The sequence below is a fragment of the Mycena indigotica genome, assembly GCF_014461135.1.
Source record: "Mycena indigotica strain 171206Taipei chromosome Unknown Mind.scaff0001, whole genome shotgun sequence".
Lineage (NCBI taxonomy): Eukaryota > Fungi > Basidiomycota > Agaricomycetes > Agaricales > Mycenaceae > Mycena > Mycena indigotica.
In genome coordinates, this window is record NW_023503000.1 from 207,738 (window position 1) to 268,685 (window position 60,948).

A 60,948-nucleotide genomic window follows, 5' to 3' on the forward strand; every position below is an offset into this window, starting at 1 on the left:
AGCCCTATCCCTGAAAAATGATCAGTCCCACCCATTTGCGTAAGAAAAACCAAGGGGGTGTCACGTGTCAAAAAGTGACAACCGGGATGGTCGGTCGGTCCCCCCTCCGGACCCTTAAAAAAATTGTTTGGTTGAAACTTTTTGGCTGAAATGGTAAGTCAAAATTGTCTTAGGATGGGTTACAAGTACTGTTTGGTGCACTATACATCCATAATTAAGTATCAACAATCTCACAAGTGGTTATTTTTCAGTATCTCATCATCAGATGGAACATTGTGACTAATCAGACCATATGGGGATGGATATCTGTACTCTGGAGTGAGATTTGTAAGACAATGACTATATCAGGACTTTGTCTACAAGATATATATATAGCTAGAAGTCTATGTTTCTATTAATGTTCTTGGAAATTTTAGAGGACTGACTGAGTTTGATGCTATCAGATCACATGACTGTGTGAATTACCTTCCTAATATGGTGATGTCACATCACAGTCACGGTCGGTGGGTCCCCTGGAAGGGCTTAAACAAAAAGTCCAACGTATGTTCCGTTATTTTTTTTCTGATACCCCCTTGAGAAAAACCTTCGCCGACGTTTCTATTCCAATGGATTCATGTTGATTAGTTGTCTGTGTCTCACCGTCGTCTAGAAAGCGAGGGATCCACTTGACCCATTTGCACCACTAGGTCCTCGCTTTGCTTCTTCTCTTCTGTTCCTTGCATCAAGTATCAAGTATCAAGTGGCAGCTATCGTGGAGGGCCAGTATAAGTAAAAACAGCCATCTTCGCCAGCAAAACACCTACCATGGGCTCCTACACCTCCACCCTCAACGACACCAACAACATCCTCTACATCAAATACGCAGCCAACAGCGTCGGGCTCGGGATCGCAGCCGTCGTCAGCGGCCTGCTCGGCGTCGTGGCCCTCGTTGTAACGGGTGGTCTGATCGCCGTCGCACTCGTGCCTGCGGCTGCGTCGCTCACGCTGGGCACCGCGGGAATCACGCTGACGCTAAGCGGTGTCGCGCAAGTCTTCCTCCCCTTTGTGTGCAGTTCGCTGATCAATCACACAGCTTAGGCGCAATGGACCTAGCGGCCAGGGATGCAGGCTACCGGGCCGTCGCGCCCGGGAACACATACAAGTCAGGCAAGCTCACCTTGAGCCTCGTGCACCAGGCGGACGTCAAAATGGTCCAGAAGGTGAACGACAACACAATCACCATGTGGTCGGGGAGCTTCACGGTGTTCAGTGGCGCGACGGCGAAGTAAGCACTGACACGAATGGTGGAATCAGCTCACTCACGGTTGCGCCAGCTCGGTCAAGACATACAAGATGTCGCAGCAGCTCGGGAAGCTGGAAATGAAGCAGCTCATGTTCACGGACGCGAGCGACCAGACGACCACTGGCAGGTTTGCTCTCGCTGGACAGTTTGCCAACTTTTCGCTGGTGCAGTTTCCCCGACCAGAGTTCGGCGCGGCGGACTTGGGATTGCAATCTACATGTACCACATCAAAGCTGGTGGATTTGGATTGACGACACGTTCGATTGAGGGTATGTTGGAACCGCAGCCCAAGTATCGTTGACAGTGTAATTCCTGAAAGACTTGTCCCAAGGACCTTGAGAGAGATTCGCCCTTAAGTATCGTGTCAGCAAATTGGTTAGCCCGAGCGGCGGCACTGTTTCAGGCTGCGACATCGACGTAATGTGGTGGTCTGCGGCGAGAGGTCGTTGATCGTAGAATTAGTGCCTCCTCGCACGCCTTCAGATGGTGAATGTGGGACGAATGACAGCAAGTCGGAATGAGACAGAAGATACTATATATCAATGTCGTCTACAAATTCAGCAAGCAGACCTTCATGCGGGGTTAGAAATGACGTCTGGAGAGGCAATGAGCAGAGCCACATACGCTAATTCTATCCCTCAAGCGTTGTGGCCAACTTCCTTCCCAAAACTCCATCCCGCAACGCAAATCTTCCATCGCGCAACGACGCGCGCTCAAAATCCTGCCAAACAGCCCCCAAAATGGACGAATATATGCCCGCGCATGACGGGATACACGTTGTCGGCTGCGTATCGCTTTGAAGATGGCGGTGAAGTCGATTCCAGCCCCAGTGGTGTCACCGTCGAAAACGGTGTCGAGGAGGGCATTGCCGTGAATATTGTCGCCCAGAAAGAATTGGGCGGCACAAGGCAATGGTGCTGCACCACAAGATACACTCGATAGAGATGTATAAAGTGTAGGGGCAGCGTTGGAAGTCGTTTCGTGGCGGTGACGCGACACGCGTAACAGTCGGGAAAGAAGGGGACGATTCGCGTTGCTTGTGTGGGGTTATGTGGCCGCCGCAGACGCAGATGTGCTGAAACAGATGGCGTTGTTGTTTACGGAGGATGCTGTTTCAGCAGGGTTGTGAGGCCCTTGAAGACAGTCTCATGGGCGACTTGGAGACAAGCTTCGTCGGCGCGAAGATGGTCGTGGGGCCCTCGCTCTTGCACGCATTACTCAGACGGTGTGATACCCCGTCCGAGAAGTCTTCGTCGGTCCTAGTCGTTGCTGCCCAGACATACTAGCTCAAGCGGTATCTCCCTCGCGCTCAGGCTTCTACATGGCCTGCCGGCATGTTGGTTGAGTCTGGAGTAAGTCCTGCAACCCTCACATTGGTGAGTGTAGTCGACAGACAGTAAGACCACGCACCGTTTAGGCCGTTTTAGACGAGGCTTCCCTCTACCATCTCGCAGGCTCCTTCTCAGCCGTATGCGACGTCGAACATCGTTGTTGTCCAGTAATTAGCGGCGGGAGAGCAGAAAATGCTCGGGATAAGCGAGAGTGTGGCGCGTATCTGTTCTTCTTCACGCTAGAGAACGTGTTTCAGAGTATCTGCAACGCGAAAACGTCAGGAACGAGAAAAAGAAAAAGGTAGTGCTTTGGCGCACCAAATACAGTCATATCTCCTCACCCGCCAGCCCTCACGATGCTCCCCCATTTTCAGCGTCCGCGGTTATCGATTGCTGAGGCTGTCATGTCGGACAACTTGAAGTCAGAGGCGGCTGCTGCTTAAAGAACAAGGCAGTCGCAAGGTCATCGTGTAGCGGGCCTCCTGTTGCACCAAACTGCTTGCGGGGCTCCTGTGCGCTGAGGGCGCGGGCTTGCGCGCAGGGACAGGCGGGTTCTGGAGACTGGGATGGCAGAGCCGTGGAGGAGCGGAAGAAGATGCGTCACATCATGATGCCGATGATCGTCGTTCCTCCTTCTTCTTCTTGCCCACCACCGACGACCTACAAGGCGCGCTCGTACCGCTCTCGCTCTGCACGATGTAGCTGGGCGTTCAATCTTCGTCCGCCTTCCGGGCCTATATATCTCAAGTCCTCACGCTCCGAGTCTTGAATCTTAATCGACTTGCTGTTTAGCCTGTTCTCCCGACACCTCGATTACAGCGAGTACTTGCGCACCTCAGGCTGGCGCAGCGGTGCCGTTCCAAGACTCCGCAACTACCATCTGTCTTCGCCGCACTCTTCACAGCTCAAAATGCGAGCAAAATCATGGACGCAAACGGCTCACTGGCAGAACCGCCAGACGCGTGAAGGGAAGGACATCATTCGCGCGTTGTCTTCCCTTGGATATGGGGCCTTTGTTGGCCGATAAGTACGCTCTACATCGCGCGGGGATCCGGGAGCAGCTCTGGTCGTTATCTCTTCCTTGTGGTCAGTCTTTCCGCAAAATCGCCCAAGTTTGACGATATTACCTTGATTCCCAGTTTTAGCTCTTCATTGGCAGCGGGGAGCTGACATGGCTGGCTCGCGACGCATAGAGCCGAGGTGCTATCGTGTTTCCTCGTTGTCCTCCCCGCCTTCGCCATACTGAAGTCAATCCACAGGTCTTGGTGGACCCCCGCGATCCATACCCCTCGCTTTGAAGGTCTCCGTCCAGTATCCATGAACGTATGTGAGCAGACGGCACCGTTGGCTATAACAGCCCACGGGCATGCCTCCTCGTCGTTCCAAATGACAGGCTGCGGCTTGATTTGCTGAGCACTACCCCGTCGAATGCGCTGCGCCGGATGCAGGGGAGCGCGAAGGTGGTTATCCCAGCCGCGGGCGGAGAGGACCCTGTTGTCGATGACTCGGAGGGTAGCCCTTGTCGTCGTTACAGCCGATGCTAACACCGTTTTCCCAGAAAACCTTTGTGTTGCGCCAAAGCAGCTTTGCCCGTTGATGTCGGGGACGTCGGCGCTGGTTGTGCGAGTGAAGCCGCTCGATGGCAAAGTCGGTGTTCCCGCCCTTGAACAACGTGCCTTGTTGCTGATGCTCAAATCGGCGACGAGGAGGAATTGTCAAAACACCGCCACAGGCCGGAGGCTGGAGTTGGGCTGGAGCCAATTCAGACTTGATGAACTTGCGTGTCGGAAATGAATGAGCCCGGACTCAGGCGTGCTTCAGACACACGCGTTGCGTCCACACAGAAGGTAGGTATATAACCCCGCTGTCAACAAATGGCCCACCACTCGTCTCACCAAGCTTCCTACAGCATGTCCATCAACATCTCGCTCTGGGACCTCGATCTCGCCGACCTGCGTCCATGGCTCCGGCGTGCGCAACACTCTCCCCCGCCATCTCCGCGCTCTCTAACCATTCCGATCAGCCCTCGATCGCGCAGTCATCCGGACAGGAATGAAGCAGACGATCGACTTCTTCCACCGCCGCGTGCCCGACCTCGATGATCCACGCTGGCTGACGGTCGAACGGTCCGTACTCCCTGCCACATCGCGCGGTCGTGTCTAATGTGCGTTAGGCAAAACCTCTACGACGTGGGGCACGTCATCCAGCTGGAAGTCGCGGAGTGCAACGCGAAAAACTGGATTGCCACTGACAAACTCATCGTACAACTGTACGAGGAAAGATTCGTGGGCCTAGGGTTCAACGACGGGACGCCGTCACCGACAGGCGGCGAGGGCAACAACGAGCCTGAGGGCAGTGAAGGGCGCAGCAGCATTAGTGAGGACGACTTGGAGAAAGGCATGAGTGAGGGCAACGCCGAGGGCACGACTGACGGCCGAAGCGAGAGCGAGAGCCTGAGGGGAGGTTGTTCCGACTACATTTCAAGAGACGAGGCGCATTGATGATATGTGTGCGCTCCATAATATGTAGTACTTACTCCCCCCCCTTCGCATGTACTCAGAGTCGGACACAACTTGAATGCCTTCAACCTGATCGAATTGATTCGCAGATCGATTCCCCATTCAGATTCGCATACCCACACCCAGGGCTGCGGTGTCCACAAATGTACACGGTATATGAACGCGGCGCTGGACTCCGAGAGTCCTTCCGCCAATGCAGATGTCGTCCTTCCCAAAAATCCTCGTATCCTTCACCCACGACCAACGTAAGCAACACCCGCTCCACTTTCATTTTGTCTGATCCCCGCAGCACTGGACCTCGACATCGTGCGAACGCGCTGGCGGAACAGAATCAGCGCGTTCCACCTCCGCGTGCCCCCCAAACGATGTGCGCCGGACCGTGGCAAGACAGTGCGTCTCCCTATCGCGCACGGCAAGCGGCGCTGATATTGACCAGAGAAGGCCTCCTCGACGTAGAGCAGGTCATCGAGGCCGGCATCCTGCACTGCTACCGCCGCGGCATACCCGTCAACGAGGAAGACATCGTCGAAGCCTTCATCCAGAAGCTGATCAGTGTCGAGTGCGGCGAGAAAAATGGCAACACCAGTCATACGTCGACCATATACTCAGGGAAGGGGATTCAGACTGACCAGAAGGGTGATGGGGGGCAAGAGAAACAGCAAGAGTAAGGCCCGGAATGCGAAGAATTCGGCCAAAGAAAACAAGATGTTTGCGCTCTCGAATCACAATTGTGTACAGTTATATACTGCATTGCGGATCGTCAGCTCTATCGCCTCTTGGTCGGATTCGGTCGCTCCGATAGCCAGACTTCTCCTTCTGACAGAGCGTTAGCGAAAGGACAAGTATGAGCCGCAATGACTCACGCGTCCTGTCCACGATCGTCGCTCTCAACCTCAGAATCATGGGCCTTTGGAGAAGGGAGGGACACAGTCTCTACAACGGGCTGCCAGTGAACAGTTTTGTCAGTGACCGCCCTGGTGCTAGACATCAATATGCGCACCAGATACTACTCGCGAGCGCCTTTCCGGGTCGAATTTACACCTGTGTCGTCTTTGACTCGGGTTTCTCAGGAAGAGTCTTCTCGTGGCTTGAAGTCCCAACTGAGACGAGTATCTCAGCGTCAAGTTCGTAAAGAAAGATATGTAACTCACCAAGGCCAAGAAGCCGTATTCTCATTGGATACTCTTCGCGAACGCGACATCGACAGATACAACGACCGCGGGCGAGAATCGAGTAGGGCGTTATCTTCGCATCTCCGATTGAGCTGGGATGCAGGCCCACTCAATGATCCATCAGTAATGCTCGGCCGGGGAGGGAGAAAAGGAAAGACGTACATCGTTTTGGGCAACATTTCCGAGACCACGGTCCAAAAGTCGCCAGATGACAGGGAACCAGCAGAGCCCCCAGCGCTTTTCACAGCCTGAGACCGCTGTTATGTTTGTAGAGAGTTTGACAAGAGATTTCGCGGTTGGCGAATCGGGAAGAAAGGTGTGAATGACCGCGAGGGAAGTCGCATGGCAACGAGATCGGAAAAGTCTTCGTCGGGCACGAGCAGCCGGGAAAACGACCAATTCGCTCCACCCCCGGTCTTGAATAAGTGCACGGCGGCCTGGTAATGCAATGAAGTTAGTGGTCTAAAGAAGAGCCCAAGAGATAAGACACGGATACTAAAGCATCTTCACCCAGCATTCCGAGCACTCCACTATCCCCTGCTCCCCCGCTCGCATATCCCTAACTCCTTCGTCACGACTCGCCGCCTTGGCAAAGCGACATTTGCTTCGCCTGGGCCCTGTTCTTGTTGGAAGAGCCCATTCGCTGTCGGCGCTAGTTGTGTAAAGAATTTCAATCGGTATCTACAAAAGAAGCTGGATGAATGACGCACCAGGAAAGTTTTCCCCATCGAAGACGCGTTCCAATCGGCAGCTCCGCCAGGTTTGAGAGCGACAACAGACTAGAGTCGTTGTATGAGCTCCGAGTTACTACAGGCAAACATTCGTTAGCAGGAATACTAGTAGAACAGAGCAACACAAATACGCACCGTGGCATTTCGACCTTTATCGTTTCGCCCAAACCTGCAACAAGACCAGTCAGGTCGTCTTCCCCTGTTCTCCACAGTCCCGGTGAAGTATGCCTCCCGCTGACCCGTCGTTGTCTACCGCTTGTTCGTATGTTGTGTCAAAAAGAGAAGGTGCAGAAGTAGTAGTCGCGGGTTACGCCAATGTCGAGGAGGCCAGCGAGATACGTCAGGAGCATGCTGGAAGAGGAGGTGGGGAGTATCGTGGGCCCTTGAATACATATTACGAATGATTCGATGAGAGGGAGAAAAGGCAAGACTCACCGAGCCCCGCTACATCCACCAGTCACCAGCTAACCGCTCCATCCTTCCTCGGTATGCATGTGCGAATCCATCGTCATAGAGGCTGTTAGTCGAGCCCGGACTGGCCAGCGGTATTGCGCGCAGAGAGCGCCCGTACGACGCGAGGGCCGTTATCGACATGGGCGTTCGTTGGCAAGAAGAAACGGTCACATGCTCATCTTTTCGTTTCTCCACTACGACCTGCTTTCCTTCTTGCCGGCCATTGCTCAACCAGCGTTGTAGACGCCCATTCATCACCGCTCCGAGCCCTGAGGGACACTTTGCGGGCCATACATAATAAGTACGTCTTTGCCAGCGCGCTTCAAGTTCGTGAGCCTTCGTCAGTGAATCGTCACCTTCAAGTTTTGGCTCCCAAGCTCCGCTTTTGCTTACCGCAGGTCCAGCACCACCTTTTGCGAGCTAGCGGTTGCCGCACTGGCTGCTCCCAGACCTTTAAGACCGAAAAGAAAGACCTTGTGTTGAGTCTGATGCTTTTGGTCGACCGTCCATCACGGTATTCATGCTTACTCGTACTCAAGTGTAGGCAAGCATTAGCACTGGCACAATGCTCTCCTTCTAGATCTTCAAGCTTCAAGTTTGCATCTCTGCCTGCGGCCGCCCCGGAAGCCTACTCTTGGGACTTTCCGAGCTCCGACATCGCCCTCGTGGATGCGACTCGGAGGGAGAAAATGACGACGAACTGCCACGCAAGTGCCTTATTCGGCGGGTATACAGCTTGAAGCTTCCTTTACTGGATTGAAGAAGCTAGTTCAGTCACTACAGGCCATTTCACTCTTCAGTTTTTCTGTAGACCCGCCGACTCGATCCTCCGCTCGACAGTGCTACCATCTCTGAGCTCGGGAAAGAGGCAGAACTGGAACAAATCAGACGTCATTAACCACGAACTAGAAGAAGTACTCACGAAAAGCCTGATGCCAATACATGCCGCTTGCAACTTCAACACAGACGACAGTGACGACGCCGAGCAAGAACCACAACACAGCGGCGGCCCAAGTGTAGCGAATTCGTCCTCTTTCCGTCTCCATTTCTCCAGTTGCGAAGGATTCGGTTTCATCATCCGAGTCGTCGTAGATAGTGAAGAGGCTTGAAGAGCGGCTGTAGGTCACCTGCATTATCATAATGCTGTTAGCCCTTTGAATCTTTGATGGTGCAGAAAAAAGCGATACCAGGGACTTACCGACAATTGTGCCATCATGTCGTCCGACTCTGCGATGCTACTTGTGTCCGACTCGGGGTCCAAGACCGATTCCGAGTCGATGATTAGCCCATCTTCCGAGTTGGCTTCGTCGTCATTCACGTCTGGCTGTCGGCCTCATTAGTATGCCCACCACAAACAATCGAGACGAGCCACCTACCGAGCATAATCGCCACCCCCCTGTCACGATCTTGGAAGCGCCACCATCTCTAATTAAGTGCACCGATTGCGTGAGCACACCTCTGACAAACTTTGGCAACTAAACCGCGACACATACCCTGGGCATCATCTTCTCCCCCTGCCTGATCGTCTGCGCAAACCTGCGCTTCTCCTCCGCTGCACACAGGCAAAGTGAGCATTCCTGACTGCTCATCCTAGTAGGCGACAGTCGACCTACCAATCCATTTGTCACTTGCGGCAACAATCGTGCCTGGCGTGGTGTTGAAGTACAAGGAGTATTCCGGGTCGCCGCCAACTGCCTCATCCCAGAAGCGGACGAGCGGCTTATAAGAGGCTTTCAAGCTGCTGCTGGGCTCCCACCTAAGGTGTTCGTATTAAAGAACTGCGCTACCGAGGGAAATTGGGCGGCCTACGTATTCTCGCGGTCGTCGTAACCCGCCCACTGTACTCAGCGTTAGCTTCGAGTCCAGGTGCCATGGAATTTTGGAAAGGACGGTCTCACCTTGACATAGTATTCCTATCATATTTCAAGTTCCCGTTCAGCACTTCAAGTTCAACCACGCGTTATTCACAAAGAACGGCGCACCCATCGTGGATCCTGCATCGGCCTGAACTCCCATGGTGCACGCTTTACCTTGGTTACCGTCCGCCGCGCTCGCAGAACACATTCTGCCAACCAAGTGAGTACAAAATGATCAATATGCGTCAGCGAATACAACACTTGCCGACATAGCGCTCACGCTGGGTGTGGCCGCTGCCTCCAGCGGTGCCGGCCAGCCGCGAGATCGAGACACCACACAAGAGTGAACTGCGCGGCGACTTAGCGCCAGGCTTTCCCCTGCGGCGTCGCTTTTTAGGGCTAGGCATAGTGTCGAACTCGTCGTGTCCAGGTGGTGTCAGTGAGAGAGAGAGAGAGGAAAGGAGCGGGGAGAACACAGCCTGTGCAGAATATAAGCTTAGCCGCAGCCTAGGGATGCTTCTGATTAGCGATATGCTTTGTGTATTGCTTAGACTTTCCGCAGCTGGCCTGCCAATGGACAAAAGATTATGATTTATTGGTCGATATGTGGGAAATAGCGGTGAGACGAACTTGGAGAAGACAACGGAAAATGCATATATAAGTAATAATGACAGTAGTCGAGAGGGGAAGCTGCGGTAAGCTGACATCCAAGCCTGAAAAGCCCATTAGCAGGAATACGAAGGAGAAATTTAGATATGCACCTAGATGAGAAGACACTCAGTCGGCTTCTCGTTTTCGCGCCACCCCAACTCATTGTATGCTGTCGCAGAATATAGGGACGGGCTTCGGGATAAGCTGAAGAGCTTCTTCAATAACCGCCATACTACGCTGAAAGTACACGTACCGATATAACGCTTGAGTGCCTGTCCATATTCATGTCTGGTGTGGCCGATTGCGGTCCTCCAGGAATTTCTTTCCTCGCTTGAAAGCCAGACGGCGGGTGTGATCGAGTGAAAACCGACCCAGCATGGACTACACGATGTCGCACACCTGCATTGACAAAAGCGGTCGCGACAGGCGTGGTTGGTCGTCGAGGGAATGGGGAGGAAAAGGACGACATATGGGCAAGGAGAAAGTTGGCGGTCGAGAAGGCGACATAGTCTTGACGACGGCGGGAAAGGACAACGATGGCTAGAGCCGACTTTTGAGTCCAGAGAAAGCATGGCGAGGGATGTGGAGAAGGAAGACGCACCTTCAGCCAAGAACTCCGCTCTCAAAAAACCCTCCTGCACTCTGCGCCAACCCCTCTTATAGCCCGTTCTAGCAGTGCTGAGGAGTCTGTATTGGTGTTTGGTGGCGTACCCGCTCGCCGTGGAGACGCTTCAGTCGTCGGAAATGGTAGATTTTGACTCCTAGCTCGAAAAGTTTGACACTATCTATAAGTGACTGAGAACGGCACGAAAAATGGAGTACAGGGAAGCTTACCACGTCTGGAGTCGCTGCCAGCTGGGAGCTGTGGCGTCTCGCAGGCGACGACATTCCAGGTGGTCGTCGTGGTCAGGAAGAAAGCGGCGTCATGCTGATGAGTCAGCACTTCCCCTTGCTTCCCGACGCACGATTGGCAAGCTTTACACCCTCTGCGCTTGCTTCAAACACACGAGCAATGAACTTTACGCTTGCAAGCAATGCCCCTGCCACTAGACACCGACCACTTGGCATTCCTGGTCAAATTTTCAAGCCAAGGAGTCAATTGGTAGTATTTGGTACATGTAGCGTCAAAATCTCGATTGTCTAGACTTTAGCGTCCTCGGAACCGGGCATTGTCATCAACTGCGCCCTTGCTCCTTCCCGACATAAGATGCCGGATTCCCCTTTGGGGCCAGACAATGGTTGTTCTTGATCCACCCTGCGCTCGCTGCTGCACGCAAACGCCAACAACTTGACCATGAATCGAGTCGCAACTGCGTAAGTATTGTACAGTGGCGCTGGAGAGGCTCGGAACATGAGCAGTATGTCATTTAAAAAGCAGTACGATAATATTTAACCGCAACCAGTATTAGAATCATCCGCAGTGTTTTGATTACGACCATATGTGATATTTGGGAAAGTCTTCAAAGTCGTGTAGGATTTTTACATCGGCCACACTTGAAACTTCTTCGAGTTCCTCCAGCGTCGAAGACAATTCATTCTCTGGGGCCCAGCTGACGACAACATGGACCCGGGGACGTGGGCCCGGGGCCAGGGCGCGCATTTCCAGCCACTCCTGCACCATTTTGAAGTAAAAGACGAAATCACGCGACAGCCCATGAATGTGGAGATGCTCCAAGGCGGGCAAGACTCCCTCAGAGGTCTCATCCTCAATACCAACACATCTGTAAAAGTCCGCCTCTGCATCCAACATGCCCCCGCCCATATGAGCCCCACTTTGGGGCCACATATCCAATGCTTAACCGCCGAGCTGCTGGGAATAGCAACAGGAAGTCGCCTGTACTGAGCTTTTTCCAGCCACCGTATTCAACACCGAGGAGCGAAATGTGTTCGACATTGCACCGGGAGCGTTTGATGAGGCGACGGAAGATGTTCTGCGACTCTTCGTCCAGTTCCAGCGCAAGCGTGAGGGCATGCAGTGCTGGAACACGGATGTGGTTCAGGATTTCTAACGGGCGGCGCATAGCCATCGCAGCGTAAACTACCAAGGTAGTCCAGTGCCAATGGCTTGGCGGGTGGCGTGAATGGCGTCGGACCAGTGGCTAGATGGGTGTTGTTGCTGTCGCGTCCGAGATGGTTGGGATTTATAAGTGTCAGCTCGGCCAGGCACTGTGTGGCGGTGAGAATCTGCATTGTCTCCTGCAGACTCCATTGGCGTATGCTGAGAACCGTAAGCGTAGAGAGGGATGCAATGCTCAGCATGGAGAGGTTCGGTGCCGTAGCCCGGCGAGGCTCTACTTCTGTTATTAACACATGACGCAGTTTAGGACAGTCGTTGAAGACAGACAACGGAGTGTCAGGGTGGGATTCTGGAGGCTGAAAGAAGACGTCTCTGAGAGACAGGTTTTCTAGTGCTACCAGAGGCAGGTCTGGAGCTAGTGGAAGCTGAACTATCATCTGAGGACTGAAAGAGGAAAACCGGATGGCAGAGACAGACATGCAAACGGTTTGCCACCGTGCAGCATGGAGCACAAACGCGGCCATAACAGCATTGTTGGAGGGATGGTCTTTCTGTTGTCGAAAGCGGACCGAGATGTCCATAGGAAGACTGCGCGAGTTGCGTAGCCAGAGTGCAAGAAGTTCTCCAGGCTGACAAAAGAATCGGCAGTCGAGGACTATTCGTGTCCAAAGCCTTGCCTTCGAGTGTGCTATGTGCCGCCCACGCGCCGGCATACACCGCTAATGCTGAGAAGAAACTCTACGAGCTCAGTATCGTCAGGTGGCACCGATGCCACTCCCCAGCTGAAGATTTCGCCTGTGATTTCTGGGGGGAGGGTGAGGACGGGGTAGGCGAAATTGGCGAGCTGCGCTTCCAGACGTCGAATCTGGGCTCTAAGATTCGACCTGGCGGTGTATAGCACTTTGAGATGTCTGCGAATTTCAGTGGGAGTACTAGTCATGGTACAAGTTGACAACGTTAGTAACGGGTGTGACCTTCTTCCTCTTGACTTCGACATACTGATGACTACCGACACAGAACCACTGAACAGACGACAGAACAACAAGCATAGCGTGCAGGGAAGGATTAGAGGGTCCAAAGCTGGATATGTGGCATGGTTGTGGTGCGTGGATACCATTCTTGGAGTGTTTCTCAAATTAACGACGCTCAAATGCTAGCATCGCGGCCTGGTGCTGATGTAACGGAATACCTGGCCATCCTTCTGCTCTGTCCCGGTCTGTCGACATGCACGAGATAGCTGGCGGAGCAGTTGCTGTGGGGTTGAATTCTTGTGGGCTTGGATGGTGTCAGCGCAGCAAGGAGTCGACCCAGCAACGGAGGGGCACCGCTGCTCTTCTCTGTCGCTCGCGTCAACGATTTTCCATCGAATGGAAACAAAACGGGAGCCTCTCATAGCGTTTTCTACCCGCATATCCACTCCAGCACCACGAGAACCCCAAGCGCCCCCATTTCGCGGGCGCCTACGACTTCTAGATCCACTCGCACAACTTCCCTATCCCTACAGCACCCGCAGCTTGTCTGACAGTAGCGTATTCCGCACTAGACGGCTCAGACTACTTATTCTGCGAAAGTCTTCAAAAGACATTTGCCGAACGCACCCCAGCCCAGCGAAACATGCTCACAACCTCCACATAAACCTGCCCCGATGTCTCCACTTCCATACTATCAACTTTCGACCTCCATTTCCCGACCACATCCGCTTTGTCGCCTCGCTTTCCCCACCATGTCACGTCGGTCACTGTCACGCTTTCGTGCGTGATTTGGCGGACTCATAACTCCCGCCACACACCAGTTGGGGCCTAATCAACCAGACCTCCGTCTTCGCGGACATCTAATGCTCCTACCCAATTCTTGCTGCCCGCGTTTTCGCCTGCGAAGGCTGTCGTCGGACACGATCTTGCGAACGATTCTTTCACCCCCACACTTGGCTTTTGTGCCACAGTAATCAATATACGCGGCGGCGGAGCTTTATCTCGTGCAAGCGCACAGCCCAATCATCATACTCCTGCCATTCATCGATCCAGAAATGGCGGGAGAATTGTGCGCGGGAGCTATCTGGGTTCCATTCTTCCCTATTGTGGTCATCCCCCTTTTTTCACGCGGGTTTATCGCTTCTTCGGGGCCTCGACTGTATCGATTGCGGTACTAACCTGCTGTTTAGCAAGCGTGGGCTGCACTGACATGGTATTATTGTCGGTCGCAGTCGCGTATCGTCGATGGGTTTGACGCTATATGGTGAGTATCGTATGCTCGGGCATTGTGTTGATTCCCAAAGCAGTGCTAGAGCTACAATTATACCTCCACTTGGGCGTCGCTCTCCCCGTATGTAAGTATATTTTCCTCCCGCGGAGTAAAACGATGTTGACAGACATTCGCTTAGGTATTGCTGTTGCCCTCCTAGCCATGAATCTATGCCCGGCTAGTCCGATTTAGGGCGAAAATGAAATGCGATGGTTGCCCGCCCCTGCCAGTATCCGGAGGTATTGCAACAGTCTTGGGTGCTAAGTTGTGGTTGGCCGCGGCGTCGAGGAACAAATTGGCAGACTGCGCGCGGAAGCTGAGCTTTTTTAACGACGAAACACTCTTCAGCAAATTAGCTCGCATTGCGGCGCTGGATTTCAACACGCGGGAGCAAGGGAGGGAGGGCGTTGCTTTGAGCTCTCCAAAATGACGGGTTACCCTCCCGCTTGTGGCGTCCCAGCTCTGGATAAATACCTGGCTGCTTCGCTGTTATCCCTTCAGTTCCTCACCGACAACCTGAACCCATTCAGTGGGTCAATAACTTCTAGCTTCCGTCTTACTGACCTCCGTTGTAGAACCAACACTCAATATGCAATTCACCACCCTCAGGCTCTTCACTTTCATCCTGCTCGCTGCAGCAACTAACGCCGCCATCACGCTCAAGTGGCACGACGGCGCAGACTGCACGGGCACGCTCAAGGCCACGAGCCCCGGCGCCAAGGCGGGCGAGTGCATCTCCCTCACCAAGGGTGGCAGCGCGCGGAGCATCTCGTGGGACGGCAACACCAACGGGGTCGAGCTCGAGTTCTTCGAGTCTGGCGGCAAGCACGACCACTGCACCAACGGCTTCCAGGCCAGCAGCAAGAAGAAGTCAGGCTGCTCCAACGCGCCTGCTGGGTGAGTGCTTCGGCTCTCTGTGACGACGCAGCAATTGACGGTGTTTGCTAGCTTCAACTGGGAGAGTGTCCGCCTCGTTTAAAGAATTCGATGCTCGAGATCTACGAAGTGTATTAGTAGTAGTTCCGAAATCAGTGAAGACGGATAGTCGTTGATTATGCGCAAGTGCACAGACTGATGTCCTATAACTAACTGCAAGGCTGAGGAAGGGAAAAGAGAACGGTTGTATATTGGCACGGTAATTGGTCGGCGATGACAATGTACAGGCATCGTGAAATATCTGGTATGGGAAAGCCATGGTAGGGAAGCGGGACGTAATGAGTCGTGAAGCGACCGGCTGGCCCCCTCCCTCTCAACCATTCCCGAGCATAAGTCATCTCTAAGGCCCGCTCGCAATCAAGCCAAAGAGTGACTCCCATTCCACATAGCAGCAACATCGGGGAGACCGTGATACAGACCCTCCAACTGCACGACATTCGCCGACGAGCCAGACATATCAGGTGAGTCTGCGCCTCCTTGCTGTTTCAAGTGCGACTGATCCAGTGACCAGACGGGGGCGACTCGGAGAAGCCCGCCAGCCGCAATCCAGCACAGAGAATCCGCATGCCAATTGGTCCGTGAACGAGAACTTCAAGTTGTCAACACTTTTCTCAGGCTCTCGTTCCGGTTACACAGACTACATGTCTTTCTCAGCATCCTCCAATTGCGTCAAGCACGTTGATTGTGCGTGCGTACCTGAGGCTACCTCATGTTGCTGGCCAATTGCTAGCGCTTACCGTTGCCCAATCCAAAGTAGCCTCCGAGTCGGAGTGAATAAACTGGAGTTTCAATCGATCTGTAACTCATCGAAACACGGGCCGACTGTCATTCAGCCCGAGATGAAGAGGGCATGCTTCGCACACTACACATGAGGAGAAAGGTACTTGAACCTGGTGTTGCACACGTCTCCTCAAATCGACGCTACCTGCAAACTTGAATGGCCCTCAATATATCGCTACAGGAGTATGCACGCTACCAAATATCATGGCTGCGATGGGAACGTAAGGACGCATACTCGCGAACCGTTCTTCTTGACCTCTGACCACCGCCGGCGCAGCCCTGGATCGTGAAATAATCAGAAGAAAGATGGACTACACCATCGATTTTTTCCGCGAATGCATACCCGACAACCGACGCTGGGCGGAGGTAGAAAGGTGTGTGTGCCTACATATTCCTAGTCGCTGAGCGGCCCTAATTTATGCTAGACAAGGCCTCTACGACGTAGAAAATGTCATCCGACTCTGCGTAGACAGATGCAATGCAAACGGTTGGCTTGCCGGCGAAGATGTCATCGGAGAGCTGTTTGAGCAAGAGCTGATACACCTGGGGCTCGGCGTGCAGAATCCAGCCGACAGAGAAGATGACATGGGCAAGAACACTGAGGGCAATGAAGGTAGCCAAACCGAGGGCAGCAGTGGCGGCGAGGACGAGAATAAGTTCAAGGGCGAGAGCAAGACCGACGGTGAAAGCGAGAGCGAGAGCCTTACGGGAGGTTTTGCAGAGTATATATCGAGGGAAGATGCGCATTAAAAACCAGATACTAAGTAGTTCACTCCCGAATACTTCGTGAAGTAATTGATGTCAAAGCGCTTGCGTGTCATGTAAGAAGCTGTCCTCGATAGCAACGAGACTTGAAGCAGAAGATAATTGAAGGCCAGTATAATCTTCGACGTTGCCCATTGAGTTGTTGGTTGAGGCTGAAAAGCCAAAGCGAGTAACAAGTGTGACCTCCTTCCTCTTGACTTCCATATGCCATCTCGCACACACGGCCACACACGAGCGGGAGCGTATACAACGGCAGATGAGAGGGCTTAAAGACGGATATGTGGCACGGTCACGGTCATGGTGCGCGCATACGTTCTCGGAGAGTGCTTCTCAAATTGACGATCCTCAATTGCTAGTTTCGTTGCCTGCTGCAATGAAATACTTGGCCATACTTCGTCTCGTTGACCGTCTGCCGCGATATTCAAACGAGCTGGAGGAGCTGGTGCTGTGGGTGGCCATGGGGTTATGCACGAAGGTCGGCTGAATCGAAAAACCTGCCAACGGAGGCTGGTACAGCTGCTCTTCTCCATCGCTCAACCCAACTATTTCGTTTCAAATGAAACCATCTCGTCTCAAATGAAGACAGAACTGGAGTCGCTCGTGGCGATTTCATGAGCAATTCCGCACCAGCCCACAAGCACACTCATTTTGCTGGCGCCGACGCCTTCTGAACACCCTGTATCCTTCCGCCCGACAGCCTTCTAATCCCCAAACGCCTTCGGCCCGTCCAACAGCACCATATTCCGCACTCGAACGCCGGGACTCGTATTCTGCGAAAGCTCTCAACGCCGATTTACTGAACGTACCCCAGCCCAGCAAAGCATGCCCATAACCCTCATCTCACATTGTCCTGACGCCTTCCCTTCCCCATTACCAACTTCCGACTTCGATTTTCTGCCCACGACCGCTTTTTTCCCTTGCTTTCCCGGCCATGTCACGTCTCGGTCACCATCACGCTTTCGTCCTCGATTTGGCCGACTCATAACTCCGGCCACACACTAGTTGGGGCCTAATCGACCAGGCCTCCGTCTGCGCGGACCTCTCGCGCCTCTAGCCAATTCTTTCTGCCCGTGGTTTTGCCCGGGAAGGTCGTCGCTCGACACGATCTCGCGAATGATTCTTTCACCCCCACACTCGCCTTTTGTGCCTCAGTAATCGTCATACGCGGCGGCGGAGCTTGATCTTGAGCAAGGATATAACCCACTCGTCATATTCCTGCCGTTTATGGAGCCAGAAACGGCGGGAGAATAATGGGTGAAGGCTATCTGGGTCCTCCGTATTGGCCATCCTCCCCGAGCGAGTTTATCGCTTTCTCAAGGCCTCGACCGTGGCAATGGCGGTATGTGGCTCTTATCCAGCATGTGCGTAGCCCACACTGGCATCGTATAATGACAGAGTCCATTTGTCGTTATCAGCGGGTGGGCAGGCGCGACTTTGGGAAAGATGGGCCCAGTCGATGGGTTTTTGCGCTGGCTGGTGTGTCTTGTTCTTCCTACTCTATGCTGCGCTGACATACTTTTCGCTTAGAATGCCTGTGTGTGTGCATGATATGATAGCGCTTTTTTGTGCTTTTTAGAGCGTCAATATATGATAGTCTACACGACTTTGAAAGTTCGACCTCTGAGAACACGGGGATCATTTCTACACCATCCGACAAGATCGAGTTGATTCAAGCTAATGCGACACTCGCTTGAAATCTGGTTGCTACTTCGACATTTCCATTGAATGACAAGACTAACAGCGGGTCCACGAGGGCTGACGGCTGCGAAACGACTTGGTATATGACTTCATATCGACTGGGAGGCGCTACAGTAATCGACACGCCGATTGGGCTAATTCCGATCAAGTGGGAGGCAGCTGAGCGTGCTTCGCGCATGGTGTCCCCAAACACAGACACGCTGTCTCTTCCCCGTGGATAGACAACACTTAAGTTTACGCTCTACTGCTTTCCAGTAACTGCCAGTCCCAGAAGATGGACGTCGTGAAAGTAGTCCTACGCGCCTTGGGCATCGAGCTACAGGACAATAGTAAGCAACCCTCCCATATTCTCCTGATATTGCTGAAGACTGCTGTAGTCGACCGCGAAGCGGTGGCGAAACGCATGGAGAACTTGATTGACGACTTCCTCCTCCGAGTGCCCCCCGGAGACGAGCGGCGGAAGGAGGCGAAGCGGTGCGTGCCGCCGATTTGGATTTGGGGCACGCGAAAGACTGAACTCACGGTAGTCAAGGCCTCCTGAGCATGAACCACGTTATCAACACCGGAGTTGCATATTGCCACGAACAGGGCATCCGTGTCAGCGTGGACGGCATCATGGAGGCATACATCAACAATCTGGGCGACGTCGAGACGCCCAACCCTCATCTCACCGATCGCAGGAGCTTGGACTCGGATTTCTTGGACAGCGACCCAAACGACTTGGAGTACAAAGTCGATAACCGGTATTGCTTCCACAGCGAGGACGAAGAAGGCAATAACAGCGCCAGTGATGGCGAGGACACTGAGCTTGAGAATGAGAGCAAAAGCAAAGACAAGAAGAATATTAATCACCCGAGTCGGGGTAGAAGCAGCTTGAAGGGCAAAAAAAAGGATGCCATTGGGAATGAGGGAAACTAGACAAAGCAACAGATTCGTCTCTGCCCATAACTGCCAACCGTCCGCACGAGCACTAGCTCTTATGCACAAAGTCAAGTGAAGTTGGCTAAAGAGCTTGTTCAGTAACGACCATAGCAAACAGCAGAAGCGCGCACAATTATAACCAGTACTCGTTAAGTCTAAGCTCTACCGAGTGGTCTGCTTGCAAATGTGAGCAAAGAAGTAGCAACGCAGTCTCAGATGCGCGAGACTTGTGGTCGTGAAAATGTGAAGGGAATCTGAGCTTGTCGCCAATCATAGCTGAGAAAAACACGAGTAAGCCCATCGTCAAGCTGGCGATGAGAAACAAAAAGACTCACCGTGGATACAAAATACTCGCCTGTAAACCAGATACGCCAATGACTGCGAAGAGCAATTGGCACAACGGTCTGCGACTGTCCAGCCCATTGAAGAAGATACTGTCGCCTTTCCCGAGACGTCTCGTTGACAAACGCGCACCGCGCCTGCTCGCTGACCATTTTCTGGCGACAGACACCGATTTCCAGCCCCAAACGACCCCAGATGAGCGACGCAAGACCAGAATCTTGATAGCTATGCCGTATAGTGGAGGAGGAGATGCTCGGCATGACAAGAGGCATATTATCGAGGCCGTGTCGCTGTAAGGAAAGCGATGTTCTTGATTCCAGCACAAGTGGCGACATCGTAGAAAACAGTGTCGACAAGGGCGTTCCCGTTTAAAATGGGGTCCCAAAAGAATTGGGGGGAATTTGGAGGCCTGTAAAGTGCCACGAGATACGGTCCATAGAGCCGTATGTAGTGCAGAAACGGACGGGCAAAGTCGTTTCGCAGGTGTGATTTGACGAGGGTGACTTTTGGGAAGAAGGCGATGACGAGCGCCGCTGGTGTGAGCGCTAGCTATGGGTATTTCATTTTGTATGTTGCTGTTGTTGATATAGATGGGGTAAGATGTCGCGTTCGTGGAAGAATTATGGCGGTGTCGGCGCCACAGAAGAATGCTCCAGCAATGGTGTCGCTTGAGGGTCTTGCGGTCTGTACTGCCTCCTTGCTGGCCAAGGAAGTAGATTAGTGCTATTCCTTGCCGTCAAGACCGCAAGACCAACCTAGCACCAACGGCTTCATCCTCGTCGTCCTTTACCGCTTGCGCCGCGACACGCGGGTCGACCTGCAAAAGAACCCTTAACGGACAAAGTGAAAGCTATAGCAAAGCCACGCAGCAGATCCACAGGGAGACATGGTGCACGTCTTCCGGTATTGCAGCTTAGCCTATTGTACTGGTAGGTACACAGATGCGAGAACGGGGACAATGTGGGGAGGTAAGGCGTAAATCGAATGGATAGATGAAAGCCTGCAGCGCAGACGATTGAGAATACCGTACTTTGGCAACAAATTCGTGAATAGGTGATTTCGCACCTCTTTCAGCTGCGGAAAGAGTAAACATTCCTGGAAATCAATGAGCGACACAGACAATGCCGACAAACAACTAACTCTATAGCCAAATTCGCGTGCATGGCTCTCCTGTTCTCCCTATCCAGCCTTTCGATACGATGTCATATCTATGGTCGACAAATGGGGGCAAAACAGTCAAGTCAGAGGGACTCTGATGTTGAATAGAGCGGTACACACCTCTCTCTTATCCACAGAGCTACATGATATACCGCCGCTGGCCCTCCCCGTTCGACAAACAACAGACATGCCGTCCAGATAGACGCCGCCATAAACGCTCGAAACGGCGGCCTTCTGCATGGAATGGCGGGGTAGAGAGAATGGAGTAGTCGTAGGCTGGTACGGGGAAGGAAGAGATATAGTCGATAGGGCTGTAGAGCTTGCGTACGTCGCAATACTTCGACATCTTTCGCGGGGAAGTCTCTCACGTGACTTCCATTTTAGGACGCGGCCATGTGGATAGGCGGGAAGGGAGGGAACTAGACGCGGGAGATGGTATGCGTGGTAGCTTAACGTCGTCCCCGAGGTTTTGATAGTCCCTTTGAGGGCGTACAAGCTGTCGGCAAATATAGGCACCAGATCGAGCAGAAGAGTGGCAGTCGCTGGTCTGGTTATGATTGTCGTCTTGTCCGGTGCTCCTTTGGTACCAGGAAACGCGGTGGGTGGCAAGAAATGTGCTGCTTTCGGACATGATAGACTCCGGGGTCGACTGGACAGCAATGTCGCGTTGGGGAGAACAAACCACAAGTACGTGGTGGTCGCATTGTCGGAGATGACGGTGCCTGGATGCGGGAGGAGCGTTGCCCGGGGACTGTGTTGTAAGGACGGAGTAAGAAGAGGTGGTGGAAGGTTTTGGAGTCGTCGAAAACGAAGGCGGCGGCGACTGGATAGCAGCATCAAGCGATAAGTTATAGGCAGGCGGGAGCAGTTATATGACTCACCGGGAAGTGGATGACGCGGATAGAACGCCAGAACTCACCCAAACAGCCTGCCCCTTGAAAGCGTCTACGATGTTGTCGACAACTTGTCGTTGGTGTCAATTAGTGTGCATCTGTAGCGCCGGCAGCAAGTAGCCGTGGGGAAGACGCGTGCCGCGGATGTGCAATGAGTATTCGAGAGCCATATCAAGGCGGGTGGCGGGGAGCCCGCTGTTTTCAGAGCTGCATGAAATGTACTTAGAATCCAAAACGTGTGAAGGCGGAGCTTGGATTCACTCACCTGGAGCCAGATATTCCTTTCTCTGAGCCACCCCTCGACGCTTCAGCCCCGATTTCCCTCGTTTTCCCCGCCGTCATCGTCGTCTCTAAAGGGAGGTGCGGCGATTCAGCGCCCAAGTCAACAAGCAGAAAGAGAGGCAGGTACCCAGGCTCCTAGCACCTCATTGTACTTGTGGTGTCAGGTTGAGAAGTGTCGCCGCTTGCGCGGAAGATTGAGTTGAAGACATCCCGCTGGTGGTGGAGGAGAGGAAGAATATCGGCGTCGGCGTACTCACGTGGCATCATCGGGCCGATCGTCCTTACTTCTCCCCCACGACGACCCATGCCGCGAGGGACTCTCCCATCACCGCTATCGCTCGGCGAGGCGGGCCACTAGCTGCCTCAAGTCCACAAGGCTCTACAACCCGACGCGAAGGTGCGCCTTCCAGAACCTTCGCACTTGTGTCGCGGCTGACCGCACTACTCCAGCCCGCTCCCGCCTCTTCCTTAAAAGGCTGCCGTCCACGGGATGGCTTGAGATTAAGAGAACATGGGACTCGGGTTGTGTTTGGTGCGTGAATTCGCACCACCCTTTGCCTTCACGTTCTTATTTGGTGCTACTCAGCAGTTTTCCAACCCAGTCGCCTTCGAGCTTGGAGACAAGTGCGACGCGTTCTTGGTGTGAGGCGGCGCGGTCTGAGGCTATGGTGTGTGAAGGCTGTTCGGGGCGCAGAAGGAATCGTCGTGCGGTTTCTTGGCGGTTTCTTCGTTTCTTGTCTTCGAGTGCAGTCCTGACCATGTATCGACAGGTTTCCGATCGAAAGGAAACAAATGCCGTTTAGGCTCCTCCTGCGGGAAGCGCAGCTCGTTTGGAGGGATTCAAATGGAAGAGTGGAATTCGAGCTCGAATGGTGCGTGAAATTCGTTCTCTTGTCGTTGCCGACCGACCGCTAAATCTGTCTTTCAGCCAACTCTCCAATGTCCATGCACATTCTCCTCCTCGTACTCCCATAACACCAAGCTCCGGCCCCTGATACATCCCTGCCACCATCGGGGCCTCGAAAAGCTCTGCATTGCCCCCCACATCTCGCATACACCAACGACATGTCAGCACTGGGCACTGAAATCTTCACTAAATATACGCGCCTTTCTCAGCGCGAGGCGGGACTTCTCGCGACTACAGTATCCACTCTGCACGTACTTGGCCTGCAAACCCCGCAAGGCACGATTGGAGGGAAGGACGACGCATAGCTGGGGGAGTAAGCATGGGTGGACAAGAATGCGATTCTGTCGATGGTACGTCTTTTAGTGCTTCGTTCCCGCCTCTGCTCAGCCGCAGCAACTTCAGACAAATATCAAGAGTGCAATGTCCCGCAAGACACTTGCCCCCATACACACTATTTACAAGCTTGCAAAACAAGCCTGCTTTCATACTCTAATCCCTCGCCACCTGCGGTTTTGCTGCCTGGTAGAACGCCGACCTCATCGCTTGTTGAAGTAGCATATTTTCCACCATCCGCACTGCCCAGTTCCACTGAAACGCACTTCTAGTACTGTGCTGTACTCTCCGACGACTCCAATGCTATCGACGTGTCTTCTCATTCTCTTCTGTGGGCACACGGTAGAATTTGCGTTGGGCAAGCTTCAGCTTGCGCATCCATTATATCTCTTCCCTCCTTCCCCCACTACTACATACAGCAACCCCACACTACTGCAAAACCGCCACACCGTCTTCATTTACCTATTCCTTCTCCACTCAGCGCACTCTCTTGTATGCATTGATTCAATCAATCTCTGGTTCCTAGAATTTTTACTATCTTTAGTCTTCGACGCCTCATCGATGGTGACGCTAGTCACACACACTCTCTCTCTCATGTCCGACAACGACGATTCAGACCATGAATTCACAGTGGAGCAGTACTACGCTGAAGCTTCACGTGCACTAGCTTCTCTTGGGCTTCGCGAGCGCCGCCAACCAGAGAATCCGCTGGACTCCATGACCATTGCCCGACTCCGACAAGAGGCAGAACAGATCAAGAAAACGATCGATTCCCTGAAGTACCGGCTGGATGTCATCGAAGAGCAGCTTAAAACTGTGGTTTACCCTGTGGACACGCTCCCTCCGGAGATTCTGTGCAAGATCTTTGCTGCAGTCGTGTCGTCGGCGCCACGAACTGTCGATGTTGCCCTGTTGCGGATCACTGCGGTCTCTCAGCGGTGGCGCGCTGTGGCTATCGCGGACCCCCATTTGTGGACAAGGACCTGCTATTTCATTCGATATAGCAAAAACTGCGATACTCTTCATCAGCATTTTCTCCAGCGCGCACAAGGCTTACCAATCACGCTCTCAACTACCGGGTTTGACTTGGTTCCCGATCGTCTTCCCCGCGGCGTCTTTGACTCTGCTTCACAGTGGATTGAAGCACATCTACAGGCCGGGTTTAATGCCTTCGACCTATACGAAGCCACATTCCGTAGGGCTACCTCGCTACCAGTATTCGTGCCCTTTGATTTCGACTTCCCTCAATTGACAAAACTTACACTTGACATTCCAAATATCGATAGGTTTAACAACAGTCGCAGTCAACGGAACGTTTTTCAAAGTGCTGTTCATCTCCGCGAATTGGCTGTCTCAAACATTCTATCGATCTCGCAGTTCGCAATCCCCACACAACGGCTGCGCAAGCTGACCGTTAATGGTCCCGCACAATACCTGGACGTCATTTTGATCCTTCCAGAACTGTTAATGCTGGAAGAACTCTCTCTACTTACCCTTGTGCGCAATCCCGAGTCGGACGCCGAGATTATTGGGGAACCCGAGTCGACCATTACCATGCCGTACTTGTCGACCTTGTTGTTGCTGGAAGAAAACAGTGCTTGTGTTCTACCACACCTGACGCTGCCAGCCCTGAAGACTCTTCATCTATCGTATTTCACTTTTAAGGATGTGAAGTCGTATATCCACCCCTGCCTCACTCGTTCCAACGCCAATATTCTATCTCTGTTCATCGTATCGACCTGGAGCTACAAGGTCATTCAATCCCTTGTGTTTTCTCGCAATTCCCCAGTGTTCCACTCAACCCAAGAGTTTGTCCTCCGTCTCTTTGACATGGACGCCGAAAGCGGCAAACTCCTCGCAGCCGACTTTGCCCAACTTGCATTCCTACCTAATCTCGAGTCGTTGACACTTGTGGTACCCCAGCCAAGGGAAGGGAAATCAACCTCAATAAAAGCATCCTCTCTGACGATTGAGATCGGTCCATTCGTGGACGGCCTTGCCATGCGTGTCGCCAACGCGCTGTCTGCAGGAGTGCGACACACAATGAAGCTGAGCCGATTCGTTGTTGACTGTGCATCGTCGGCGATCTCCGACAAGGACCTAGGCGACTTGAAGCACCTGCAGGACCAATTGCAAGTCCCAGTCTTGATGCCAAACGGACATCCTTCGAGGAACACATGGGAACGTAGGGAGCTCCGGGGCAAGGGTATCGATTGATGATTTGCTATGATTTTGACTATTTTCGATCGTTTACAACGTGTAGATCTAGTTGGTAGTGAATTGTTGTTCCCCAAAAGCAGCGAAATAGCAGAGACAAACAGAACCACGCACCGAAGTCCCGCAGCTGCATTAGCCTAGCCAACATCATCTTCTCTTAGTATTCTCCCCGTAAGCTCCTTTGCACATCCGTCCGTGGTCTTGTCCGAGATGAGCTCGTCATACCGCTTGCATGGCCGGAGTGATACTCGTTTGCAGGTGTCCAGAGCCTATGCCGCTCGACAAGGTCCTAGATGGTCTGCGGCAATTAGATTCAGTCAAAAGCAGGAAGAGTCAGCGCAGACTTACTTAAGTACCTGGGATGTAGCCCTTCGACCCGTTCGTTACTTCACTCCCGTTTGTCGCTGTATCCAAGGCGGGTCAGCATACTTCGTTGCGGGTGGAGGTATTCAAGCGAAAGCGACCGCGAGTTTCTGCAGATGCGCATTCGCATTTCAACGGGCTTCCGCCGCAAACAGAAAGGGCAACGGTGACCATTGCGGGGAGAAGAGGGTTGGCAAACGGACCTTCAGCCAGCATAATGACCTCTATCTAGTCAGCTCCAGTCTCCCCGTCGAAACAGCGCGTTGAAGCAGCTCCATAAGCTACACGACCCTTCAGTATAATCCCGCGGGAGACCAAGCACGCACCTAACCAGCCCAGGTGGACTTCACGCCTCCATTCGAAGTACTTTTGGAAATTCGACATCTTCGTTGGCCAGAGTAGCTGTCGAAACCTTCCCGTTCCGAGGGCAACAGCGGTTTGAGAAGACTCTATCCCAGCAGCATACAAGTTTGCGATGTTGTGTCGTTTGGCGAAACCAAAGCAGGATGGCTGTGACATCACGCACCCGTTCTTCCTCTGCTCTATCATGTCGTCGACCAAGCCTGCGTCTCTCCAGCTCGAACCGCGCCCGCGATGGGGTTGAAGACCATTATGCTGCTTCAAGAGGGCATGGTCCACGGAGAGAAGGGCCTAAAGAAGACGGAGGAGGAGGAATGGTACTAGTATTGGCGAGTTGCTTCAGGGAATTGGTGCGTTATCCTAGCTCTTTCTGGCGCTCAGCACTCTTATTCCTCACTCCGGCTAAATGTTGTCTGACTCTCGCTCTCCGGATGAGCCCGCGCAACAACTTTAGCGCGACGAATATCAAGCGTGCAATGTCTCGCAAGACCCTTGGCCGCATACACACCATTTCCAGGCGAATCAACTCTACCTCCCGCAAAACGAGCCTATTGTCATACCCCAACAAACGTTTCTCCTTTGACCTCGCACCCCAAAACGTTCAGCAATAACATTCCTCTCTGTTAGCACCCTCCGCTATCCACGACCTATTCGCGACCAAGAAGCCCTCCTTCCCTTACTGCCGTCCAAAACGACACAGCCGTCTGCGCAAATACCACGTCTTTCACTTTGAAAACGGCCATCGGAAGCCGGAGATGGCACCGACCAAGATCATGCACACGAAAATCGTCGACAACAGCGCTGGTAGTGGTCTGTGGCATGTGCTGCTTTCAAATGGGGGGAGAGTTGTCGGTGGATGTCCTAGTCGTATTCATGGAGTTTTGTCATGCGTTCTGGTGAGTCTCACTTCGCTCTTGCCTTCTAACCGCTGACGAACGATGCACAGGCTCGTTTCTTTCATTCTTAACACAGTACTGTACAAGTATTCGACAGCGAGCATCATACGCATTCTCAAAAACATTATTTGCTTCCATTTCTACTTGAATCACAGCCGCAATCTACGAGCGCTCATTTGGAAGCGCTTATTCATCGTCTCAACACCTACACGCCAACTCTACAACGTCTCCGATCCTTCCCGTTACAACTATGACCAGCTTCTTCTAAATCCCACAACTACACATACTCGCCTCTCCGTTTGCGGTAGCTCTTATCTCGTGAATACCTTCGTCGAGCCCGTCTTCCTGCCTTCGCGCGTTTGTGCATAGTCGGCTACAATTCCTCGATGTGCGGTGCTTGTTCTCCAGCATATCCGGTATTGGACGGTCGCTGAGTCGTTCTGGTCAGCGCTTCAGAGGCCGACCTTGCCAATGCAAACGAAGAGACTTTGTCGCCCAGACAGCCCCGAGGCAGGCACGCTTGCTTGTCTTAGCTGACGTCCACGTAACCAAGTCTGCCCTCCCATCCTATCGGCTTGCGTCAAGCCTCCATACCGATCAACTTCAAGTTCAAGCACGGAAATTAGTGGCTTCATGACTATGAACGCCACAGTCGCCTCGAGGTTGGCTTGACAGTGCGGGCCTACTCGGCACCAATTCCAGGAATCGCTCCCATTCCACGCGGTGACTGTGTATCCTTCGAAAACCCACGCAGTGTCCACGAAACAGGCATTTAAACCTGCTGGTGCTCGTCAAGCGACCTGCCCGCCGCCATGTCCATCAACATATCCTTGCGGGACCTTGCGCTTGCTGAACTCAGAGCGCGCAGCACACGTAGGAAACAATTGTTACTTGCGGCTCTCTCTCTGACGCAATGTCCACTGTAGCCCTGGATCGCGCTGAAATCGAGGACGGGATGGACAACGTGCTTACCTACTTACGCAGATGCTTCCCTCCAACCCACCCACACTGGCTGAAGGTCCAAAGGTCTGTGCCCACATGCCAATGCTCGAGACCCGAATGACTTTCATGTCCACTAGACAAAACCTCTACGACGTAGAGAATGTCATCAGCCTGGAAGTCGCCCAGTGCAATGCGAACAGGTGGCTTGCCAATGAAGCTACCATCGTATATCTGTATGAGAAGAGGCTGCTAGACCTCGGGTTTGACGAGAACGATCTGGGCGCGAAGGGCAATAACAAGCGGCATAAAGAGGAGAACATCGGCGAGAGTGAAGGAGGGAGATAAGGCCCAGGCGAACCGGCAACGGCGCTCTGGATGCCCAAGCAAATGTTGATTAAAGGATTGCTCTTTCTGCGGGTAGACAACAACTATGTATTCACTTCTTTTACCAAAATACAACTCCGAGTGACAGTAAATAATTGGCGTCAGGCTCCAATCGACATCTTCCGTTCGTTGCTGGTTACCATCTGAGAGTTTAAAAATAGAGTCTTGTAGTATTATGCGCAGTTCATTGAGGACAAGCCACAGAAACGCAGACAGTAAATCTTCTATAATTTCTATTCTTAACTCAACACGTGGGATAACCCGGGCCACTTTTGCACACGACCTCTTCACCAACCTGAGCAGTTTCCTGCACATGGCTTCCATTCGAGTTCAAGTGCAAGTCCAACAAAGCAGTAAGAAACACACCCTGCCACTGTCTTCTGCCTCTCTGACCACTGCAGCGCTGGATCGGGCAGCGATCCGGACGGGCATGGACAATTTTATCGGTCTGTTCCACGAACTCGTGCCTCGCAACGACCCACGCTGGCGAGAGCTGCGCAGGTATGCGCCCACATCGCTCGGCCTTGCCCCTCCACCGCTGACCGCTGACCAGGCAAGATCTCTTCAACATCGACACCGTCATCAGACTGGGCATAGCTGATTGCCGCACTAATGGCTGGGTTGTTAATGCAGAAGGCATTGTGCAAGCTCTTAGGACCCGCTTACGAAATATCCGACTTATCGGTGTCGAAGACTCAGACATTGAGAGTGTGGGCTCTGACTCGGGAGATGGCGCCGACAACGGGCCTCAAGCTGCGAGCGAGACCGAGAGTGGGAAAGGCCGCTAACGAGGGAGGGGACGAGAGCCACACTGCTGACTCGGAGATGAACGTTCGCAAGGCAACGAATAGCCGTTTCATTCTGCTCTCATCCGCATATGCATGTCTTTCGAAATCGGTTTGATTGTGTAGTAAAACTGCTTCTTACAGAGTATTCATCGATATCTGCGAGATATGTACACTTGGAATCCTGCAGAATGTGAGCGACACGCTCGAGGTGAGCCGTAAAAACTAACGTATTCTGTTGTCGAAAAAAAGGAAGGCGGATCATGTTATGCTGAAGAGCTTCCTCAGGAAAGCGAGGGCACTATTATTTTCGATGTTAGCGAGCTTGAAGAGACGGCAACACAGTATCAGACGCACGACAATGGACCATTTTGTGGAGGGTGAAATGTGAATGCTAGTGTTGTGGGCTTCAAGTTAACCCGGGTTATCGCAATCGCAACTGAGAGAGATAGACATTAATGCAAATGCCGAGCACACTAAGAGAGAAAAGCCTCTCACCAAGAATACCATTGGCATAGTCGTCGGACGACACCGCAAATTGGTGTTACATATCCTTTCGACCTCGAATCCAGTTGAAGGGCTTCTCGCCGGCCGACACATTGAAGAAACATGTGGCCACATTTCCCAAGTCTCTTAGTTGACAAAAAAAAACCACGCGCCGGCTCGCCACCCATTTTCGGCCCACAAACAACAATTTCCAGCCCCCAAACGGCTCCAAAGGAACGACGCGTGACCGATATCTTCCCGAAGACATCTGGGACTGGAAGGGCATGTGCTTTGGCACAACGAGAGACAGGTCATCGAAACCGCGTCGCCGTCAAAACAGCCGTATGCCTGGTTGCAGCACAAGTGGTGACCTTGGCAAAAACGGTGTCGACGAAGACCTTCCCGTCTGTGAGAGTGCCTCAAAAGGATTGGTTGTCGTCAGAGGCTTGTGCCGCACCACGAGATACAGTTTATAGAGGGGTATGTGGTGTAGAAGCGGAGGCAAAACGCTGTCTTTGGGATGTGATGTCACGTGATTTCGAGGAATGATAAAGGTGCGATAAATAATAGTCTTGTCGGTTCGGAGGGGAGAAAGCGTGGAAGGATGGTGGGTATTCCGGCCTCAGAGGGTTGTTTGGAATGGATGTACGCCGCAAAGGCCCTTGTCGAAAGAAACCACAACGAAAAGGTGGCTGGCATTAGGTCAAATGCTTCGACGACGATGAGCTTCTTTTGGGTGTCTTTGTCGGATGCGACGCGGGGAGGTGGATGAGGGGATGGAAGGATGTTAAGCAGACTAAGAGGGGTTTTGCGGACGCGAGCCGGATAATGGCCTTGCTGCTTGTCGACATCGCATTCAGCGGGTAAGATTCCTCGCTTGGGGCATCCTACGCCTCCAAAGTAAGTACCACTGTTCATTGCTAGCCATAGGATAACACATACCAGTACGAGTTGCTCCCTTCTCTTGGTCCTTCATCGTTGGAGCCTTGACAGTATGCCCTGCCCAGCTGCTGCGCAAACATTAGCGAAGGCCATAGATATAGGCAAGAACACGCACTGGGGGCCTCGTTCCCGACAACGCTTGCCTGTACCCTCTCTTTGGCCTCTTCTTCGACCGGGACAGTGTCGCGGGTGGTCGTCGTAGTCCAATAACTGACTTCATGGGCATTTTGCAGCTCAAAACGAAGAAAGACTATCGGCCTCAAGAACACGTCAGTAAACGGGAGGAAGGACAAGTGGGCAAATTTGACATACCAGGAGGATCAAGCCCTCGTCGTTCTACGAATCATGCCCACCCGTCCCACTCGGAGTCAACGGCTGTCGGTTGTCTAGCGACGCGTGGCCTAAGCCAGAAATGACTATGGACCGGGACCAGAGCCAACAGCGTCGTTCGCCTGGCAATTTGCGAATCGTTGGCGGGACTTGAAACTACACAGTCAACCGCATCTTCGAATTCTACGGCGGCCTGCGAGTGCGTTGTCCGTTGAGCGTTGAAGTTGAACCGTGTTTTGAGCAAGGAGGCATGGAAGGGTGGTGAAAGTTGGGTGAAAGCCGCAAATGGTCTCGTGACTTTGGCATCTTCTCCCTGACGTCGACAATTCGACAACTCTGCTTGTAACCTGGTGCTCCCCAGCCCCCTCACGCAAACAGGACTGTAGAGGCGACAACGGGCTCACTCACGCCCGCGGCGATATAGTGACTCGGTGAGCGACCGCTGCCTGCCTGGTCCTCGCGATGCGGTCTTAGACTATTATGCTTATCCCGTGGGTCTGTCCTGTGCCGAGTCCCGACCTCCAAAATCTAAGATGCTGGATCCAGAGCCAGGAATTCCCGACATGCCCCGGTTCGAGTTCGACAACGGTATCGTACACATAACCGTTCAATTTCAACAACCCCGTGAGCAGCCTACAGTCTTCAAGCTCCCGCCCTGTCTAACCACACACTGCAGCACTGGATCGCGTGCTTTTAAATGAGGGCTTGCAGGACAGACTTGACACGTTCCCGCGCTGGCTCGAGGTAGAAAAGTGTGTCCAGACAACACACGGCTGACCACTTCTAATCCCCACCAGGCTCGGACTCAAGGATCTGGACACGGTCATAGGACTGGGAACGGCATACTGTTACCGCGACGTCGACCATAGGCTCGCCAGCGTGGCAGGTGTCCTCGAGGATATTACGAGGCTCGCCACCGTGGCAGGTGTCCTCGCGAATCTTTCTAAGACACTGCACGCCATCGAGAGAGGCGATATTGGTCCTGGACCGCCGGCGCGTGCACGCGCAGCAGAAGAATCCGACTGGGAGGAGGATTCAGAGTCCGAACTGCACGAGAGAGGCTCTGAAGACGAGTGCAAGCACAAGAACACAGGCGGGCCTCAGGCTCGAAACACAAGCCAGCCTGATTCAGAAGGCAACTCCAAAAATCAGAATGCTGGTCACAATACTAGTACTGAGGGCAAAGAGAGTATCTAACCAATAGAAGCTACGTTTGTAACACAGCCTATACCTGCATGGTGTCTTTTTCTCGGTCAAACACAATCCGATTTGTTCGGTGAAACCGTTGATTCAAACAGAAGATTGCAGCAAAATACCCGACTGTGTACACGAAGGCGGTTCATAAGCTGGTTGGCAAAAAAGGAGAAGATATATTGAGGGTATGTGGTTAGTTTGTACAACACCATACCGTCAATACTAGCCAGCCCGCTGCCAAAACTACCACGGGGAAAGGAGAACTTGAAGCCCATATTTCAGGCGACGGTGGAGTAGACCCTTATGCAAGAAAGAATCTGAGCTGGATATTGGTCCTGGCCCGCCAGCGCGTGCACGCTCAGCAGAGGAATCCAACTGGGAGGAACACGCGATGTGCTCTCAGCGCGCCGGTGAAGAGCCCGTGATGCAATGAGCGTGTCGACAATGGAGCAGGGAATTATTGGCCAATGGCTGCTGTGGCAAAGGGGAAGGTTTTTGATTGGAGTGGGGATTGAAGTGGTATCTCGATGGGCTGTTAAGTCGGTGCCGAGCGCGGGAGCCCAGCATATCGTAGCGTGCCTTGAAAAAACACGAGGAGTTCGAGCAGCAGGGCTACGAGGGAGACCGTGCCGTGTCGAGATAGACAGACGGCGAGAATCTTCCGAGGTCGACACCCTCCGAGCCACATACCAGAGAACTCCTTGAAACACGTCTTGAGAAGTAACATTAGATTCCTCTTCCGCTCTTCAAGTTGTTGGTCGGATGACAGCAAATTAGAAGTGGTAGTCCTGAAGAGGTTTCACTCGTTGTACTCCGAGGCTGGCTGGATGACGCACCGAGAAAGACTCTATTTGCTTTTCCTTCATCGAAGCCTTGTACGAATCAGAAATCGAGACGATAGACTAGACATATCAGCTCCTCGTCACGACAGAGCACACACACGTCCTTACCTGCAGAAAGCGGACTAACAGCGGCTGGCATCGTCCATCGAAGTAACGCTTGTCGTTGTGCTCTTCTTCATCGTGGAACTTGTGAACAAGTGCGGCTGGACTGAATCGTGTCCAGGTCGGGTAGGAGGGTAAGGGAAGATGGTCGGGTGGTTCCGCGAGGCTTTCGAGGGAGGTGGAAGGCCGTGGCAAGTCGAAAAGGCGAAAGTGGAAGCTGATGATGGTGGTTGACTGCAAACCATATCTTGCTCCAAACGCGGATGTCACGACCCGCTATTCCTGCAGAACTCATCGAAGTCGTACTCGAAAACCTCTGGGACGAGCGGAGTGCTCTCCTCTCGTGCTCCCTCGTCAATGGGAACTTCTATCTCGCCGCGCAACGCCATATATTTCGGTCTATGTGGCTAAAACGAAGAAAAGACAAACCCGACCTGTCCAGTGCAGTTGCGAAGGAGGCATGCAAGTCGACATTGCTTCCCATAGCTAGCATCTCGACTATGGCGGAAATCATGGCCGTTTCGCCCCACCTAGGGCGACATATTCGCGAACTCACTTTCGACCTTCCTGTCAGGGAAGATGAAGATGGCGAGCTTACTCGCATTCTGGGCACTGTTTCTGGCGTCAAACGCGTCGCCATTGCGGGGGTGTCACTCGACTGGGACTCAATGTCGATGTACCAAGAGTCGGCAATCCTCAAGCTCATCACCGCCAGTCCATCGTTGGACCGACTCCATTTTCTCGGTATTGTCCAACTTCCGCGAGCCGTGCTCGCTGCTGCCATGCGTTTTGCGCGTGTCCTGTCATTCTCAGGCTCGCTACAAGACCGGGATGGCGATGATGACGAACCGGACGTCGAGCCGCGCTTACAAACACTCATCCTCCAAGACTGCAGTCTCGAGATACTTCAAGCGCTACCAAAAGCTGCCGCACTCAAAAAACTCGCATGCTTGCCGTATAGCCCAACTAGAACGAGCCACAACCCTTCCGCTTTCCTCCCATATGTCCCATCTACCGTAACGACCTTGGACATCATCATAGGCTCAACGCAAGCCTCGCCCTGTCTCTCCAACCTACCCTCCTTGCGCTCGGTCACCCTCCGCTACGATCGCGGCACCCGCCGCTACCTGCCCATGCGCTTTGCCGAAACCCTTGCCCAACTCCCAGCAGTGTCGCTCACTGTTATCTTTTTCACGCCCATTTCGACACCAATCGATATCTGGCACGATGCCGCCCCCCTTCCCGTCCGCGGCCTCGACGCCTGCCTGGTAGAGGACATCCACTTCCGTCTTCACGCACAAGTCTCGCCGAAGCTGCTGAAGAGCGGGAACAAACTCACTCGTTTGCGCGAGTCGTTCCGCGCCGCGTTGGAGGCGGCACTACCGAAATTCAGGCTCCAGTTCTCCTTTGTTATGGGAGACTGGTCGTACGCCGCCGAGTTGCCTTAACGAACAAAAGTGACTCCAACGCGTTGATTTATTATGCCTAAAAACCGTTTCTCCGGGAAGCAACTTGAAAATAATGGGTTAAGGGCTACTATTGCCTGATTTGCGGCGTCTATCGGGACCTAACCTGGACTGCTAACAGGATCAGTACTAACTCGGACGGTGGAGAGCAGAGTGGATGGCTAATCTCCAGATCGTCCAAGTTTCTCGTCATTGGTGTACTAGTACAATCGTGAACTACTTAATACTAGTATGTATCTCTTAGTAATCAACTGCCCGGGGGTCGCTCAAAAATCAAGCATCCTTTACGTCCTCACTTTTGTCCTTACCCTCAATGCCTTGTCCACTACTTTCACTCTCGCCAATGTCCTTTGCCTTGTTCTTGGCCTTGCCAGTGCCGTCTGAGGGCATCTCATAGTTAAACCTGAGGTCCTCTGCTAGCCTGTCCTCGTACAGCTGGATGATGATTCTTTCATTGGTAAGCATAAGTCTCTCGTTGCACCTTGCCACTTCCTAGGGTTGAAACGCATGAAATAGAAGCACTGGTGAAAGTGGAAACCCAACTAACACACAACACAACTAGATCAAAACGAGTGAGGTCGGGGCTCCATGCAAAGTATATGCATGCTGCAACCCATAAGAAGAAGAGGGTGATGACAAAGCTGAGTGGGAACCATAGGTAGAGAGGTGGTAGTGATGATGTAGGGGATGTGGGTATGGGTGTGGGTGTAGATGTGGACATAGGTGTGAGTGTAGATGTGGGTGTGGGTGTGGGTGTGGGTGTGGGTGTGGGTGTGGGTGTGGGTGTGGGTGTGGGTGTGGGTGTGGGTGTGGGTGTGGATGTGGATGTAGGTAGATGAGACCTGCTCACTAGATGATAAGAGGAAAGACCAGCTCCCTCTAACCACCAACCCAATATGCAACTAAACCCCAAACCAAAAAAACCTCCCAACATGGCAATAGTCACAGTCACAGTGATGTTGAATATGTTTGTTGTTGTTGATATATTATTTGTTGTTTTTATTGTTGTGGTGGAAAGCACTGAAGCCAGCATCAAGAGCATCAAACAATATGCCATATATAGCAATAATGTTCCAGATATGGGTCGCTCCATCAGGTGAGGGCGACGTTCCATATTAGGCAAGACGTCTGAGCATAGTCACAGTCTTCCTGGGGCTCAACCAACTCCTATAGCATAGGTCGTCTCGGACCGACGGCGTTGACGTTTGACAGCTGACGTTGGACGTTGACAGATGTTCCTTAATAGATACCCCGCAGCCGCGATCGTGATTCGTAATCTCGCTGAGTCAGATCAAAAGCAGCGCAAAGAGGTGAGGAAACCCGGAGGGGAATTCACTGGCTAACTAGTACATCTGAGCTAATTATATAGGTTTTTCTGTCCCTCGCGACCGTCTCAGCCCCGCGCTACCGTGGCGCAGCCATAGCCTCCGTCTCCCTCATAGCCTTGCCTGTCGCTACCACAGCCCGGGCCGTTGCAACCACAGCCGCCACCTGTTTCCACCACAGCCTGCCGTTCCCATGGCTGGTGACCAAGTGCGTTGGTCAGCATGCGACACTCCTTGCGACCTTGCTGTGCGTGTTTCACCATGCGTTTCAGTGGTTGTTTCACCCACCCAGCGCGTCACCCGCTCTTCATCTCCCCTTTTGAAAAATCCTGAGTGTCCCCACTCAGCGTCACAATACTTGCATATTTCCTGAGCAGATTTGAGTACTGCACTGACTATTCCAGTTCTTCCTGGCATTTCAGAGTTTTGAAGACTTCAGCTATAATATCCATCATATGTTGCCAGATTAGCTCCCCATGATTGGAGTCTGATTGCTTGAAATTTTCTTCATTTCCCATCTCCCTTCTTTCTTTCATCACTCATTTCCTCTTTCAAACCCCATCAATCAGCCTGATTCTTTAGACCCTTTCTTTCTCCTCCCTCGTCTAGTCCTCTTTGGCTTCTTTCCAGAATTTTCAGTTTCCAGAGCTTGTTTCTCAGCATGTTCTATTTCCTGTCTTCGCTTCTTGGTTAACAATGGAACATATTTCAGGCTTGATGCTAATTTATCATCAATCCGGAAGCCCGTATCCCATTCATCCTGTTGAAAGTTCATCAGCCATGTATTTTGAACACCATCTCCTGGTTGTTCAAGCTGTCCTATCTTGTCTTCAATCCAGCCAATCTTCTCCTGTATCCTGCTGAACAGTTCTGCAGATTGGGTGTGAAATGAATTTAAGTCACTCTGGAGTTTCCCAAATGCATCACTGATGTCATCTCTAGTTGAGTACTCCAGTTCTTTTACCAGCCCTTCAAGACCATATTTGATATTGCCTGAGTGCACCATTTGTTGCTCCACCTGGTCTTGTAGACTTTGAAGTGTAGTACCATCATATTTCTGGACTTCTTGAATCCTATCCATGGCCTCCTTCATATCATCAACTTTATCTCTGAGATGAGAGTGAGAGTCCTCAAGATGTCCTAATGCCTGATTAATATTGTCCTCCATTTGGATTGGTATATTCTCCATTTCCATCTTTGGAATTTTGCTGGAGTTCATGTCTGGTAGCACAAAATAGAGACCATCTTCTGGGCTTCCCAATTGCCAGTGCTGGTTCAAGTCTTCTTTTCCCTGTGCAAAAACAGTCATCCCCTTCAACTCCTGTTCAGGCTTTATATGTTGTGGTGCTGATGGTATTGGCCTCCAAATAGCTCTAGGCAGTTTATATCTAGCTGGTGGTAGTCCTGGATGATCTACCACATGGTCCACTTGTGGCATTTTTAACTCTGGGACTAGTGATGATGGTTTGCCTGAACTCCATTTTACTCTAGACTGATCTGTGAACTTCTCTGGATGCCTGTCTTGATCCAGTCTTGTTACTTGCTTCATGATCTGGGGCCTCATGGCATCATGTCTTGATGGAGCTTCATCAATATCCTTTCTGGCTTCTACCTTGAGCTTCTCTGAATCATCATCCTCCTTAGGGAATGGCACGGGTATACCCACGGGTATCCAAGGGCCTACCCGTACCCTTACCCGCACAGCCACAGTACCCATACCCGCGGGTACGGGTATGGGTTTACCCACGGGTGGCGCAGGGAGTCAAGAAGGCATGGTGCCGAGACTGTGATTAGTGTCCAAAGTACGCCAGAAATGTGCGGTAAAAATGGAATACAAATCCAGACTTGAACGGAGAACCTCTTGACCACCAACCACGAGGGAAACCAGCTGAGTCAGGAAGCGACGGGTAAGGGCTGCACTGACCCGTACCCGTACCCGCACGGGTAAACCCGCGTACCCGCGCGGGTATGGCCTACCCGTGCCATTGCCTAAGATTCCTCCTGCATAGATAATGTGCCCATTGCAGCAATCTTTTCAGCTGTCTTCACCAGTTCAGATAATGCAATATTATCTTCATGACGTCTCTGGTTTGCGGGAGGCTGTAGACCCTGCTCTTCCAGAATAAATTGTCCTATCTGCCTATCAAGCACTGCCTGATTCAGTTGTCTGGCTGATCTAGTATCCAGTGTTGCCAAGTAATGCTTGCATGCTTCCCTATTTGTCAAGATAGATGGTTCCTGTTGCAGTTTTTCTACCAGCACCATGAACTGTCTTCCAAACCTGACTAGACGTTCTTCTTCCTCAAGCCTAAGCCCTTCATGTTCTGCACATAGCTCCTCTAGTCCATGCAATGTTCCAATTTCTCTTGCTTTCAACTCTGGATAGAGGGAATGAATTTCTGCCAAAAATGCAGCATATGAATAGGCAGCCCCATATGTCCTGAGTCCTCTCCAGAATAACCTTTTCCTGGTAGGCAGATAACTTGTCAGAAGCTCCTTTTTCTTCTGCTTGTCCTTGATGCTGCCGAGTTCGAAAATACTGACCATATTGTCAAGGAAATCCACCAGATCATCAATCAAATCAGTGGTAAACTTTGGGCATTGGTCCTCCCATGGTCTTGGAATCCGAAAGGGAGCTACAGCTGAAGAAGCTGGTACTGGAACTGCTGCACTAGATCCAGAGTAGAGTTGTCCTTGTTTCAGACGAGGTATCTGTGAGCTTCCAGTCATAAACACAGAGATCATGTTGTCCTTCATGTTGTCCTGCATATTATCTTCCATCTGATTGTCCATCAATGGAAAGTTGACCATAGGTAAGGGTTGCTGATCATGTCCAGCATTGATGACAGCAATGTTGTTACTGTGGGTGACCCTGCCAGCAGAGTCACATGGTATAAGGTGTGGTGGTCCCAACTCTAGCTTGTCATTGTCTTCCTTCTTGTGGATGAGCCCCTCGCGGTGGGCTCCAGATGAAACGCATGAAATAGAAGCACTGGTGAAAGTGGAAACCCAACTAACACACAACACAACTAGATCAAAACGAGTGAGGTCGGGGCTCCATGCAAAGTATATGCATGCTGCAACCCATAAGAAGAAGAGGGTGATGACAAAGCTGAGTGGGAACCATAGGTAGAGAGGTGGTAGTGATGATGTAGGGGATGTGGGTATGGGTGTGGGTGTAGATGTGGACATAGGTGTGAGTGTAGATGTGGGTGTGGGTGTGGGTGTGGGTGTGGATGTGGATGTAGGTAGATGAGACCTGCTCACTAGATGATAAGAGGAAAGACCAGCTCCCTCTAACCACCAACCCAATATGCAACTAAACCCCAAACCAAAACAACCTCCCAACATGGCAATAGTCACAGTCACAGTGATGTTGAATATGTTTGTTGTTGTTGATATATTATTTGTTGTTTTTATTGTTGTGGTGGAAAGCACTGAAGCCAGCATCAAGAGCATCAAACAATATGCCATATATAGTAATAATGTTCCAGATATGGGTCGCTCCATCAGGTGAGGGCGACGTTCCATATTAGGCAAGACGCGTCTGAGCATAGTCACAGTCTTCCTGGGGCTCAACCAACTCCTATAGCATAGGTCGTCTCGGACCGACGGCGTTGACGTTTGACAGCTGACGTTGGACGTTGACAGATGTTCCTTAATAGATACCCCGCAGCCGCGATCGTGATTCGTAATCTCGCTGAGTCAGATCAAAAGCAGCGCAAAGAGGTGAGGAAACCCGGAGGGGAATTCACTGGCTAACTAGTACATCTGAGCTAATTATATAGGTTTTTCTGTCCCTCGCGACCGTCTCAGCCCCCGCTACCGTGGCGCAGCCATAGCCTCCGTCTCCCTCATAGCCTTGCCTGTCGCTACCACAGCCCGGGCCGTTGCAACCACAGCCGCCACCTGTTTCCACCACAGCCTGCCGTTCCCATGGCTGGTGACCAAGTGCGTTGGTCAGCATGCGACACTCCTTGCGACCTTGCTGTGCGTGTTTCACCATGCGTTTCAGTGGTTGTTTCACCCACCCAGCGCGTCACCCGCTCTTCAGGGTGCTGTAAGTTGATCTGGTTTACAAACCAGTTAGAAACACATTTTTAAAAACAGTGTTAGTTTCTAATTCCTAGGGGTGGGGGGTGTTTGTAAACAGCCATGGGTGACATGATATCACATCAGTCACACAATCAACACTACCAAATATGGTAATTTCCTTCTGGATAGTAGATACCTAGTTGTTGAGATGGAAAATACTGTTGCTATCAAGAGGTAGTCTAATGATAGGGTGGTACCAGACTATAGAAGTAGTAGTACTAGATAATCATTATAGACACTAAGGTATATTAAGCAATCCCCCCTTGTTTTAAAAACTGTTTATAAACACCCCTGTTTTTAAAAACTGTTAGAAACACCTGTAAGTATTGACTAGGGAATTACTTACAGCTCCCTACCACTTCCAGCCTGATGACAGTTTCCACGTTGTAAAGGTCTTGCCTACTGGATGTAAGGCCCAGCTGCACGAGTTGTTTGTACTAGTAGGCAGATGACAGACCTTTGTACCATTGCCCAGCGTGGATCTGTCATGTCAGGTATGCAGCGGCGGAAGTGTCTAATCGTCTTTCGCATCCCCATCTCGATTACTGCACGATCCAAAGCTGATCACAATGGTTAGACGCCCGCGTCTTAAACAACGGTTTGAGAGATTGTGTCTTACGTGTGCGTCGCCATCCATCAACTTCAGCGAGATCCAGGTCCAGTAAGGATATGTTGATGGACATCTCAGAGCTGGCGGCTAATAGCAGCGAAATGGAGATGGCTGATTCCGATCAGGAGGTGAATATTAATAGCGCTTCGCGAACACACGTTGTGTCCGCACCTGGAGAGCATTTAAACTGGCTGGTGCTTGAGAGCCTGATCAAGCTTTCGCTTTCTGTACCCTCGAGGTCAAGATGCTACCCCGCGATATAAAGCTCCACAATCGTCGTATTCAACTCGGAATTGGTGACCCACTCGAAGATGCACGTAAGAAATGCTGTTTGGTACAGTAGATGTGTTTCCTGACCACAACATATCCCCTCTGCAGCATTGGACTACGAGGCAATCAAGGATGCTATGAAGATGAGATTACTCAGATTCAGGGGGACGGTGGCCCCGACCGACCCGAAGTGGGCACAGGCAGACAGGTGTGGGCATGTTTGACATAACCCGCGCAAGCGCTGCTTATACCCCACTAGCGAAGGCCTCTTCGAACTCGACAAAGTCATCGAGATGGGCACGGCGCATTGCCACTGCAAGGGCTGGTTGGTCACCGCGGAGGGCATTATCGAGGCGTTTGGGGACAGGATACTTGACATTCAGTTCTCAGATGCCGAAATCAACAAGCCGAGGCCCCGTGTGTATCACGAGGGATATGAGTCCCCACATGACGGGGAGAGCGAGACTGAGAGCGAGGATGAGTCCGACGAGAGCAATTGTGAGGGCGAGGGCAAGGCCAGGAGCGACAGGAAGGCTGACGTTGAGGACAACGCCGACGAGAAGATTAGCAAGACGAAGGCGCATTGATGAAGCCAAAGCGACTCGAAGGGATCACTCCTCTGAGTCACCGGTTTATAGTGTAGTTCGTTCAATACTATCATTGCATATATTCATACTAGGTTCCGAGAGATAACGCTCACCAACGAGCATGGCCACAGTCTTCAACGATTATTCTTTGATGCAAGCAAAGAAACGCCGGCTCCACTGGCGGCCCAGAATCGACGGTTTCATCCACAACCTGGAACAGGTTCGAGTAAGTTATCGTGAAGCTCGCAGCAGGAGAGAAGAGACTCACCAAGACAAAGGTGACATGCTCTGGGCGATATACGCAACAAAGTCCTGACAATAGTGGTTTCGCTTAGCCCCGTTTCGGAAAAGCCTCAAGATCGGCGTGGAATATACCATCAGCCAGCCTGAGGACCACGCCAGAGAAGAGGCAAGCTGAGTAGAGGCAGCGCCCGGGAGAGCTGGCAGTTCGACCGTCTAGATGGAAGCGTCTCGGGGAGAGGCTATGTTTTCTCGGCCTCCCAGCGAAGCGGAAGCAGCTATGTATATTGGCAACGAAAGTAACAGCAAGAGGCGCGTTTTCTGCAAAGACTTAGCGGAGTTCGTGGACATCTCATAACCTTGTTTACTTACAAGTGTTGTCCTAGACTTTCCCCGACTCACAGTTGGTTATATCGAGGGAGATTTGTTCTCGGGCCTCGTTTGACAGTGCTCCGAGAGGCGCGAGGAAAGGTGAAGGTCTAACGAACTCCACGCTCCCGCATGGTCATCTTTTGCATGGTTAGAGTTGTAAGAATCTCCTCTTTGAGCGCTTCACGCACCAATAGACCGACATAAGATGTACCAGCCCGTAGCGAGATGAAACCTTCGACGCGATGTCAAGGCGAGAATTGCAGGCTGTCGTGACAGTGGTCTCCCGCTCTTCAAGACGTGCAGATGTACCATTTTGTCGGTGGGTGAAATTTATATGCCGTTGAAGGGAATCTTGTCGGTCTCAATTGACCCCGAATTATCGAAATCACGACTGAGATAGAGGGGACATTAGTGACGAGCCCGCTAAGAGAGAGAGAGAGAGAATGCGCTCACGAAGAATACTATTGGCGTAGTCGTTGGACGAGACAGCAATTTGGTGTCATCCTTTCGACCTCGAACCCAGTTAACTGGCCGACGCATTGAAGAACATGCTGCCAGCATTTCCCAAGACGCTTGGCTGACAAACAAGCCTCACGCGCCGGCTCGCCACCCATTTAGGCCCACAAACAACAATTTTCAGCACCAAACGACGCCAGAGCAACGAAGCGCGACCAATATCTTGCCGAAAAACATTTGGGAGTGCATTTAGCACAACGAGAGACAGGTTATCAAGACCGCGTCGCTGTCAAGACAGCCATATGCTTGATTGTAGCAAAAGTGGCGACCTTGGCAAAAACGGTGTCGACGAAGGCCTTCCCGTTGATGAAAGTGCCCCCAAAGAATTGGTTGGCATCTGAGGCTTGTACCGCACCACGGGATACAGTTTATAGAGCGGTATGTGGCGGCCGAAGCAGAGGCGAAACGTCGTTTCTTGGATGTAATGTAATGTCACGTGACCTTCGGGAGACACCACAAGACGCCAGCTGGCCGAAAGCTTGCGATAGATGGCCTTGTCGGTTCAGAGTGGGATAGAACGTGGAAGGATGGTGGGTATTCCGGTTTTACAAGGTTGTTGGGGATGGATATCGAATGAGCTTCTTTTGCGTGTCTTTCTCGAATGCAGCGCGGAGAGACGGATGAGGGGATGGAAGGAGTGTTGAGCAAACTAAGATGGGCTTCGCGGACGCGACTGGAAGGATGGCCTTGCCGCTTGTCGACATAGTATCCAATTCTCGAGATGTCCCGCTTCTGGTGTCCTATGCCTCTAGAGAAGATATGAATGTTCATCGCTGGCCATGGGACAACACGCACCAGTACGAGTTACTCCACTCTCTTGGGCTTTCATCGCTGGAGTCATGATAGTAGGCCGCTGCACAAACATTAGCGAAGGGGATCGATATGGGGTAAGGACACGCACGAGGGGACTCGTTTCTGATAGCGACTATATCTTCCTCTCCGACTGGGACAGCGTTGCGGGCGGTCGTCGTACAAGACTAGTAGCGCGCTTCTGCTTGTAGGGGGAATCAACCGTGTGTCGCTCGACTCAAAAGATGCGGTGACAACAAAGAAGGATTTTGAGAATATCTGCAACGAGAAAACGTCAGTCAAAGGGAGGAAGGACAGGTGTCGTTTGACAAATAGGACATACCAGCCTGAGGAGAACCAAGCCCTCGTCATCCCCACGAATCACCGCATACTTGTCCCTCTCCGGAGTCGCCGGCTGTTGCATTTCTGGCAACGCGTAGCACAAGCCAGAAACGACTATGGGCATGAAGCCAGCAGAGCATCCGTCGCGTGCCTGGCGATGCGAAGTCGTTGGTGGACGCTGGAGCTTGGAACCATGCAGTCAAGCGCATCTTCAAATCCACTAGCACGTTGCATGTGGAGCGTTAGAGTTGAGGCGGGTTTTGAGCAGGAAGGCCTTATGGGACGGTGGTGAAGCGCTAGCAGAGCCGCAAATGAGCGCGTGACTTTGACATCTTCTCCTCTTGAAAGAACTCTCGCGACTCTCGTCTCGACACCAAGGTGAAAGCTTCATCTTGCCGTTTGCTGGTCTCATGTCGGTCTGTTGGTGCGTGAGGGCTCAAAATACATCCCCAAACTTGTCTCTAACCATGCAAAGATGACCATAGCATGCGAGGAGGAGAACGTTCAAGTGAAGTTCGTTACGCTCGGCCCTTCCTTGCGCCTCTCGGAGCACTTTCAAACGAGGCCGCCTGACATGTCTTCCTGAGGAAGTCTACGCCGACAAGTAAACGAGGTTACACTTACGATTTGTCCATGAACTTGACTACTTAACTTCCAAGGCTTTACGGGAAAACGCACCTCTTGCTGTTACTTTCGTTGTCAATATCGCTTCTCCGAGGCTTATAACGCGTCTTCACTTTGCTCGAAGACCGAGAAAACGCTACCGCTCTCTGACGACACTCCAATCTTGACCTCTCCATCCGCTGCGATGATCCGCATTTCCCTCTCCAGTCCTTGAACTTCCCGCTCTTCTGGTGCGTTCAAGTTGCCTCTAGTCAGCTTCCTTGCTCACCTACATAGTCTTCAGGCTGCACAATCGCTTTTCCCGCGTCGAACTTGAGGCTTTCCCCCAGCAACTTCAAGCTCCTCCTGATCCCCATCCCCGACCCGGGGCGAAGCAAAACCACGCTTTTTAGGGACTCTGTTGGTGTATATCGCTCAGAGCATGCCCCCTTGGTCTCGGTGGGTCTCCTCTCCCGCTGCAAGCTTCACCATAACTTACTCGGGCCTGTTTCAAGTCGTGGATAAAATGGTATTCCGGCGTAGCTCGCGTTTCTTCGCTCGAATCGAATAGTTGTCACAAGACTGTGTCCATGATCATTGTCTCTCAGTATAGGCAATGTCGGTCTGGAATGAACTCGACAAGACTAAAGCTATAAGCCTGTGACTCAATGGAGCGATCTCTTTGACGAGTTGGTCAACGGGCCTTCGTCTTGGTAATCTTCCCGTGCTCGTTGGCCTCAACGTCATCCCTCCTGTCGCTCCTGGCCTTGCCCTCGCCCTCCCGATTGCTCTGCTCAAGCTCATCCTCGCTCTCCCCATCATGCGGCGACTCATATCCCTCGTGATGCACAATGGGCCTCGGCGCGTTGAGCTCCGCGTCCGGGAACTGGATATCCAGTATCCAGTCCCCGTACACCTGGATAATGCCGCCCGCCGTGACATACCCGCCCACGGCGAGGCAATGCGCCCTTCCCATCGCGACGACCTTGTCGAGTTCGAAGAGGCCTTGGCTAGCGAAAGTTAGCGCCGCTCACGCGTGTCATGATGCATACCTTTCTGCCTGTGCCCACTTCGGGTCGGTCGGCGCCACCGTCCTACGGAACCGCTGTAATCTCAACTCCATGCCCCTCTTGGTTGCCTCGTAGTCCAGTGCTGCATGTGGTCAGGAAACACATCGAGCATAATAAACAGTATATTTCCTACCTGGATCTTCACGTGGCTCGCCGGGTCTGAGTGTGATATAACGATTGAGCAACTTGTTATCGAGGTCGTACTCCATCTTACTTAAACTCGGGGGTGCGGAAAGCGAAAGGCTAGCCGCAGAAGCACCAGCCCGTTTATATGCTCTCCAGGTGCGGATACAACGTGCGTCCGCGAAGCCCTATTAATATTCACCTTCTGATCGGAATCAGCCGGGAATTTGCTATTGCGAAATACTAAGAAATCATGCGCGGTTGTACAAACGGTGACATCGTCTAACTTGAAGTACTCCCCCTCCTTCACAGTACCAGCCTGAGCGTTCTGGTCATTGTCTGCGGGTGGGCCGGCCTCGCCCGGGCTCTCCCTCGTCGTCGGACTCCTCCTCCCAGTCTGATTCCTCTGCTGCCCGTGCATTGACACGCGCCGGCGGCCCCGGCCCGATCTCCCCCGTCTCGATGGCATGCAGCATCTCAGTAAGATTCTCGAGGATACCTGCCACGCTGGCGAGCCCAGTAAGCTTCTCGACAACACCGGCCATGGCGGCGAGCTTCTTGTCGACGTCAGAGTCGCGGTAGCAGTACTCGAGTCCGAGGTCGATGACCTTGTCCAGATCCTTGAGCCCAAGCCTGCCAATGGTGGGGGTCAGCGCGCCATATAATATGGGCACTGGGCACGCACCTTTCGACCTCGAGCCAGCGCGGGTCGCCCGCGGGCACAAAAGTGCGGAACGTGTCGAGTCGGTCCTTCAAGCCCTTGTCCAAGAGCCCGCGATCCAGGGCTACGGGTGGTTAGACCGGGCGGGAGCTGAGGGAGTGTAGTGCGCTCACGCGGTTGTTGAATGTCAATAGTGATGTGCACGATGCCGTTGTCGAACTCGAACCGGGGCATTCCTGACTCTGGGCCCGGCGTCTGCGATTTTGGAGGTCGGCACGGACGGAGCGCATCTGGGCAAGGACCAGCGGGGCAGCGGTCGCTCACATACTGAGTCTGTCGCCACGGGCGTGAGCGTGAGCGTTGCGTTCTGCAGTGGTGTCTGTCTGGACTCTGGAAGGGCTGGTTACAAGGTTGAAGGAACGCTGTCGACGTCGGGAGCAGAAGCCGTAAGTGGTCTCGTGACTTTTGACGTCTTTCTCCCGACGCCGATGACCTTCCTCGTCTTCAAGTTCCCCACCGAATCCCCGCCTCTGAGACTGGCCTAGGCGGCGACGACGGACCCATGCAACCACGCCGACCTCCTGTTCCCCGCCACGGTGTTCCTCAGGTTTCATCGATGACAACGTTTTCGCCCGAAAACGTGTGCGTGTCCACTCTTGTCTGTATCGAGCGACTAATAACTTTCAAGATAGCGGCTCTTTATCCCTGCAACTCCCGCCACAGACATCTATTACTATTATAAGCCTCGCACGAATGACCAGGATGGTGGCCTCTACCTTTCCCCATCGTTCCACCCCCGACATCTGGAATTACATCCTTCGTGGGCTTGAAGCGGGCTGTGGGAGAAGAGCACGTCTCTTTGGTGCTGGTGCGTGCCTTTTGCTATTCCCGACCACAACTCAGTCGTGTCTTTTCTCAGTGCGCGAGAACCGCCCATATCACTCGAAACTGCGTGCGCCAATCGACCGAACTGTGGTCCCTCTACCGACAGCGGGGACCTGTCGTGGCAAGACGTGACGCGGTGGAGGCTGGGATGTGAGTGGGCGGTCTCGAGGACAGGTGAATGTCCCGCAGTTTACTGTGTCGGTTACTCACGAAGCAGCAGTCCAGCCTATCTTGAAACATACTTCCGCACTACAAGTGCGCTCATGGATCAGACGAGTGAGTTTTTTCAGTACTTCGCTCTTCTCATTCCCCTGACTTTCATTCTGGAGTACAAGGCGCAACGACACCACCTGCACGTCTATGTAACAAATGAGGCGAGACGGCGCACAGGCGGGGCTCGTCAGATGAGCTCCTCACTTCAGGTTATTTGTGTCATCCTTCAGAACTGCGGGGATGCAACAGGTCGGACGAAAGTCGATATACAAATCCGTATGATTCTGTCATGCTCTACGATGTCGAATACCATTGTTCTCGTCCTCGCTTTCACGAGTGCAATCGCCCCTTCGCTGCTCTTCCCTGTTCTGGGTCTATGCCTTTCCCATCGTTCGTGTGCGCAATCGACTCGTAAGGTTCTGGGGCAACCGGAGAGCAAGCTTAGACATGGACGGTCCTCGATAGGGGAGTCCCAGCGAATCAAGACGATTGGGAGTTAGGACAGGCTCTTTGGCAGGCTGAGTACTCGATCGTATGTGGAGACGCAATGCTCGCGCCGATAACCGGTGGCCAGCATCTCAAGACAGAAGTCCCCGTTCCGGAGCGCGGAAAACATCCTCCATTGGTGTGCATCGCACCATCGCACGCGGCACACATGAACTTAACGCAAGGCAAACACACAGTGGCTGTGTTGCTGTAGAAAAGGAGTTAAATTCGCTGCCGTTTGGGTTCTTCAGCCTACCGAGACATGCAGCCCGCGACACCAGCCACGGTACCCCACTGGCAGCAAGTGCGAAGCATCCAGATCCTGCTGATACCACGTAAGAAACACTCCGTGTTGCTCTGAAAACTGACTTTAAAAAATAGAGCAGAGCCACGAGGAATTCCAAGAGGAAGTCTTCCGCGGCATGACGGACAACCTGGACATATTCGCGCTCAAGGTGCCGGCTGCGGACACGCGCTGGGAGAAGCTACGAAGGTGGGTTGCGACGCGCACGTGGCCCGAGGAGTAGGACGACTGACCAGCAGCAGCGAAGGCTGGAACAACATGTACAAGACCATCGAAATGGCAAAGGAGTGGTGCTGCAGCGAGAATCTGCCGTTGAATGCGCAGGAGGTTGTCGTTTGGCACTTGACCAAGTTGGTGGAGCTGCAGAGGTCCGCCCCGGCCCCGGCCCCGGCCGGCGAGCCGAGCCTCGAAACATCGAAACCTCCTCCTGCTTCCGGTAACCCGTCAGAGTCCCAAAGCGGAGTCGACGCAGCGACAGCGTAGTCACTCTTATGGCATTGGATGATCAATCCTGTATTAAGTTTACTTAAATTCACATTTCGTCAAATAAGAAGTCCCATGCTCAAACTGGGAGCCAAGTCCGTGCCAAAACAAAGATCTAGAGGAGAGCAGGGGTCAAACAACAACCTGCTGCGCTAAGAACACCACGAACACGTCCATATACGCCCCTTCCACAACCAAATCCCCTCTTCTCCGTCTCCCAGCAGATTTCCCGTTTCGCGACCACACCCACGACGAAGTCCACTCGTGAATGAAAACGCGTTCAGCAGAGGCCTTGTACCCCACTAGCACGGGCCAAAAGAAATGAACACCATGTGTGGGTATAGCAGCAGCATGATATCCGGTCGATAGAGTCCCGGGACGCGACTTGACAGAGTATTATTCGTGTCGTCGAATGGGGTGACGAGTCACGCGTGACGGCACGTGCTGAGAGGCGGGAAGGGAGAAACGCGAGAATTGCAGTCGGTGCGGTGGGCTGGGGAGACGGAATTGCCTTCGCATAGCGTCGATAGACAGTGCTAAAGCAGAATCGAAGATTCTGGTTCGGCTTCCTCGTTCGTGGAGACGGCAAACCACTTTGGTCAAAGGATTGGGCACGAGAAGTATTTCTTGTAGCGCGGCGACCAAGAAGACTTGCTGAAGTGCAGCAAAAGCGGCCACACGGACCCCTCCTTGTCGTCGTTTGCAAGCGAGAACGGAACGGGCAGCCTTCTGTATGGTCGTGGGTGTAGGGGGAACGGTGAGCGGGGAGTGACAAGTGGTGGTAAAAGAAAGCGGCAGGCGAGTACATGTCCTCTTGCCTTCGGCCTGTGGCAGAAGCGGCGAGAGCTGCGAAAGCAGTTAGTGGAAGCCCGAAAGAAGGAGGTAAATAACGCACTTTGTCGCTCTCTCCAAGTATCTGGATACTTCAATCGATTCACGCCCTCCCCTTTTGCAACGTGTTCGTAGGCATCGAGTCGTGCTGGTGCGAGAATGAAAGCGGCTTGTGAAGCCGAATGTGCGGGGAGGAGGACTGGTGAGACGTGCTCAATGGGCTCCGCGAGGTTGTGTGAGGGATAAAACAACTAGGTGGATTCGCAAAGGATCAGCGATACGACTCATGCAGAACTAGCTGTTCACGCACGCTGCCCTATATAACCTTTGCGCCAGCCTGAAACACACCCTCATCCGGCCCTTTTGTGTATTTGCTCTCGAATCCTCCGGTTAGCGAGAGAGGTTGTCGGTCGTCTGTCGAGGAAGAGATTAGCAAATGCCCCCGTAGAACTTTAGCGGTCGTTACACACCTTCAGCAAGACCTTCCCGGTCCCGGTCCCGCGCCAGCACAACTCCCAGCGCCAGCATAAAGTCATTCGCGACAGCAATTTGCGTCCTAATCGTGGGTGTCGGGGAGCGGCGAGCGACAAGTTGTGGTAGACGAGAGCGGCAGGGGGAGTGGGTACATGATTCTCATGTCATTGGGTTGTGGCGGGAGCTGCAAAAGCAGTTAGCAGAAACACTAAAGGAGAACCTAAATAACGCACTTTGTCGCTCTCTCCGAGTATCTGGTTACTTGAATCAATCCACGTCCTCCCCCTTCTAGAACGTATTCTCAGGTATCAAGTCGTGCTTGTGCAAGAAGCAAGTGTCATGCCGAATCTTGGAGGAGGCCGAATGTGTGGGTGATTGAGCGAGGAGTATCGGTGAAACAGGCTCGATGGGCTTGTCTGTCAAGGAAGAAGTCAGCGAATGCGCCGCAAAATGTCAGTGGTTACACCTTTAGCCTTCCCAGTCTCGCGCCAGCACAACGCTCTGCCCCTGCGCTGCGCGCCAGCAAATAGTCGTTTGCGACAGTAGTTCGAGGACAAGATGGTCTGAAAAAGAGGACGTGAGATTCAATGCAAAAGCACAAGCAAAGTGGAGACATACCCACTTGGTAACCCCGGTAGGCCCCGTGCAACGCTGAAGGGAAAGACTCCCAAGCCATGAAGAGTCTCTAGTCGCGGTGGTTTTCGTGTCATTGGCCCGTTGCGGAAGCTACAAGATAAATGAGCAAACACCGGCTGACAGACCGGATAGCGCACCTTACTGGGCTCGAGCCCCTCGTTGTGGCTTCTACACCCCGTCAATATCCGTACGCGCTTCGATGTGGTTGCACGGGTTAGGCCTCGTTTAGCGAATAGTCGTCGGCCAGCTCCCCGCAATGGCTGAGAGATTACTTGACTTTTACGATGGGGCAGCCGCCACAGAAAATGGTCCTGTTGGAGCCATTCACACGAGCGCCGACGCTGAAAAGGGAAGCAGAGTCGTTGCGCAGGTCGTCGTGGTGGAGGGAGAAGAAGATCGCAGATCACGTGCTCCCAGTCGGACCTTCCTTCTCTCTTCTCCACCACGACCATGTACCTTCCTCCTCGCTGTCCGACACCGCTGAAGGCTATTCGTGGCTCGCTCGAGTGCTAAATGGGAGGTGCAGGGCCCAGAGTAGTGCATTTTCTCTTGTGCTGACCGTTTTACTAGTGCTTCTTGCCTGACCTCGAATGCGCCTGTGCCAATCCGCTCATGGCCGCAGGGTATGGTCCCTCCACCGACAGCGAGGACAGGTTGCGGCAAGACATGAAGCGGTGAAAGCTTGGATATCGATTGGTCGTCTCGCGGACAGGTGATTGTCCCGCAGTTTACAGTGTCTGTTATTGACGGAGCAGTCCACCCTAGAAACATCCTCCCCTGACTCCGAGGGCCATACCCTCATGGCTCACGTATCCGACGAGTGAGTTCGTCCAACGCCTCGTTCCTCTCATTACCAACTCTCATTCCGTAGGACAACACGACCTGCTGCACCACCTGCACATCTGGCCAACGCCGCGAGTGGGTACATAGGCGGGGCTCGTCAGAAGCTCCTCGCTTCAAGCTATTTGTGTCAGTCCTCTGACAACAACAACGACGACTTCCCGCCAATAGCAAAGGGCGGCAACGATCTCAGCCTACCTGCAAGTCGCGACCAATGGGCCCCGACTTGATTTCTGGCGTCAACAGCGGGGAATACGACCGAGCACGAAGCTATCTGTCCGAAGGTAAGCGGGTTGTGGTTAGATTTAAGCTGATACTCACCGCGAAAACAAGCTCTGGCCTGACACCTTTGGTTAATGCTCAGTAACAACCGCGATGACGCGCTCGCTATTGCCAACAACTAGGGGCCGTCAGCGCAAGCAAGGCCAATCGAAAAAGCGACCTTGACATCGACTACGATCGAGGCGGCGAGAGCCAAGCGGGAGCGGGCACTTCAGCAGCGGGGAACATGACGAGCGCAAAGTTGTCTGTCAAAAGGTAAGCAGGATGTGCAAAGATTTCGAGTTACAGTAGTATTCACCATGAACAGACTCTTATCTGACGCTCTTGCAACCCTCAACGCAAGCACGCCCAACCAAAATGACCGACTTTGTGAGAACGGCAGCGGGAGTGAGGACGAGGATGGAGATGCGCGCATACGGGGAAAACCCATGAACCATGGTTCAAATTATTTGTAAGTACTATTATTGTCGAAACTTGCCGATTATCTATCATCAATTTGAAGCGTCTCTGACTCGCGGAGGCTATAAGGGTGCTTCGCACACGTTGCGAAGACTCGGACACGCTGTCTCTTGAAGGCATTTAAAACGCGCTGGTGTACAGGAACTTGAGGTTCCCAGTCGCCAGTACCAGAAGATGGATGACATTTTGAAACTATTCAACTTCCTACGCCAGGGCGGCACTGTTAATATCGAGCTACAACTTGACAGCAACCACAGTGCGAATCATTAATGCACCATTTTCACTGATCTGGCTGACTTCTGTAGCAGTAGACGACGCACAAGTGAAGAGAAAGATGAAGGACATACTCAGCGGTTTCTACATACGGGTTCCCCCTGCAGATGAGCGACGCCAGGAGATTCGGCGGTGCGTCTTCATACCTTGGATCCGGAACCATACCGCGAAGTCGTTCTTAATGTGGACTTCTGCTAGTCAGGGCCTCTTAGACGTGAAGAAGGTCATCGACGCCGGAATCACGTATTGCAACGAGGAAGGTTACGACATCACGGTGGATAACATCATTTTGGCGTTTTCGAATAGAGTGTTAGACATTGAGAACCCTGACCTTGGGATCCGTCGTGCAGCGAGCACGGAAACCTTGGATGGCCCAGCAGAGGACAACTACAAATTTCCAGAAGGTTCCAAGGACGATAAGCGACTCGGAGGACAGCGACAGTGATGGGGGTGATGGCACCGAGAGTGAGGACGCCGAGGGCAAAGGAAAGGACAACAGTGACAGTAGCACTGGCCCTAATGACGAGGGAAAGGGGAGGAACAAGGGAAAGGGAAAAGCCTAGGGCAGTGACGAAACCATCTAGAGGATTGACCGTGTCCATATAATAGTCACTATCCTCGTTGTTGCCACAGAATCAAGGATTCAATAATTGCCAGAAAGCGGCAGGCCCAATTCGCTGACGATGGAGCCTCGGAGCGCAATACTTACGCGAGTCAGCAAGATATATCAACTTCAAACTAAGCACACACCTGGACCTGGACGCGTAAGACGCTTCGTTCAACTCCCGAGATTCCTCGTGTCCATAGTCACAAGCCCCTCCGAAAGAGTCATCAACACAGCGTCAGGGATGGCGGAGCAAACCCAGCGTTGAAACCCCACCAATACCCGCACTCGATAGCCTTATGTGACTCCCAAGCCACATTTCGTTGCGGAGCAACATGAAAACAGTCGCGCAAGCCGTATGAAAGTGTCGAAACGGTGGTGTAGGCGTTGGTGAGGTTTCTTTCCGACTTGAAGTAGAGATAAACTTGCTCGACAGGAGGAGGCCACCGCAATATCCAATACGACAGCCCACATATCATGATGAGTCTCCCGTCGTTGCTGGCTCGGGCGATGGTAGGAATACGATGATTAGATGCGGCGCCGCTGCAGTTTATGTCCGCCACTGCAGCAAAAAAGCCGCGGTCCGCGGATGTGGGCGGAAGAATTGTGAGCAAGGTCGTGGCCAATGACCACCTTCTCTGGCGAAAATACGGGCGGCAAAGGTTGTGTAACAGCGTTATATGTCTGCGCAGACTGAGGTCTGGACAATTAGCCCTCAGACGATGGGTATGTCGAGTTATGAGTTCGCCAAATCAGGCGCGCCGCGCGAAAGGGTGGTGGGGGGTCATGGTCGGAAAAAAACAGCGCGCGGAAAGGCGGTCGGGCCCATGGATTTGAAGTTGGGAAGAGGTGATATGCCAGTAGGCAGGGAAAGTGTGCCAGAACGTCAAGTGAGCGTGTACGGTGTAGGCCGGGTCCGTTTGGCAAATGTCTCTTGACTTTTCTGGAACGCTTCATGGGCAGAATGTGCTGCAATTGGGCGTTGTGATATGAGACTTTATGAATGGGGAGCGGGAGTGAGCCTGTAGTGCTTGAGCAGACTGACGACGAGGGGGAATATCACTCTTTCATTGCACTGAGGAAGTAAAGGCTGGCCTTGAGTTCGACAGAATTTGTGGTCGATTGTCCGGGATTGGGGTGCACGAAGGGAGAGAATTCGGAGGGAAATGAGGGAAAGAATTCGTGTAGAAGTGGAAAGGAAAATGAATGGAAATTTGCAAACACTCACTCCAGTCGTGTAGCTCGGCTCGGGGGCTTCGGGACTTGACTAGTGCAAGAATCTGCAGCTCGGATACTTGGTGTTCACTGGCAACCTGCCCTCGGTGGAGCTATTTCGACACTGGTTGCGAACTTGGTGACGGTTCGGGTCAGGAGAAGTTCTTATTAAAATGATGTAAGCTACAAACAAATAGCCACATCAAATGTTGATGATGGCAGCCCAAAGCAGTAACTACCATAAAAGGAAAAGCGACCTGTAGGCCACTCTACACTTCCACAGCACCACCAAACCAGCGTCTGGGTTCCGTCAATCTCTAAGAAACACTCTCCTAGAAGTGGCGAACACGCACCATGCCACGGAGTCAATCCCTCTCATCCTGCTATGTGCCTTGCCCTCCTGGCCGTAGTGCTTGTGATGTGGTCGAGTGTGTGGATGATTCGCATGTGGAAGTTGGGAAGACGAAGGTCACACCTTTTTCCCTCTCTCTAACAGGCAGCCAACGTCGAAGATTATGTGACGGTTCGGGTCGGGCCGTCGGGCCCTATACGGCCCAACGGGCCCTCACCACCCTTAGAGCCCTAGGGCTTGACAAGCCCTCATATAGTCACAAGCTCAAAGCACTGAGCAACAACACTAATATCCCAGAGAAGGGACATAATCACGGATCGCGCTTTAGTCAGCCATCAAGCCATCATGACCCACCATCAGGGATCATGATGCGCCGCCGGACGCCCTTGACAGCGGGCCCAATCGGCCCCAGACAACCACAGGGATCAGGAGGGAGCTCCTCACTGTTGCATTGCCAAACACTCCTTAGTGTCGACTTTGGCATGGCTCCTTTCCAGAGGAATGGTCCCTGGGCTCCTAGCGGAGCGACCAGGGACGACCAGAGACATCCCCTGCTCCATTCCGATCGACCCTCAGCGGGCCCGATCGGCCCCTAGCGCCCACAGTATATAAAGACTACAGTATTACTCCTGTACCTTAGGTTTAGCATTGAAGTCTCTTCCTTTGAACCCTACTCCGGCCTGGTCCCCTAGAGCGGGGTTGCTGCGACCATACCCCAGGAAAGGGGCGTCTAGACGACTTCCAACACTCCAGGCTAGCTTGCCTCATTGACCTGAGCCCTTGGTTGGGCTGGACAGCTCAGGCTCTTGTCTCTTACGTTCACCCTTGTCCTAGCCACTTCTTCTTGCTCTCTGGCCTCAAGCTCTGGGTTCCCCTGGTACGGGGCGATGGGAGGGTGCGGGCCCGATCGGGCCCGCATGTCACGCGTCACACCGCGCAGTCACGCGGTGTCTAGGAGCCACAGCGACTCGTTTCTCCAGGAAAGGAGATATGTCGCCCCTTGGACTGGCAACCCTTCTCAAGCGCTCCAGGGGTCTCGGGCCCGCAGCCCCTGCTGCGGGGCGACTCCCCTCGACCCCCCGAATCGTCGGGCGTGACCGCGTTACGTCACGCCCCGCCCGAACGGCTTGTTCAACTGGCCCAGCCTATGCCTTGCCCTATGTCTTGGGCACCAACTCTACTAGGCAGCACTCTTTGGCTATGGACTCGTTCCCTTCAGCAGGGGTAGGAAACTCTAGACGACTACTCGTATCCTGTGACACCGCTGTCACACAACGTGACAGCGGGGCGTCTCGAGTCGCCCCGAGTTGTCCCTACCCTGCTCTCTATTGCAGCAGTGGCACCATCTACGCTGCCTGGTTGCCAACCACCCAGCTATGGGGGTTGAACCATCTTTCCCACACTTGTCAGACTGGCAGGAGACCGTCACGTGGGCCCGGGCCGGCCCCGTTCCTGACAGATTATATATGTCTGCCATTCAATCGTCTCTTGAGTCCAGGCGGAGGAGGCCTTATCTTTCGTCACTCTAGTTTGTACTTTGGTGCGGGTAGGAAATATATGCATAATTGTGGACTACGAGTGGAAAGAGCCTTGATCGCTCCAACATCCTTTGCGCTCTTTCTTTCAAAGTTGCCTCATCTACTGGCTCCACTCTCAGTTACCTCTTCTTTGGGCTTGCTCTTATCATCCTCGCCATGGTCATCGAACCCCATCTCCGTGAGATCTTCCTCCCACAGCTCTATAATGCGCCTTTCGCTAACAATCCAACCATTGTAGTTGCATTTCGCTGCCCCCAGCGCGATAATCGTTTCCAACTGGTCAAGGCCTTCCCTGCCAAACTTGAGGGCAACTACTCAGGTTACTAGCGTATGAGCACATACCTTTTTACTGCCCTCCAGCGCGCGTCCGTGACTGGTATACGATCGCGGAAGAAGTCAAGTGTGGCATTCATGCTGCGTTGTATCGATTTGCGATTCAGGGCTACGGTAGTCACAATCCATATGGTCAGAGATAGCGACTCCAATAGCTTGGAAGTGTGTTACTTACGAGCGGTCCGCGGCATTGTCAGGGCAGCGGCAAGCCTCAAGGTGTTGAGGGAGATATTCAGAGACATCTGCGGGTGGCTTAATGAGACGAGCGGAATACCAGCGAGATGAGGCTACTGACAGTATTGAAGCGCTCCTTGAAGCCCTTGTAAACTGACCTCGTTGGCAGAAAACGTGGTCGATCGTGTCGTCCAGCTTCTCATACCCACGCGCAGCACAGCCTCAGGCCATCTTGGTCGTTGTATTACCTTCGCATCCCATCGGTGAAGAGTGTTAAAACAGCATTGAAGAGGATTTCCCGAAGTACGGCTAGTCGTTGGCGACCTTCTAAATTGCTGAAACGCGCATCAAAAACGGCCCCGCAGACCCCTCCTTCCCAAGTTCTTTTGTCGTTTGCAAGCGGGAACAAGACGGGCAGCCTTGCGTATCTGGTCGTAGGGAGCGGCAAGTGGCAAGTTGTGGGGAAAAAGAGAGCGGCAGGCAATTGGATGCATGTTCTCGTGCTGCTGGGCTATGGCGAAAGATTCGAAAGCGTTTAGAAGAAGCTAGAGAAGAGGAGATAAATAACGCACCTTTCGGACTCTCTCAGAGTAGCTGGTTCCTCCCCTTCTACAATGCATTCGCAGATATCGTGTCGTGCTGGTGCAAGAATGTGGAGGAAGCTGGATGTGTGGGGTATTGAGCGGGGAGTGTTAGTAAGACATGCTCGATGGACTTGTTTGTCAAGGAAGGAGTCAGCGAATGCGCCGCAAAATTTCAGTGGTTAGACACCTTTAGCCTTCCCAGTATCGCCCCTCCACTGCGCACCAGGATATAGTCGTTTGCGACAGTAGTTTGAGGACAAGACGGTCTGAAAAGAGGACGTGAGATTCAATGCAAAAGCACAAGCAAAGTGGAGACATACCTACTTAGTAACCGCCTACGACCCCGGTAAGCGCCGTGCAGCGCTGAAGGAGAAGACTTTAATTTAAATCCATGAAGAGTTTATAGTCGTGTCGCTGGCCCGTTGCGGAAGCTACAAAAACAAATGAGCAAACACCGGCTGACAGACCGGATAGCGCACCTGACTGGGCTTGAGCCCTTCGTTGTGGCTTCTACACCCCGTCGATGTCCGTACGCGCTTCGATGTGGTTGCACGGGTTAGGCCTCGTTTAGCGAATAGGTGTTGGCCGGCTCCCTTGCCGGCTCCCCGCAATGGCTGAGAGGATACTTGAAGTTTACGATGGGGCAGCCACCACAGAAGATGAACCATGGTCCTGTTGGAGCCATTCACACGAGCGCCGACACTGAAAAGGGAAGCAGGGTCGTTGGGTAGGTCGTCGTGTGGAGGGAGAAGAAGATCAAAGATCACGTGCTCCGAGATCGGACCGGTGCCGATCTTCCTTCTCTCTCTCCACCACAACCATGTACCTTCCTCCTCGCTGTCCGACACCGCTGAAGGCCATCCGTGTGCTAAATGGGATTTGCGGGCCCTAGAGTAGTGCATTTTCTCTTGTGCTGACTTGTTTTACTAGTGCTAGTGGTTCTTGCCCGGACGGCGGCGAATGTTGTCGCCGCTCTCCCTTCTCCCACCACGCGACGGCCGACTGCATCTTTCAAAGTTTGACGCCTCTTAGGCTCGAAACCAGCCCCGTACTTGTGGCCTAAGTCAGACAAACGAGCTTCAAGTTGGTGGCCTCCCCGTGGGGCTGAATCGAAGCAAAGTAGACCTGGCGTGCGGATCTGGTGGAGAATGTAATAGAGGCAACGCAACATTTGGCGACCAGCTGTCTCGTATGGTGCCCATATACAAGGTGCGTGAAATTAGGCGCTTCTGCTTGATGTCGTCCCTGACATTCTGAATCTTAGTAGTCGCAAGCTCTCTGTCGACAAGGCCAACCTATCGCTAACCACTCCGGGCAGAGTATGTCTGCGGAGGAATGATATATATTGTGTATCGTCCAACGACACGAGTGCACCAAAAACCTTCCTATGCCCCTGAGAGAGCCCATCCACGTCTGCAGCTATAGCATGGGGCGGCTATTATCGATGCTCAGGGTGCGTATATCCGCTCGCCGCTCAACCCTAGTCGCTCACCAAATCTAGAGCGCATGTGAATGACTACGGTTCGGAGCTCGTCAATGAGCTCCTCACTTCAAGTTATTCGCGTCAGTCCTCCCTCTGAGCTGTGAGGATGGAACGGGGGGTAAATATGGGGGAAGAAAGTCGATACTTACATGAATTCGTATGTTTTTGCCATGCTCCACCATATCTAATGCCACTATTATCGTCCTCGCTTTCGACTCTTCCAGTTCCGGTTCAACGGGGGAGCGTGTTCTCACTGGGTCTGACCAGCTACCTGCCAACGCCAAAACGGACGAGTCCGGACTCTGGCGGGTGGAGCCGCCACACGGCCTCCGCCCTCTCCATTTTCTCGCGACCTAGACAGCTGGAGGCCGCCGGTGGCGACCGCACGACCGTTGAGTTTCCGCCCATTAATAACTCGACGCGGTCCCAAAACCCAGATCGAGCACGTCGAGATTGGGAGCCACTGGTCCGGACAAGCTCTGGGTCAGAGCTTGGATTGTTTGTTGTCTACCGTGCTAACAACTGTGTAGAAACGCCGAGGAGATCCAGAGATCGCAGACCCGCTAGTGTGGTTTGTTGGGCGACGCGTCGCGTATCGATTCGTTGTCAGTTGTTTCCCTTTGCGGGCAGTTGGTGTTGTTGTTGAAGGCATTGCCAGATCTGACATCAAGAATCAAGATAAGATCCATAAATTCCGATTTAAATTGGCCCTTCTGAGGCATAAGGTCGCGCGGCGTCTGTCAACACTCACAGGTGCCCTAACGAAACAAGAAGGCCCAAATTACGCAAGCCAGCCGATGCCAAACCCACTCACAGCCTTTGTGGACATGACTGGCAGATTTCGGCGAAGAATGGCGGGCGTGTCTTGTTGTCTCTCGAAGCTTCCCAGCTCTCGAAAACGCTCGATTGCAGCCTCTGACTCCCAAGCGAATTCGCATGCGCAAGGTCGAAATGAATCGCTATATTCCGAATTTTCTGTGATTCCGAGTCACTGTACCCACACAGGCTGCGGCTGCTTCGGAAACGAGGCTTCTTGGGCATGGCTTGTGATTGGATGATTGTGGAAATGCTGTCTAGCTCAAGTCATCACAACGGTCAGATATCCTGTGTCCCCGAATTTCTTTCCCAGTTTTCACCCGCCGCAGGCCGACCCTGCAATCAGAGGCTTCCCTTCCTTCGCTCGGCCAGCGTGGAGAAAGATCCATGAACTTCAAGTTTAGCGTGGTGTACAACCTGAAAGGGCGTTGGTGACAATGTGTAGGAGTGCAGGAACCGTCTCAATGGTCAATTCTCAGATTACTTATCAGTATTGACGCGAATGTAGCGCAAAAATTATGCTATAAGTCCTATCTCTAGCACAAAGTGTGTCAGCCCAGCTCAGTGTAAGAAGAACATGGCATACCTTGCGCAAGTAAGGGTCAAACACATCAATTGGGCTTGTCTTTCTCCAAGTACCATCTGGCCACCGACAAAGGCCGACAAGCGAGATAGAATACGACCCGGATAGCATCTGCCCATGATTCTCCGCCCATTAAACCCCCTTCCCCCCTCGTTTGAAACGATTATGTTATTGTTTTTGCACGAGATGCCGCCACTGCAATGAAACAATCGCGTATGTTGATGAAAGGACCGTCTGCGAGATGGCGTCCAACAAAGACTTTCCGGAGCGACGTGGCGGACCGAAATATTTGTTTGGGAGCGTTACATGTCCTATATGGTCGATTAGACCTCAAATGGTGGGTGGCGAGAGTTATATGGTGAGGAAAGCAAGGTGAAAAAGTAGTCGTGATAAGGTATTTGAAATGTGTGGTGAGGAAGAGGTCGATACCGTGGGTGGATGGCGTAGTTTGGAAGGCCCAGGTGCATGAGTTAAGCGTCTCTTGAAGGCTTTGGCAGAACAAGGAGAATTCATGACCAGAGTGTAGTGCGACCGTATGAAGAGGTGGCTGGACAGCAGAACTCAAGGAACCGATCGGCGCCTGCCAAATGAGTGGTGGGATTCGCCTTGTGCTGGTTCAGTGCCAGTGGAGAGGCCATGAACAGGTCCTGTCTCGCTTTCGTTTGGCTGAGCGACAGCGAGGAGCACCAGCGCCGGCCTCCATTGCGAGGCCCTCTCAGGCTCCGAGGGCCCGACGCAAGCTTGCAGAAATGCCGACCCAGCTGCTCCTCCGAACATTTCGCGGATATTGACAGACTGGAATGGAAAGGAAGATAGCCTCAGAGAGCGAAACTAGCACTTGAGGATCGTTAATTTGAGAAACACTCTCCAATGATGTTGGGCACGCACCATAATAGCCACGCCACATATCCATGTTAGAA

At 52.7% G+C, this 60,948-nt stretch overlaps 12 protein-coding genes across 12 annotated transcripts; 8 read left to right on the forward strand and 4 right to left on the reverse strand.

The window, feature by feature from the left end:
• Positions 1-4,403: 4,403 nt before the first annotated feature.
• Positions 4,404-5,114, forward strand: MIND_00001200 (uncharacterized protein; the record flags this gene model as incomplete). The annotated part of the gene is made up of 4 exons (XM_037356988.1): positions 4,404-4,464; positions 4,513-4,584; positions 4,637-4,739; positions 4,787-5,114. 4 exons carry the CDS (start codon positions 4,404-4,406, stop codon positions 5,112-5,114), a joined length of 564 nt encoding a protein of 187 aa, XP_037224898.1.
• A 14,509-nt stretch (positions 5,115-19,623) lies between these two features.
• Positions 19,624-20,048, reverse strand: MIND_00001300 (uncharacterized protein; the record flags this gene model as incomplete). The annotated part of the gene is made up of 2 exons (XM_037356989.1): positions 19,689-20,048; positions 19,624-19,629 (listed from the first exon to the last, which is right to left on the reverse strand). Exons 1-2 carry the CDS (start codon positions 20,028-20,030, stop codon positions 19,624-19,626), a joined length of 348 nt encoding a protein of 115 aa, XP_037224899.1. The 5' UTR covers positions 20,031-20,048.
• Positions 20,049-23,282: 3,234 nt separating this feature from the next.
• On the forward strand, positions 23,283-25,485 carry MIND_00001400 (uncharacterized protein; the record flags this gene model as incomplete). Its single annotated transcript, XM_037356990.1, has 3 exons — positions 23,283-23,285; positions 23,338-23,486; positions 23,541-25,485. 3 exons carry the CDS (start codon positions 23,283-23,285, stop codon positions 25,483-25,485), a joined length of 2,097 nt encoding a protein of 698 aa, XP_037224900.1.
• A 2,431-nt stretch (positions 25,486-27,916) lies between these two features.
• MIND_00001500 (uncharacterized protein) lies at positions 27,917-28,391 on the forward strand (the record flags this gene model as incomplete). The annotated part of the gene is made up of 3 exons (XM_037356991.1): positions 27,917-27,977; positions 28,031-28,130; positions 28,184-28,391. The coding sequence occupies 3 exons, from the start codon at positions 27,917-27,919 to the stop codon at positions 28,389-28,391; spliced, it is 369 nt and encodes a 122-aa protein (XP_037224901.1).
• A 310-nt stretch (positions 28,392-28,701) lies between these two features.
• MIND_00001600 (uncharacterized protein) lies at positions 28,702-29,218 on the forward strand (the record flags this gene model as incomplete). Its single annotated transcript, XM_037356992.1, has 3 exons — positions 28,702-28,783; positions 28,832-28,931; positions 28,984-29,218. The coding sequence occupies exons 1-3, from the start codon at positions 28,744-28,746 to the stop codon at positions 29,216-29,218; spliced, it is 375 nt and encodes a 124-aa protein (XP_037224902.1). The 5' UTR covers positions 28,702-28,743.
• Positions 29,219-30,229: 1,011 nt separating this feature from the next.
• Positions 30,230-30,677, reverse strand: MIND_00001700 (uncharacterized protein; the record flags this gene model as incomplete). The annotated part of the gene is made up of 2 exons (XM_037356993.1): positions 30,230-30,588; positions 30,644-30,677. The coding sequence occupies 2 exons, from the start codon at positions 30,675-30,677 to the stop codon at positions 30,230-30,232; spliced, it is 393 nt and encodes a 130-aa protein (XP_037224903.1).
• Positions 30,678-31,506: 829 nt separating this feature from the next.
• MIND_00001800 (uncharacterized protein) lies at positions 31,507-32,170 on the forward strand (the record flags this gene model as incomplete). The annotated part of the gene is made up of 3 exons (XM_037356994.1): positions 31,507-31,597; positions 31,650-31,725; positions 31,771-32,170. The coding sequence occupies 3 exons, from the start codon at positions 31,507-31,509 to the stop codon at positions 32,168-32,170; spliced, it is 567 nt and encodes a 188-aa protein (XP_037224904.1).
• A 1,189-nt stretch (positions 32,171-33,359) lies between these two features.
• On the forward strand, positions 33,360-34,559 carry MIND_00001900 (uncharacterized protein; the record flags this gene model as incomplete). The annotated part of the gene is made up of 1 exon (XM_037356995.1): positions 33,360-34,559. Exon 1 carries the CDS (start codon positions 33,375-33,377, stop codon positions 34,557-34,559), a length of 1,185 nt encoding a protein of 394 aa, XP_037224905.1. The 5' UTR covers positions 33,360-33,374.
• Positions 34,560-45,020: 10,461 nt separating this feature from the next.
• MIND_00002000 (uncharacterized protein) lies at positions 45,021-45,605 on the reverse strand (the record flags this gene model as incomplete). Its single annotated transcript, XM_037356996.1, has 3 exons — positions 45,021-45,336; positions 45,379-45,478; positions 45,530-45,605. 3 exons carry the CDS (start codon positions 45,603-45,605, stop codon positions 45,021-45,023), a joined length of 492 nt encoding a protein of 163 aa, XP_037224906.1.
• Positions 45,606-45,851: 246 nt separating this feature from the next.
• On the reverse strand, positions 45,852-46,618 carry MIND_00002100 (uncharacterized protein; the record flags this gene model as incomplete). Its single annotated transcript, XM_037356997.1, has 3 exons — positions 46,354-46,618; positions 46,205-46,304; positions 45,852-46,152 (listed from the first exon to the last, which is right to left on the reverse strand). The coding sequence occupies exons 1-3, from the start codon at positions 46,412-46,414 to the stop codon at positions 45,852-45,854; spliced, it is 462 nt and encodes a 153-aa protein (XP_037224907.1). The 5' UTR covers positions 46,415-46,618.
• A 1,408-nt stretch (positions 46,619-48,026) lies between these two features.
• On the forward strand, positions 48,027-48,551 carry MIND_00002200 (uncharacterized protein; the record flags this gene model as incomplete). Its single annotated transcript, XM_037356998.1, has 3 exons — positions 48,027-48,099; positions 48,146-48,257; positions 48,311-48,551. 3 exons carry the CDS (start codon positions 48,027-48,029, stop codon positions 48,549-48,551), a joined length of 426 nt encoding a protein of 141 aa, XP_037224908.1.
• A 3,696-nt stretch (positions 48,552-52,247) lies between these two features.
• Positions 52,248-52,791, forward strand: MIND_00002300 (uncharacterized protein; the record flags this gene model as incomplete). Its single annotated transcript, XM_037356999.1, has 3 exons — positions 52,248-52,329; positions 52,382-52,478; positions 52,545-52,791. The coding sequence occupies 3 exons, from the start codon at positions 52,248-52,250 to the stop codon at positions 52,789-52,791; spliced, it is 426 nt and encodes a 141-aa protein (XP_037224909.1).
• Positions 52,792-60,948: the final 8,157 nt, after the last annotated feature.